This window comes from Vanellus vanellus (genome assembly GCF_965231255.1).
Source record: "Vanellus vanellus genome assembly, chromosome: 28".
Taxonomy (NCBI): Eukaryota; Metazoa; Chordata; class Aves; order Charadriiformes; family Charadriidae; genus Vanellus; species Vanellus vanellus.
The window spans coordinates 2,537,415-2,606,018 of record NC_138933.1 but is presented as its reverse complement, the minus strand read 5'-3'; the positions used below and the strand labels follow the sequence as shown (position 1 = coordinate 2,606,018).

The 68,604-nt window shown below is 52.8% G+C and overlaps 3 protein-coding genes across 7 annotated transcripts in view; all 3 read left to right on the top strand.

Moving 5' to 3' along the window:
* Positions 1-9,587: 9,587 nt before the first annotated feature.
* R3HDM2 (R3H domain containing 2) lies at positions 9,588-48,699 on the top strand. Its single transcript, XM_082496389.1, has 24 exons — positions 9,588-9,938; positions 22,365-22,563; positions 23,540-23,581; positions 25,277-25,363; positions 26,915-27,041; positions 28,162-28,240; positions 29,016-29,075; positions 29,759-29,899; positions 30,366-30,474; positions 31,659-31,754; positions 33,277-33,308; positions 35,872-36,104; positions 38,546-38,763; positions 40,898-40,987; positions 41,628-41,870; positions 42,490-42,616; positions 43,032-43,267; positions 43,854-44,008; positions 44,330-44,430; positions 45,185-45,354; positions 45,539-45,683; positions 45,771-45,871; positions 46,355-46,439; positions 48,086-48,699. The coding sequence occupies exons 2-24, from the start codon at positions 22,396-22,398 to the stop codon at positions 48,424-48,426; spliced, it is 3,186 nt and encodes a 1,061-aa protein (XP_082352515.1). The 5' UTR covers positions 9,588-9,938; positions 22,365-22,395; the 3' UTR covers positions 48,427-48,699.
* A 1,163-nt stretch (positions 48,700-49,862) lies between these two features.
* Positions 49,863-54,893, top strand: STAC3 (SH3 and cysteine rich domain 3). 4 transcript variants are annotated; one of them, XM_082496457.1, is made up of 12 exons: positions 49,863-50,021; positions 50,798-50,864; positions 51,263-51,524; positions 51,678-51,775; positions 52,025-52,094; positions 52,178-52,272; positions 52,405-52,471; positions 52,766-52,815; positions 52,961-53,064; positions 53,604-53,655; positions 53,882-54,019; positions 54,277-54,893. In XM_082496457.1, exons 2-12 carry the CDS (start codon positions 50,799-50,801, stop codon positions 54,373-54,375), a joined length of 1,101 nt encoding a protein of 366 aa, XP_082352583.1. In that variant the 5' UTR covers positions 49,863-50,021; position 50,798; the 3' UTR covers positions 54,376-54,893. The 4 variants fall into 4 exon arrangements, with proteins under 4 accessions (XP_082352583.1, XP_082352584.1, XP_082352585.1 ...); XM_082496458.1 differs by having other exon boundaries at positions 51,266-51,524; positions 54,277-54,890; XM_082496459.1 differs by lacking the exon at positions 49,863-50,021 and having other exon boundaries at positions 50,816-50,844; positions 51,266-51,524; positions 54,277-54,873.
* A 12,754-nt stretch (positions 54,894-67,647) lies between these two features.
* Positions 67,648-68,604, top strand: part of NDUFA4L2 (NDUFA4 mitochondrial complex associated like 2) — a 6,464-nt gene continuing 5,507 nt past the window's right edge. For both annotated transcript variants that reach the window (XR_014270109.1, XM_082496374.1), the window contains exon 1: positions 67,648-67,736. Coding sequence is in view for 1 of the 2 variants with exons in the window: in XM_082496374.1 (XP_082352500.1) it covers positions 67,680-67,736 (57 nt within the window). In the remaining variant the exon portion in view is untranslated. The remainder of the gene's footprint in view (positions 67,737-68,604) is intronic.

Genomic DNA, 68,604 nt, shown 5'->3' with positions numbered 1-68,604 from the left:
TTGGTCCAACCTCGAAACTGCTTTCTCTCTTTAAGATTCCAGTGGCCCAAAAGCAGGGGGGCTGCCCTTCCCGGTGTCTCCTCCAGATCAGTTTCAGACCAAGGCTGGGACTGTGATTGTTTGGCTTCCTTTAAAGAGGGACATGAGGTGTACAGAAGCAGTCTGCTGGGTCGCAGTGGCTGGATGTACCTGAAACCCTCTGTGGTGAGTGCATTTCAGACGTGGTCCCGCCAGCACACAGCTCCTCCGGACTGCGAAAGTGATACTAGCACAACTCTCAACTTTTACACACGTGGTGTATCTGTGGGATTTGAGCAGCCTGAGCAGTGTGACTTTGCTGCGCTGGTACAGTGAAAGCAATTCTGCCCTCTTGCCTGATGCTGTGTTTGCATTGGTACAAATGTGCTTTGTCTGATCCAGCTGCTGCTTATGGGAACAAGCTACTTGGGTAAGGAAACCGCTGGCCTGTACCTGACTCTATGCTGCGGGTTGTACCAACATGAAAAATCAACTCTTCAGTGATCAGCAGAACTGGTGAGCCTGGCGTCTTCATTATCAATATCTTGTGGATGGATTCTGTGCTCAGGATCGATCTCAGGATTCTGTCTTGCCACTAGTGGGAGCATTAATAGGTTCTCTTTTATCTGGTCACTTATAAGGCTTTAAGGCTTTTTTTGAGGTTTTAACTTCTGTCGGAGTACCCTCACAGTGGCTGCTGCTGCTGTGTTGAAATGTTAGTTGGGCAAGTAAGAGATGCACGCAAATTAGGTCAGCACAATTGTATATGCCTTGATTATATTGTTATTTTATTTTATCATCATCACCCACCCCCAACCCCCCGAAAGTATCCCGATAACAGCATGTCCCTAGCTGATCGAGTCAGCCTTGGCTAAGGAGCCTTCAATACAGGCATAGCGTGTGCCTGGAGTTAAAAGCTTGCCAGAACTGAAATCTATAGCACTGTCATGCCCTCTGCCTCCATAAGCCACAGTCTGTTTCTTAAGCTTATTCTCTATGATAATTTTAGGTTTGTATCCGGTGGACTACTAAAATGCAGAGTGATTTTGGAGAAGCAGCATCTTTGTAACAACTTGTTCAGGAATAGTGTGGTTGGTTATTGCAGAGAGAAACCCTTGAGCAATATTGTTGTCTAAAATTAACCCAGGAAAACTCTGCATGGGGGGTGCAGGAGGGGGGGTGGGAGAAATTCTGAGGCTATTGGGAGATTTATTTTTTTTTTGTAACTGCAATTCTGATAATGTGTATAAAATCACTACGTCCCAAGACAGTGGTTTGACTACTTCTATTACATCTTCCTTTAGTGCTGTACAGTAATATTACATGCTTTCCAGAAATAGCAACCGATTGTAAGACGGTATCACTGACTCTGTGGATAACTCACGGCCATGCAGTGCCAGGCGTGCGACTTCTCTTTACTTGACAGTGTCTGGTAACAAGCTGACACCAGCCAGTGTGTGACCCCTGCCTGTAGAGCATGTAAATAGGACTGGGAAAGCATCAACTTTGAGGCAAGGCAGGGAAAATCCTAAAATTAGACCTAATGTGGCAGTTGTGGGTTTGCTTTGTAAATGCTGGTGTGTGTTCTGCAGTGACACTGGCTCCTCCCGGCTCCTGCAGCTGCAGAAAGCAGGAGGCTCTGCAGGGTGCCCGGTGCTCATTCCTCCTCTTGGCTCCCTCGGGAGCCTCCTTCCCAGAGAAGCTGGTCGGTTGAAGCATGGGCTTTTCAGCTATAGCACAAGTTTGTGTTTCTTTTTCCTCTCATTTTAAAGCCTCTTTTCAGCATCTTCTGAACAGCAGTTCACATTTCAGGTTGAATGTGATCATGTAAAACTACATCAGTACTCGATAAGGTAACAGGACCACATGAAAATGCAGGAAGGCAACATACTCTGTTTTAGGCAAGATTTCCATTAAAATTGCCCTTCAGAGAAGCAGATGGATGTTGCCTTGCAGTGCTCCAGTGATTAAGATGGAGTAACACAGTTTTGTTCACCTTTGCTCAAATTTAGGGCAAAATACATTTTGGGAGATCTTTGCTGAAACCAAAGTAGCCACTTGTTTATGAGTACCTCTTCAGGTTCTGTACAAGCAGGTACCAGATCTGTCTGTTGAACTTCCAGTGGCCTTTTACTTTCTTTTTTTTTTTTTTTATTCCCTCCCTTCTTCAATAATTTTTTTTATATTGGGGGGGGAAACCCAAAGTATTTATGGAAAGCTGCTTCTGTGTACAGATTTATGAGGTTTTGAATTAACTGTACATGATAGTATTTTATTTTTCCTTATAAAAAATTTACTCTCTATTTTCTTATTAGTGGCAGTCTCCTGCCTTGCAACTACTGGGGGAATTGGAATCATTCTTCACGAGGATGCAGGGAGAGATTGGTGTCGTTCTGGTGTTATTTTTTGAAACTGCGAGGAGGGAAAAAAGCAGCCATCTGTTAAAGTATTTTCACAGGTTCTGCAAAACCTGGAAAGACCATCTTTTTCTTTAGAGCAGCCCAATGGCAAACTGAGATAAAGGGGCTGTATTTGTGACTGAAGCTGCTTCATTATTAATACTAAATGTGAAATGTGTTGGGCTCTGCAGCTGAAAGGAGAAATTCTTGGGTCTGATAATGACCTTTCTAACCTTACTTACATCACTTCTGCTGCATCCTAATTCCCACCAGGAAAATACAGGTGACAGCTATATTGCAGACTTGTTCAGACAATTGAATGTTTTAGGTTTGCACAAAGTTTGTTGTCATTGTATTTTTTTTTTTAACATGCAGTTATTAATGCAGGAAGGGCAATGGAATCCAGAGGGAAGGATTTTCTGAGCTGTTTGTGTTTGTTGCCTAACAGGGTGGTGATGGTGTTGCTTGTACAGTGTATTTATATATTTTTGTGTGTTACATATATTTTGTTGGATATAGATGTTGGGACAGTTGGCCAGCAACCAATGTTACAAATGATAAGTGGAAGTGTCTGAATTTATGGCAGGTGGATTTGAAGAGAACAGCTGAATAGAGAAAAAGGCTTGAACTTTTCCATCAGAAACAGTCGGCACTCGTTTCACCTTCACCCCCCCAATAGAAAAGAGGTTGTACCAAATAAGTTCTCAAAGCTCAGCCTCCATTATCTGAGCTTTTTGTGTGCTCTCCGCCTGAGCGGGCCACACAGGTAATGGACTGTACCTGACCCTGGGCACCAGGCGGCGGGTGCCCATCCTGCTGCAGAGTCACTGCTGCACGCGCAGGGAGGGTGGGCAGGTACACGCTCGCTGGACATACTCCCACCCACGTACCTCCTGCAAGCTCTTCAGCGTGGAAGCTGTTTCTATTTTTTGGGGTGTATGCCTTGCTGTTGCCATGTTCATAATAATAATTCTTTTGGATTCCCAATTTAAAGGGTAAGCAAATAAACATCTGCCAGGATCAATATGTCGAGCCAGGTTGCTGCAGCACCCTCGAGCTGCCCGGTTTGACACATATGCTTTAGTTCATGCCACCTCTCTGCTTTTCTCTCTTCCCCATTCCTCTGGCATCAGTGCGTGTTCTATTTTTAAACCGTGCTGTGCTCTGTATTGCGGCATTTCTCTTCCTGAATTATTTATCAGTGTTTGGAGCTGAATGGAGTGTGCTACGTTTTTTCCACTGCTCATTATTGCCCACGTGTCTGTCTTGAGCCATTGACAGATTTGGTTCATGTCAAATCATGCTAGCCTCGGCTTGCAGAGGGGCTGGAGGGGATGGTGGGGCTTGGTCGCAGCCTGTGCCAGTGCAGGATCATTCAGATCTGTGTGTATTTAATACTCTCATTGCTGGGGCAGACAGAGAGCAGATGGTTGCCATGATAACACATCCTCAGCTGAGCCAGATTTGAATGGAACGTCCCTTTTTAAAAAAGAAAATAATATTTTATTTTTTTTTTACTGCCTGGAACCTGGCTTCAGCCTAGGAAGAATACACCACCATGCACGTGTGTGTGCATGCACCTGCAGAGGAGAAGACAGCGTCAGAGGCTGTGGGCATGGCTGAGGTTGACTCGAAGCTCCTTGGTGGGGGGTGTGATTAATTTTTACTGAGTAGAAAATGATAATTTCTTTTAAATTTTAAACCCTTCTCTGTTCCTTCCTGCCATGTCCAGTGCATGCACCCTCACCCATCAGAGATGGCAGGACAGCCTTTAAAAGGAGTGGGTGGGTGAAACATTTCGTCTCTGAAGGGTTTTTCCTGCTACTCACTAAACTTAATTTGCCCCTTCCCCACTCTTCCTTGAGTGTCTCTCAGCATTTATAATTTATCCTGCTACCCCTTTCTCCCCCCCCAGCCGCCTTCTGGCTCTGCTATATTCTTTTGCCTTTGTTTGTTTTGTCCCTCTGAGCTGATGGGTTTAGCTACTCTGCATCCCTGCTGCTGCTGCGCTTCCTTCATAATGGAGTGGAGAGACTGCTGTCCTCTCAGTCACACGGGGCAAGGGACAGGTCTGGCTGGAGGAAGGAGCTGCCCCATGGCTTTCCCGCTAAGGGAGGGTGCAGGGAGAGCAGAGGCACAGCTCCGCCTGCCTCCCCTCGCAGAGTCAGTCCAGAAATGTCTGCGACTAGAAAATTCACTCGGTACTGTGTTGAGCTCCCACACTGGGGACGTCTTGCTGGCGTGGAGCTAATGTGCACTTTTCTGCGTGCTGACTCATTAGTGACATGAGGTTTACTGTGCCTTTACGTCCTTGGCATAAAGTGGGGGGAGGACTGAAGAGGGTAGAATTTAGAGGGCGAGGTGGTGCCAGTAATAGTTGAGCGAGGGACTGGGCAGTGTGTGTTTTTTAAATGCCAAAGTGCAGTAGATGCAGCTTGCTGTGAGCACTATGGCTTTGAGCAGCCGACCGGTGTGATGTTCTGCAGTGCGCTGTGAAAATGCAACTGTGATTACTGCTAAGCTAAATGCTTTAGTCTAATGAAACCCAAATCTAGGGCAGTGTGCTCTTTTTCTGCTAGGCTTCGAAGTGAAGTACTAATTCTGCCTTACAATCTAATTTCTGAATTCTTCTCTCTTAGGCCAAGTAAGCTTCTTCAAGGGTTCTTGTATCATTTCTCATAGCTTCAGGAGCCCCACTCCACCCCTGTCCTCACATTGGTTTTAGGTCCTGGGTGTGTAAAGAGTAGCAGGTGCCTTTACTTTGTGTGTGTTCATGCAGCAGTTGGAGTGACACTGATTCCCAGGAGCAGGGTGAGCTGAGGACGGGACGGGTCAGAGCTTGACTCTTGGATCTTGCTTCTTTGGGCATAAGACACATTTGTCTCTTTTCTGGTAGTAGAAGCAATTTAGACAGAGTTCTTGATGGCCCGGGTTTCTCTGTCCTCTCTAGAATGCCATCTTCCTCATGACTTACTGACTTGTGACTTTTGAGAGTGGAGTCTGCACTATGCGGGTACTTTTTTTTTTTTTTGTTTCCCCTTCAATCTACACCTTGTTCTTTTATTGTGACCTCTTCTGAGGAGACCTTGGTCCTGATAAGTAAAGCATGCTCGTTGTAGGACTTAAGTGGAGAGGTGTTTCAGGTGGTCATAGTCTCAATGAGCAATCCTGGCTGTTCTCCCTCTCTTCCATTTGTGTGCCCCATGGAAAAGGATGAGTAAGACGAGAACATCCTTTCTTCAGTGCCAGCTGTGGGGCTTCTGCTGGTCTCCTTCTTTCAGCTTTTCCATGGGTGCCTGCTCTGGTTCTGGATGTTCATGGAGCTGTTTTCGTGGCACATGTTAGAGAAGGTAGCTCCCACCAGGAATATGCTGTAGTTCTCATCCTTCCCACTTTGTGACTCCAAACACAAAGAAGTCTTTCTGCTGCGTACACACTCTTGCAAAACAAAACAAGCCTGTGGCCTGGAGGACTTATGAAAGATCTTTGGCTTGCCATGTGTGGTGGTTATTATAGGGTCCGCCTAGAAGTGTTCCTTGACCCAGCTGATCCCTTAGCTCAGATGCCTGGCATAACCTAGCAGCACCCTGCAGTTGAGTCACATTAGGCAGCCGGCTCTCCAAATCTCTCCTACAGTCTGCATGCTCATGAAGTCCTTGGAAGTGTACGGTGTCTGGAGAGTGTGTTTCTACCTATGCACTTTAATAATTAATGATAGCTTGTAGCCTGCTGCTGGATGCAATGAGCAAGGTCAGTTCCAACCCAAAGAACAGTCCGTGATAGTTCTCCAACTGCTTGGGGATTGCTTTCTCTCCCTTGTCCCCATGGTGCTGTGGTGGCTGAGGCTGGCAGAAGTGAGCACTGGTGTTTGACATGCCTGCAACGAGGAGTCTGTCCCGGGCTTTTTTGTGTGGGTTTTTCCCCTTTTCTAATGGGAGAGTGAGTTTTCTGCTCTGGGTGGGTAAATGAATACATTTAAGTCCATTGGTGATGCTCTTCTCCCTTTCCAGCTGCTGTAGGTGTCTGGTGCAGGCTGCCTGGTACACGTGTATCACATGGGGGAGCCCTGTCCTGGGCTGATGGTGGGGGTTTGCACCAGTGCCATCCCACCAGTTTGGTGCACAAGTCTTCGACTATTTTCCCCTTGTGGTGGGGTTATGTCCACTACCTAATTGACATGTCTTCTCTCAACAGAAGCTGGGCTGGACAAATTAGAGCCTAGGTTCATTTGATATACGTCTCTGCCAGGGAGGGAGGGAACGTGTCTTGTTGCTTTTTTTCTTTCTTTGTTCTGTGGTATTACCGTGTTAAGCACAGGCAGCTTCCCTGCAAGCTGGGAGCACAGACAATACCTAGAGCTGCTGCATCTTTTCTGTGCCCCGCTTTCACTGACCTAGTTCCATCGTGTGCATGCATGCACACACATGCACATGCGATACCTAAGCAAATGGCTCTCAGGTGTGAAAGGCAGAAGCCCTCTCTGCAGGGCTTTGTCCAGGCTGCTGGTGGGGCTGGCTCACTCTTCCTTCTCTTACTCCTCTTCCTCCTCCTCCCACCCAGGATTTACTGTCTCCCCATCTAAGGGGAAAGATGCAACTTAGGAAATCCTCTCACATACATGCGCTTTGTGAAGATGGAATGTTGCCGACTCATCGTGATAATGGGCAGTCTTTTTTGAAAGAGCTGGACATGCCCACAGGAGGCTGCATCTGTGCTGTCTAGGGCAGGTGTCCTAGGGCTGGAGGGCTTTCTCTTTCAGAAATCTGTCCTTGCTGAGACATCGGCCTGGCATCTAAGTGCTAGAATCATAGAATCACAGAATTAGCGAGGTTGGAAGGGACCTTCAAGATCATCAAGTCCAACCATTAACCTACCCTGATAAAAACACCACCACTTCTAAACCATGTCCCTAAGCACCTCATCTACCTTTTTCTTAAACACCTCCAGGGATGGTGAATCCACCACCTCTCTGGGCAGCCTATTCCAATGTTTAATAACCCTTTCAGTGAAAAAGAGATCAGGTTTGCAGGCTCAGGTTATGGAGCTTCTTTTCTTTCTGCTTTAATGTCAATGTTAAGAACTGACAGTGGGGTTTCAACAGAAGCTGATTGTATGTTCTTGTTTGCTTAACATGCTCTGCCGACTGGGCTTCTTTGAAAACAGGATGACTCGGTAGAAGGGGAGAACAGCATTGAAAGTTCCCTCCTTTTGTAGTACTAAACTTGCCACTGCAGGGCTCTGGAGTGTCAGCAACTGTCCTTAATGATCCTGAGTCATAGAATGGTTTAGGTTGGAAGGCACCTTAAAGATCATCAGGTTGCAACCCCCCTGCCATGGGCAGGTGGGCAGGGACACCTTCCACTAGACAAAGTTGCTCAAAGCCCTGTCTAACCTGACCTTGAACACCTCCAGTGATAGGGCAGCCGCAGCTTCTCTGGGCAATTTGTTTCAGTGTCTCACCACCCTCATAGTGAAAAATTTTTTTTCCTAATATCTATTCTAAATATCCCCTCTTCCAGTTGGAAGCCATTACCCCTCATCCTATCACTACATGCCCTTGTAAAAAGTCCCTTTCCAGCCTTCTTGTAGGCACCTTTCAGATACTGGAAAGCTGCTATAAGGTCTCTCCAGAGTCTTCTCTTCTCCAGGCTGAACAACCCCAACTCTCTCAGCCTGTCTTCATAGGAGAGGTGCTCCAGCCCTCTGCGTATCTTTGTGGCCCTCCTCTGGACCCACAGTTGACCTGATGCAGATCACAGATGCTCCTTAGCAAAATAAAGCTGTTAGTTTCACTAGGTTTCATGGAGATTTTAAGGCTCTGTCTATGTGGAGCAAAGATCCTGGGCAAGACGTTGCTGGAGCACTGCTCCTGGACCTGAACTCCCCTGTCTCTTTCTGTTGCTTCTTCATTTGCAAAGTAGCTGCTAGAGCTTCTTCAGGGCTCACAACTCCAGGTTTGAAACTCTAGGGTCCTGCCTGGGTGCTAGGTGAGAGGGAATAAACAAACCCAAAATAGACGAGTTAAAAAGGGGGTAAAACCCTGATGCTGAGTTGTTAACCTCATCTCTGTCTGAATCTTGCAGCTTTTCTGGGTTCAGCAGCCACAGGGAGTCACTCTGAGCATGTGCTTTCTGCCAGGGGACACCAATGTCCAGATTGACTTCCCACTGAGCAATCCATGGAGCTCTTGCAGATGCAGTCGCTTGCTACCTCTCGGGGCTCACGGTGCAGCAGACTGAGAAGCTCTCATAGCAGAGCCCACGAGCTCAGCTGAAGGCCCTCATCCTACGAGCTTGCACTGCTCGGACAGCGGTGACTGTTTCTCAAAGAGCTTGGGAGATCATTGTTCCATTTCCTTGGACAGGCACCTTCATTTTAAAAGTTCTTTGCAGTTCTTTGCAGAATTGGGAGGAAAGAATTTGAAGTGGCCAGAAATGGGAGGCATAAAAGGAACTTGAATCCTTTGAATCTGTCTTTCTTGCACCTTTTGATGGTGAAATCTTATATAACATCCACGAAGCCTTTGTATTCAGCCAATGTGGGAGTCAATTAATTGTGGCCTTCCACTTGAAAACACTGGTATAGCACTGCAAGTAACTTTTGTCTTACTACCCCCTGTCTGTCTCTATCTTGCCCCTCTGTCATTCCTTTCTCTCTGGTTCTCTAGCCATGGGACCCCCTCTTCAAACACCAACACTGCTGTGGGCCGAAGCAAGGAGCAGTTTACTGCAGCCAGGATCACAGCAGCTTCAGCAGGAAGAGGAGGACAGCTAGCCAGGAGCATCCACCTTCTTTCTGCATGGGCACGGCAGGCTTGATTCAGAAAGCTTTGAAGCAGGTTAAGACAGAAGCTCATGCATAAATTTAAACTTAAGTCCTTTGCAGAGCAGGGCTGCTTTACAAACTTGAACCTCAGTTTGTCACGGAGCTGAAATATATCAGGTTTCTGTTGTCTGTCTCCTTGCTATTTAAAAGCTTTATTGGACTGTTTCTTTGGCTGTAGCAGAGGATCATTCAGAAGAAACTGCATTAACAGCAAAAGTGGTAAAGGCAAGTCCTGAAGAGGCTTTACCAGCACAGCACTATGCTATTTGCAATGGATGCTGTTAGTTAAGGCCGTGTATCATAACCTTTTTGCAACTGTCTCACTTCAGCCTCTCCATCTCTGCAAGCCCAAGGCTGATCTTGCCTTCTCATCTTCATCTTCTTTCTCTTCAAAGCTTTTGGCTTTAGACAGCTACCCTGTGAGCCCTGCTGCCCCTTGCGCTGCTGCCAGCTCCAGCACTGCCAGAGCTCAGCTGTAGCAAGGAGCCTCCTCGAGACCAGCTGCTGAGTGAGCTGAGCCTGTTTGAAGTGGCCCCGCAAGAGTGCACTCTCTTCAGCTCTGGCTGCACCTCACCTGGGCTGAGCTCCTGCCCAGCAGGAACCGGTGGCGCAGAAGAACGATGCCTACCTGCCGTTGACCAGTGTTTTGTAATTGGAAGATCTCCGTAATCCAACAAGAAGCAACTTCTGAGCCTGGTGAGGGACAGAGTGTGCTTGTGTGACCCATCGCAGAGTCTGCCTGTGCACGACTGCTCAGCAAGGCTGCCTTGTGCACTTGGGAGTAAGCTTTAGTATATGGAGAAGAGACTCAACTGCAGCCTGTGTGCCTGTACAGTTGCTAGGTCTGGGATGGAAACCCCCTTTCTGGGGGAAATTTAAGCAAGCAAGTGGTTTAAAACCTCTCTAGGGCCATTTGCATTTCTTGTTTCCTGTCTGTCAGATTTAATCACTAATAAGTGAGCAAGAAAAAAAAAAAAAAATTGAAATGAACCCATTAACAAACCCGTGGAAACATGATGGCAACGATGATAGGAGTGAAGAAAGGCTGCCTAAAACCTACCTTGTCACACGTAGGGCATTCTGCAAAGTGTAGTCCGTATGTTTGAATTCTTCTGGAATGTGATGATGTTTACTGTGATATCTCTTCTTTGCTCCTGCGCTTAAATTTGTGTTGCTTCAGTGCCGGGCAGGGGAAGGATGCTGTGTCTTTAAAGCCTTCTCAGGGCTCTTGCGGAGGCAGTTCCATTGAAGTATTTGAATGAGAGCAGGAGGGGGGTGTGCATGTGGCTATTGGCAGAGCTCTCTGACATCCCTCTGAACAGCTGGGCTCTGCTTTGCTTCAGAGCTGCTTGTCAGAGCAATTAGCTTGCTGTAGCAGCAGCAAAGATAGCTAGCGTTTTATTCGGGGTTGAGAGCTGGCGGGGGCTTCTAAGAAGCAATATTATCTTGGCAAAATTCCTCTTGAACTGGTTGTGGCAATGAAGTCTCTGCTGAAATTGGGAAACAGATGACCTGCTGAGAGTGCAAAACCACCACGGTGAGTTTATTTTTAGAATAAGTCTTCAATTATTTGGGGCTTGAGAAAGATTGAGCAGAGATGTTTCTTTTCCTCTGCCTATACCCTCACCATGCAAAATACAGTGTAGGTATAAATGCAAGCGAGTGTTTCAGGGATGGGGGCCTGACATCATTCATCTCTGGTAAGTAAGTGACAGGATTTCTGCTGCTCGATGGGGTTAATTTAAAATGGTACTGTACTAAAATGAATATGTAGCTCTGTGATCCCATCTAAGACTTGAGAGTGTGAGATTAGCTTTCTCCTTCCTCTTTTTGTGATGCTGGGGATGCACCTACAGGAGACAGGGGAATCCCCGATAAGCATACTGTACTCTTCCATGTCATTAAGGAGTTCCCTCTGACAGTCTCATGGGTTCTTCTCATGTCTTAGCTTGGTGTTTATGCAGCTTGCTCTTGGGTAGTTTCTGTTTATTTTGCAAAGACAAAATACTCCCTACTCTTCTGCCAGATTATACTATAAAGGATTTACTTGATTGAAGCTGGTTAGTTGATGAGAAATGTTGACTAGTTAATTGACTGTGTGCCATATGACATTTTCAGGTTAGCTTATACAGTTTGGTGTTCTGTAGGACTATATTTGTGTTCACATATATATTAACCCCATTTTTAAATTATTTTAAACCTGTCACTGGATTGGGTTTGCTTTTAGTGGAATCAGGAGTTTGGATTGCCTTTACCTCCTTCTCACACATGTTCATCTTGCCTAAAAAACAAGATATTGGAAATAATCCTCCCTTCATTTGAGATTTGGTGCTAGGAGCTGTTTTTTGGGGGCTTGAGGTATTAGCCAGTTACTGTACTGCAGGATCTTCATTCAGGTGCATTTGACCTATTTCATTTCCCTTTGTTGTCTTTAAAATGCTTATTTAAACTGGAGGCATCACCTGTGGCTTGAGGATCTGCAAAGAGCAGCAAGAGCTGCTGCAATGAATGGTGAGCGCTTCAGCAGGTGAAGGCTGAGTTCATCTTGCTTAAGGCTGTGGGAAAGTGGGAAGGGGAATACCTTTTCCACTCCTCAGACTTCCCCTTCACTATCAAGTCCAACTTTTGCAGCTGGCAGCCAAAAGTTGAAGTTGATTTTTTTTTTTTTTTTTTCTTTTAATCATCACTCCCTCCTTTGTTCAATGATCAAATCAGTTTCTGGATCCCACCTGGAAAACAACCATGGTGTCTTGTACGTGCTGTGTACTCCTTGACTACTTGGTGTGTTAGGGGGATCAGCATCCCCTGCCAGCACAGTGAGAAACAGGAGCATCAGCCTTGAAAACAGAAAGGGAGATATAGATAACAGCCCTGCTTTTTGGCTTCCTCCCAAGGAGGAGCTGGAATGCTTTGGATCTGATTAGTAAAGTTTGAGGATCTGCTTTGCCAGTGCAGGTCAGCTCAGGAATGGTGAGCTGGGCTGGGAATCCCTGGCGCTCTCGGCCAGATTTGTAATATTTGTACTTATGCTGCTGACTGGCGCAGGCATGGCACAAGAGAAGTGTGCCAGCAAGAGGATAAGAGCTATTTCTCATGTCATGCGTTTTTCCTGAGCCTGGTTGCCACCTCCATATCTGCAGGTGTCTCATACCTGATGTGGTATTTCATTATGGATGGGTTCAGGTAGAAGGGATTCTGCTTGGGGTTCTCTGAAAGAATTAGGACATGCATCAGTGGGAACTGTGTCAGGGTTTTCCTCTGAGCCATGGAAGGGTTAACAGAAGTTCCTATTCAATGCTGTCCTATTGCATCTTGACACTGTAGAAAGTAGGTGGATAATTCCTTGCTAGCTTTTCAGGAAACCCCTGTGGTGGACAGCCCTCAATAATTGTTGCTGGGAAACTGCTTTGACGTCACCGGAGCAGTTCCCTGGTCTTCAGATGAATACAGGAATAGCTCATGATGGGGAAGGGAAAACGGGTGAGAAATGGAAAAGGGAACTCTCTGACGGGGAGATTCTCAGATTTATCTTTTCTTTCTCCCACCCTTCTGCCTAGGGACCCTCAGAGAAACCGTCCACAAAAATTTACAAGCAGTGTGTTTGGACTGAACGTAAGCCCTTCCTTCTCAAGAACTGCTTAAATTGATGGCTTCTGTGATCCTTTCACTGTTTAACTATTCACTGGTTTGTTGTCGTTTTTTTTTTCTCCCCCAGATTTTGTAAACAAAGGGTGAAAGGGTTCTCCCTTGGCTTCACTGTACCTCCCAAAATAAAAGGAAAAGAGAACAGTGTCACTGTTTGGGTTTTTTTTGTTTGTTTGTTTTTAACATCAGACACATAATATCCCCCTAAGCTAACAGAGGGGAGAGCAGAAGGACCGAAGATGGCTGCCATTGCTGTGAACTTCAGTCTAAGAGACCTTTTAAACAAACTCCTGTGGTGTTTGTGCAGTAGGTTCCTTTCTCCTGGTGTTGTCCTGTCTGTCCAACCTGTCAGCTTCTGGGAGGTATGTGGAGCTGTGGGCATCTAATGACTGTAGCAGGAATTCTCTGCGTCTCCTTTTCCAAAATAGGTGTAAGCACAGTTTGCCCATCCAGTTCAAAGTGCCTAAGAGGTTTCTGTACTCCGAAGTTCTGTAGAGCAGTGAGGGATGTCCTGGGTTGCTGATGGAGCCTGTTGTTTCCAGCTCGGGCACTAGAGGGCTTGAAACGCCAGTGAAAGGTCTTGCGAAGAGCTGGTGTGAAGGTGCCTCAATGGTGAGAGGGACGAGGCACCACTGTCGATGTTAAGCAGGCACTGCAAACACAACTCCATTCTGTTTTCCTTGTCAGGTCACTTGAATGTAAAAGCTATTCCAGTGCACCTGCCGTAACGGTCAATAAAGGATGTATTATTTTAAACTAATTTCTAACAATTTGTCGTGGTTGCTCACTTGCATCTTCATGTGATACCTCCTTCCACACACCATTTTCTCCTCTCAATGCATATAAAAAGGAAACATGCATCAAAAATCGAGCAGTAAGCCTAGTTGAGGTGGGGAGGATGCTTTCAGTGGGATCTGGGGATCTTTACAGCCTCTGGCTTTGGTGCTGGACTGAATGGTCTTGCTCAGGGGATCTCCAGCATGCCTGAATCCTATGATTGTCTTCTTTCTGTGTTGCCAACTTTTCACAGCAGAAATGAGGTGGGAGCTCTGATCTTTTATATCATATAGGCTGCTTTGGGAGTAAAAAGAAAGGACCTGAATATGCAGGCAGTCAAGCTGGATTCTCTGAATGCATCGTTCAACTCCTGCATTGAAGTTTCCCATCAGGCATATTGGACCCAGTCAGTAGTTTTCATGTATAGGGGAAAAAAACCCAACACACTCTTCCTCTGTTTATTCTATTTTCCTTTGGAGCAGTGGACATTGCTGCTTTTGTATTCCTGGCAAATAAACAGAATCTGTGTTACTTCTTGACATGTCATTTCCCCCCTCTGTGTTGCTTCATGTGGCAAGGATGTTTCCAAGCATTATACCTGGAGGCGGCAGGACATGCTGGATATCCTGGGGTACCCTCTTAACTGTAGTAGGGAATCCTTCCTTGGTGTGATACTTTTTCCCATTCTGAAGGATCAGGGCTCTGTTCTGAATGGAAGTTATCTCCTTTGCTACTGAAATTCAGCCACCTCTGACATGAAAGCTAGCAATTTAATTTGCACAAAAAAAAACCCAGTGTGGCCTTTGGGGCAAGAAGCAAAGACCTGTCTTGAATGGGAACATCTGGAATCTGGAGGGGGAAGGAAATAATTGTTCTGCTTTGAATTTTTCTATCCTGAGACAAGTGCAAAGGGTTCTACCATAAGCTTTTCCTTCCACAAAAAGCTGGATCTCAGTGCAACAAATGCCAGATTAAAAACTGCTGAATCCCCTGCAGAGTGCGTGGAGGCATTGGGTAGGTGGCTGGACACATTCATGTTTCAGACGTGGTTCAACAGCATCTTCTGTTTCCTGCCCTCGCAGGGAAGAACGAACACCTCTTCCACTCTTAAAAGGACTTCTGCCTCCTGTGTGCTGCCCAGGGTACTGCTTTGCTTACCTTACAGGATCTGATGAAGTTTCTGTCTTAGGCCCAGATGTGTTCATGTTGATGGTGAAATGAAAAGCAACCGTGGATTGAGTTGAAGCGGCGCTTTCCTGGTTGTTTGGTGCAAAGGAACTCGTGGTGGAACCCTTCTCCTGCCTGGAGCTTGTCTGTGTGTGGCAGGCAATTACCTCTGCTGTGTGCTGCCTTCACAACAGCTGCTCTGCCTCGTGTGTTTTCATTTAAGTTACGCTTTTTGTTTTATCTTCTGCTGAAATACTCATTATCAGTGAAAACTACTCCATTGTGTCTAGGCAAGATGTGTTGTCTTAACAGCAGCTCTCAGACTGCAGTAATGTAGATATTTACCCACCCCCAGGGTGATGTGGTCCCAGATGCTTTGGCGAGGGAGGCCCTGCTGCATTCCTACTCCTTCCATGCCTGCCTCAGGACTGTGGTCCTGCCTGTTATTTTGGTGAATTAAGATTCACAAAGGTGAGGGAGGTGAACCTGCCCTGAGGAGGTGGCAGTCTGCATGGGAGAATGCTGTATGAGTCTTCAGCATTGACGGTGCAGCCTGTGGCGGTGCTGGGAAGGCTGTGGTATGATAGTGTGTGTCTTGCCTGCTGCCTTCCAACAGGCCAGCCTTGGCTGGGACAGCAGTGTTCTGGATAGAAACCCTGAATTGCACCCAGGTGGAAATGGCAGGCTCTTAAAAAGTTTGGCTTTTTGAAGCCCACGGGCGAAGCATGCAGTATCTTTTTCTCTCTTTCTTTGGATGCCAATGTGCTTTTGTTGTCCTGGCACATTTGATGCCCGTGTGTCACATGAAGATGATTTTGGCAGTCCTGACACCAGTTGTGTCACCCTCTTGGAGTACAGTAATAGCAAGATGAGACCTATCCTGATTTTAGTGCTTGCATTGATTGAGGGAGGTAGCAAAATAACTGATCCCCCCACTCCAAAAGTGTCTTGGGTTTGAGATGTTCTACATAATGAAATCCATGCGTGTACCACATTAACAGAACTACTGCCATGATGGTAATTCAGATGCTTCCCATGACACACCTACTGGCTGTTGTGCAATTTAACAGGGCTGACTGCACCTGTACTAGCAAACAGCCTTTCTAAAGGTGTTTTAAATGAAGGAGAGCTCTAGGATTACGTATCTTCTCCAGGCTTCAATTCTGACACTCAGCCAGAGATGCAGAGGCAAACCATGGCCACTGCAGCTGGTGCAGACACTGGCCTCTTGCTAGGAGTTACGGTCAGTGGAACGAGCCGGTCGCCCCTGAGCTCAAGGCCCTCAAAACCAAGTGGGCAGTGGCTCTGCTGAGGTGCAGAGATGGGTTCCTCTGGAGGATTCTCCCATAGGAGCTCTGCCTTACAGCACAAGTGTTATGTGAACAGCCAGGAGGGCCATGAGCACCTTAAGCTGCTGCAGCCGTTTGCTCAGCAAATGTGAAGTAAAGCTTGATATGGGGTCTTTCCTCAGCTGTAGAAGAAGGCAATTTAACTGGTGTTGTCTTAGCCTCCTTGGAATTATTTGGGAGGGGCCTGTTGGAGACATCCTGATATTCTGCAGAATTAGCTTAGAGGGCTTTGTGTCTCACCTGCATTTCCTGTCTCCTTGTTCATATAAGGTTATTTCCCCCCTTTCCACCTGAAGTCAAACCCTTCCATCTGAATCATAATTTTACCTCTTTGATGTAATGTGGGGGTGGAGATTAGGATTTAAAGCAATGACTAAGCACTGGGAGCCCATGCACTGTGCAAATACATCTGGCCTCCTGTTTTGTTTTGGTTGTTTGCTACGTTTTGTAGGAACTGTATGGTAGTGAGAAAATAAACCCCTCTCTTCAACTGATAATGAAAATTAAAAAAAAAGCAATGGAGAGAATTTGGGAGAGGTGGCTTCACTGGCTGAGACAGTTGCAGCTTATGAGTGTTCATGAGTAAGGTTTCAGGGCTTTCTCACCGAACCAGGTGCTCGTACCTCTGACAGGGAGCTGTTTTCTCCAACAGGAGGGAAGGGGAGTGTGCTTGAAAGGCTCTTTACATGTCTGTTTTCAAGCTGAGGCCACAGACTTTTCATGGGATGCTTGGGATGCCCCAGTCAGCAGCACTGGTGCAGGCAGCTTATATTTTGCAGAGCAGACACTGGGACCCCAAATGGAACCTGGGAGGGAGGTATTTCAGGAGCTGTGTGGCCTTTGTTGGTCCTACTAGCAAAGCCCTTCATTACAACCTCTTATTGCATCTGGTAGGTGTACTTTAATACAGTAAAAATTTCACCAGCTGCTGTGCCCTGGCAGAAAAGGAGAAGACAAAAGCCTTTCTGAAGACCCTCAGTGCAGAGGGAGCACTGCGCTGCTGTAGTCAGGAGAACTGAGGAGGCTGTGACGCCTCAAATTTGCAGCACCCTCTGCACCTCGCCGCCTCCACTTTTTCCTGTGAAAACCTTTTTCTACAGCAGACCTTGTGCTGGGGAAGGGGAGCGAGGAGGGGGAATCTGAATCACCCCCCAAACTTGTCTAGTTGCTCCTAGTGATAGAGCCTGTTGCCATGGAGCTGCGCTTCCCATTGGTTGACCTGGAAGCCAATAAGCAGATTGTTCGTGAGAGCATCATCGTCATTTAACCTTGCGGGAGGTACTTACTCCGTGGTATATGATGCTAATGCTGAGGCCTTCCACAGAGGGGTGAAGTGAAACACTCGGGTGCTGGAGAAAAGCCACTGCTTTCCCCCTTCCGTCTCACAGGCTAATTTGTTGGTTTTAATTACCAGTTGCACCAGCAAACCTCCCTTGGGGTGGATGAGCTCTTCCTGCCCACTTCTCCTCCCAGTGCTCAGAATTGACTTTGATTTGTCCGTCGGAGCAACTTGGTGGGGACTATCCTGCCCACTGGTGAATCACCAGCCTCGGGAAGTTTATTTCTGAGCCCTCAGAGCACTTTAACTCTGCTTCACGTATGATTGGATGTGTTTTGTTTCGAAGTATGCTTACTTTATATTTTATGACCAGCCCAAGGATGGAGAAAGCCGTGGTTGTTATGGCTATGTCAGGGTTTCTTCTTGGCAGCGAGGCACTGCAGCCTTCTCTGTAGTGAAAACTCTGTTCCATTAACGTTGATGGCCTGGGCTGAGTCTGATAAGATTTTTACTCTGCTCTGTTGAATGCCTTTTGGAGTGAGTCTCAGAAAGCCAAAAAAAAGAACTGGTTAATAAGCAAGGGAGGAGGTGGAGGGAAAGTGAGTCAAGTCTTTGAAACAAATTGTGATGTCTAGTCAAGAAGGCTGCAATCATGAAAACTTGCTCCTGTGGGCATGCACTCACACTTATTTCTTTTCCTTCCTGAAAACTGAGAGGTAGCTTAACTCTCTTGCGTGGTGGGACGAGCTACCGTGGATACCTCTATCCTATCGCAGCACAGGAGTGTGCATGTAGGCAGCTACAGCCACCCAGCTATATGTCTCATTTGCACCCTCATTTAGCTCACAGGAGTGTCTGTAACCTGAGAAACAAGGCGAGGAAGAGAGTGTATTTAGCAGTAGGCTTCTTGCCTTTCCCAGATTTGCTGCTGGATTCATCCTAACTGTAAATGCAGAAGTTTCTTGCTTTTTTCCCCTGCCTAACCAGAACCAGCTGCTGCCTGCACTGGCATGGCTTGGCAGCTGCAAATTGCATGTAGCAGGAAGGCAGCAGAAGGGGAATTCAAGTGTTTCCCTTTGGGGTGAAGAGGAGGATGTAAATCTGTCCTGGCTATCCCTTCACCTGGCCCTTGGCTGCCATGCACAGTGTTCACGCTGTCAGTGCCTTGACCGGCCCGTTTACTTTGCCAGCCACCAGACCCAAACCAAAACCCAGTGACAGCTTACCCACCTTCTGTTGCTTTGTTGTTCTCTTTTTCTGACACAGATTTTTGTGGCTTCCCTACTGTTGCATCTCCATAATCTTTTCATCTCCCTGGCGAGGCACAGCTCGGTCCCACCCACCCCACCAAGTCCGCTGAACTTCCACTTTCTCTGCAAGCTGCTGTCTGTCACAGCAGATCATGTCTGCCACCCCCTCACTGCATCCTATGTCTGTCCTGGGGGAGCAGGGCTGATTCATTCATACAGGGAGGAAACCTCCTCTTGAAAGCATCGCTTTTGAAAAGTACTAGCAGTGCACATATCTTCTTTGAATTTTATGTCCAGGAAAATGTCCTGGAGGACTGCTGTCAGGGACAGAAGCTTTGTCAGGATGGGGCAGGCCACAAATGTCACTTCAGTGGCTCTGAGTTGTCTTTTCTGGAAGAGGAGAGGGAAAACTGATGATATTCCCCTTGTTGCGATGCCGAAGTTGCATTGCAGTATGATGAGAAAAAATCGCGTTACCCTTCTCAAATTTGACTGAGGTGCTTGGCTTGGGGGTAAAAACTTGTTATAGGGTGGCTGTTGCAAAGAGAATGAGCTGTACAAAACCTGTTTCTTTGTTTTAGTGCAGAAATTCCCCTTTTAGATAAGTGTTGTGTGTGCAGTTCAGGTGCCTCCTTCTGCCTCCCTTCCCCAAATCTGCTACAGACCCTTCTGGCTCATTTACAAGCCAGGCCCCCAGCCAGGACATGAGGCTGGAGCAGTTTCCTACAGCGTGGAACATTTTGGGGAGGGGGAAGGCAGAGTTTACCAGCTTCACTCCCTGCATAATCCAGACTCCCAGGGAGGAAGGAGGCTGGTGTGCATCCCTTTCCCTTTTCTGACCTAGTTCCTGACGGAGGCATCGCGGCAGAGCACGACTCCCTCATATGGGGGCTCGCCACCCCATGCAGCGCACTTGCTATAAACCCGGGAGCTCGACTGCAGTTCCTCTTGGCGCAGGCTGGATGCCCAGCCTGCTGGGATGAAGAACAGACCCTTGCAGCTGGAGGATGGATGCCTCGGTGATGCCCAAGGGAAGCTGCTTTCCTGCAGGGGTGCTCCAGGAGACGCCAGCCAATGGGATCGTCTGTGGTGCTGCGTGCCGTCCTGTGGAACTGTGCCAGGAAGGGGTTGGGAGCAGCAAACGATCCATGCAGTGCAAGAATCTGAATGCTGATTAGCATTCAGAATAGCAGATTGAGGTGCTCTCACCCTCTCCTCCACCTGGCATTTGAGGCTACATACAGACTTGGAAATCATTAGCAGCCGGAAGGGAGAGGTGTTAGAACTGTCTTGCAAAGCTAATGTCGACAACAGACTGCTCTCTGGTTACTTTTCTGTAACGAGCTATCACTGGAAGCTGTTTTCTGCCAGGAGCCACCAGTTTGGTTGTGGGACAGCCTGCTTCGTACAGTGTGATAGTGCTGGGCTGAAGGAGCCTGGCTCAAGACTGCAGTGGGCACGGGGATCTTGCCTAGATGTTTGTTCAGTATTGCCCCTCAGGTGAGAAGAGAGCCTTCTGCCCCCTTGTGACCTCCCCCTAACACTTTCAGGTGTGCTGTGTAAGAAGTCACGTATGGAATTAACAGTGGGGTTCTTATAACTTTCCTGCTCCAGAACAACTGCACGTGAACGGTGGGTGGGATCTTCCAGCAGTTCTCTCCAGTGAGAAATGCCCTGTTTTCATACAGTGCTGGGATGTGTCTGCTTGTCTGTATCAACCCATAGCATCCACAGTCGCTCTCCTATGGATACATGCCCCTGCCTTGAAATGTATTGGTTCCTGTGCATAAACTGGACAGAGCACCTCTGTCAGCTTCATCCACGCCAGATTTTTTTGCTTTCCCTGCACCCTTTTTCCCCGAATTTTCTAGAGTCAATGGGGATATTTCCCACACAACATCAAGGTGCCACTTACTCATCAAGATCTGGGCCTCTTTCTTTTCCTGATTCTCCCATCTGTGACTCTGAACCGACAGCAGCGAGTCTTGTTGCTGGGGGAAAGCTCATCATAAGTCTAGAACCGGCGATGATAAGTGTGAAGGAAAGCTAAGGTGACTGTAGCATCCTCCTTGCGTCAGTAAGTGTCCTGTCCCATCTGCTCCCTTCGATCCCGTGCAGTGCTGGTGTCTCCCAGGCATCCTGGCTGCACGGTACTCTGCTTTCTCTCTGCAGCACTGCCACGGGGGTTTGCCTGTAGCACACAGTGTTTTCCATTCACGACAGAGTTATCTGCCCTGAATGACTTCACCCATTTGTTACAAATCCTTGTAAGGTTCCATTCTCTTGCTTTCTGTATCTGGAACTGGAACTGATTCTAGTAGCTGCAGTAAGAATCAAATACATGTTTTATGTTCAGCAGCCCCACAAATTAAGGGGGAATGAGGTTGAACTAGTTAATGAATATTAGCAGTTCCCATGCAGAGCCAAGAGTTTATAAATCTCTGAGAGATTTGACTCTTTTTCAGCCATGTTCTGCCAAAGTAATTAATAAACCAAGTTGTTAAATATCAGCTGTGTTTGGTAGTGCCCAGGCCTTTAGTTTGAGTCTCTCTCAAATTTAGGCTTCCCCTTTTCTTTTTGGAAACTTGTCTCAATGGGTCTGCCTTTTGTCCTGCTTTTATACATCTTCCTCACCTGTCACCTGGACAGACATCGGGTTCTGCACAGGCAGTGTCTCTACAAAGGTGTTTCTCAGTACCAGAGTCCCTCTGCAGTCCTACATAAGCTGATTTAACCCTCACTCAAGCTCACAGAGGCCTGCTTTGAGTTATCTGAGAGGGCTGACGTTTTCAATTCTAGACAATCAGTTTGGAATTAACACTTAATTTGATGAATGGATATGTGACATGTTCATTGCTCCTGTTTAAGGCTGTCGGCAGGGTAAGGCACATGTTGCTGCCTCGTCTAGATTCTGCTCTAATTCGGAGATGGTTTCAGGGGCTCTGTGGGCTGCCTGTGTTCTTGCTAATCAAAAGGAAGCAATTGTCAGGAAACATTATTTTTTCATCTTAATCTGTAATTTGACTGTTATTGTTTGACTCCCACTTTTCCTGATGTATCTAACCATAGGCAGCTAGAGAGAAGATATCAGGGATTACTTTATTTCATAGGAAGAACCAGAGTGATGTCTTGGGTACGTGGCTGTTTTCTCACTGAAGACTTGACTAATTGCAGGAAGGACTGTGCTGGGATTTGGGGAAAAAATGCAGAGTTTTTTTGTTGTTGTTTGTCCTGGGGCAGAGCACACCTCCTCTGGTTGCTTGAGGTTATTTCACCTACCGAATTCCCCTCCTCTGGATGTTTGCTAGCGTTAGGACTACCCTCAGTCTCTCCCTCGCATCAAGTTAGAGGGCAGAGTGTCTGCACTGGGGACCTCTGTGTATCTCAGAGGCTTTGTTCATCCCCGCTAGTGTCTCCAGAGTCCTGGTGAGAATCATGGAGCTCCTGTAAAGTCCCCTCCGGCCTGGTGCTGCAATGGGCTGCATCCAAGGGGACGAGTGGGTGGGCTGTCATTGGAGTGCTTGGTTTGGGGTCTTTGTACACAAGATGAGTTACAAGGAAGTTACAACCTATATGTGCAAGAGTTTGTGTTCCAGACAGAAACTCTCTCCACCCCCTGACTCCCTTCTACCCATTCTGTCACCTCTTCTGGCAGGTGCCCATTGCTACGTTGTAGGGCTCTGAAGATGTCCAACAGCAACGTAACACAGGAGTCTCTGGAAATAATGAAGGAGTCTGAAAAAAAGGTGGTTGAGGAATCTGTGAACAAAACCAAATACGTATCCAGGTCACCAAGCAAGGAGGAGGTGGAGAAGGACAGGGGGGAGGAGGTCAGCGTGCGCCAGGAATCTCAGGTAAGTGTGCAGACGAGTGGGTAGTCCCTTCCGCCAGCTTGCAGAGCTGGGCCCTCTCCATCTACTTGGCAAACACAAACTGGTTGCTGTCCCTTCTGAAAGGGGCTGAAGCCTGTGCCACCACCTCCCAAGGGGTTTCCATGCGGTACAGACTGTTGTTCACAGGCTGCTCTCTTTCTCTTTAGCTGAATCTGTTCTGCTCAGAGTGGAATAATTTAAATATTTTTTGAGCCTGGGAGAAAATGAGACTGGTGCGCTCCTGGGGACACTTGTGCTCAGTCCCCACATTCTAGTCCCATGGCTGTTAGTTACCTCCCTCTTGTTCCTTTCTTTGACCTAAGGATCAGTTAATGACTTAATGTGAAGTGAAAGCATCCCAGAGAGAGCCTGGTTTCAGGAATGGTGCTTGGCCATTGTTTAGCTGCTGTTAAAAATGCATTCATTTCAGCAAGGAAAAAAAAATTGTGCAAGCATCATTTGGAGGGTGCTGGGACTCTGCTGCTGCTCTGCTCTCCTTTTAAATGTGCTTTTGGCTTAGTGTTGAGCTTGAAGAAATGCTCACCCTCAACAACCTTCTGAATGCTTCTGCATTTAAAACTGGCGGCTGGAGCCAGATTTGTTCAACCACTGCCTGTGCAGACACCAGTGTTCCTAGTTTTCCCACTTAGAAGTGTGTCACGCACCTCCACCTGTATGCCCTGAGATCCTACAGTTGTGCTGGTTCTGTCAGAAGCAGAGGAACTGGGTGTAGTCTACGTGAAGTTTCTTAAGCTCTTAAGCAGCTTTTGCCCACCTGGGGCCTGGCAGGACAGTTTTTCAGGTCTGCCTATTTGCACATGCTTCCATTGCTGTTAGGTAGAGATTTTCTCCAGAATCATTTTACATGCTCAGTGTTGTGCTGCCTCACACAGTGAATGCCATTTACGGTGTACACATTCAGATTAAGCTTCTTGCCGTCTCCTTCCTTCCTCCACAGAGGCGAAGTTCAAGTCATGGACATGCCAGAAAAAGAGCCAAGGTATGACCTCTTCTGATGTCCCGTTCTTCTTTTGGCCATTCTGAGCTGAGTCATGGTCCTAGCCTTAGGATGGTACTCTCATCTTCCCTTCCCAGAAGCAACACACAGCACATGATGGTTCAGGACAGTAATTTTCTGTGCACTGGAGCATGAGTGCTCCTTTTTAATACACACTTAGCCATGAAGGAACTGTTTGCTGCTATTAATTGCCACACCTGTCCCCTGCCCAGAGACCAAAACACCAGAAATTAAATTCAGAGATGTCACTGGAGGGACAGGGCAGTGCACTGGTCTGTTAAACTCTCCAGTTACAAAACAGTTAAGTATAACTGACTGGTTTCACATAAGGTCCCTTTTCTTCAGGGAAGAGTATTTGCTGCCATAACGATGGCACATGCATGTTAGTGAATCTAAAACTTTTGCTACTAGTAAGCACTAGGACACCAGTGTTCTACAATGTTGTTTGTAGGCAAAATCTCAGGGTGAAAATGCAACCAGTGTGTGATATTTTTGTTTTGATTTTTTTTTAACCTTTCTTAGCCCTAACCGTGTTTTTTCTTTGCAAAATTTGATAATAACTACTGAAGCAGCTTATCAAAAGTGGCCATGAATTTTCCAGGCTAGGCAGTTATGGAAACATAGTATAATTCAGGAGTCCATCTAGGATTCATTTAGTCCAGCCTCCTACTCAAAACAGGGTCAGCTATGACATCTGAGTAGGTTGCTCAGGGATTGATTTTAAAACTTTAATAGGAGGGCGAAGGTCTCTTCCCCCCCCCCCTTTTTTTTAATCTTTCACAAAAGTTCAAACCCAAATGAAGACAGGTTCTGCCCCGAGGCATGGGAGAGAGGGGAGACCAGTTAAACTTGTAACAGGAGTTCTACCCAGGTATTTTTTGTGATGAAAGTAATGTATGAAAGAGATGTGCTGCTTACGACCTACAGAGCGTACAGAAAAAGTATTCTAATGGTTCTGTTTGGTCTTAAAAGGCAGGACTCTGTGCAGTACCCAAACAGACTGTGATTCCAGTTCCTGCCCTGTCCATACCTATGGCAGAATGTGTCTGTGCACCTCAGGCATTTCTCCAAATTGTTGATCCTGCCTGGAATCTCATGTCACTGGGTGATATATTTTTTCCTGTCACCCAAGTGAGTCGACTTACCAAGAGTCCTGAAAGTGCAGGTTTTATTTGAAGCTTTTTCTCTAAGCACTACTACATTACCCAAAATAGCCAAAGTCGTCAGGTCAGAAAGGCAAGGTGTAAATGGGATGACAGCCTTTTAATTAAGAACAGTAACAGTCTTCATGTCTTAAAAACAATAAAATAGTTGGTTTCAGCTATATCCTTTGTTAATGGTTTTAATTCTTGCCAGGTGAGTAGGGGAGAGGCTGGGATTGCTCTGGCTGAAGAGATCAAGGAATGCATGAATTAAGGCAGTGAACTTTCTCTCCTAAAATCTGGTTGGTTCAAATCCTAATCAAAGACTGAAGGAAGAAAATAACGGATTTGATATAGGACTCCAAGCCTTTGCACGTTCCTGTTTGCTTCAAGAAGCTGGTTTGGTAGTCCTCCTTTTTAGCAGTTTAATTAACAGTGACTGCAGGAGTGGCTTGGTAACGCAGCAGGATGAACTTATATGTGTGTGTGTTTTGGCTGACGTGTCTTAACTATAGTCTTTCTTCTCCTCCTCCAGTCTAATTCAAAGCTTAAACTGGTCAGGAGTTTGGCTGTATGTGAAGAATCGTCCAGTCCCTTTGTAGATGGGCTGCTGGAGTCCCAGGTATGCCTACAATGAGATAAGCCGTGGAGTGTAGAAGCCCAGAAAATCCACGTCTTGCTAGAAGTGATGTCCTGTCCTGGTCTTGTGCCTCCGAGGGCCAGGAATTTCTCACAAGAGGCTGCTCTTGAAGGAACCGGTCATGCCTGTGCGCACTGCTTGTATGCATACAGTTACAACCCTTCTGTTACAAAGAATTGTCTGCATCTGCTCCCGGGGCACCTACAGCTACTCAAGTTGTGCAGGCTTATGCCCCCAGACATGGAATGGCACTTTACCTTTACAAAGCCCCTGGGGTTTTGGCTGTGGGAAGAACGTTTTTGTGCAAGCCCTCTCCTCGCAACTCAGGCTGCAGTGACTGAAAGCAGCCAGCTCATAGAGAAGTGATATGCAGTGCTCTGCAGAAATGATCCCCGTCTGTGGTCACTGTGGGCAGTGACAGAGAAGCTGAAGCTTGAAGGTGGGGAGTCAGGGCAGTGCTGAGAACCTGTCTGCCCCGAGAAGAGCACGTGGGTTGAGCTTTCTCTGCCCTTGTGAGCTTTAGAAGCACAGGAGGGTGCAGTACGCAGAGATCTCAGCTGGCTTACTGTAGATCAGGTTGTGGCTAGCTACAGCCCTTTGTTGAGCTGACATAGTACCCCACTGTGCAGAGTCACCAGCTTAGGTCTGTGATGCTAGTTCAGAGACCTCTACTCTCCACTGACAAGGACAAACCTGGTGTGTGTCGGGGCTGAGTGCTGCCCAGACCACCTCACCCTTGTGGTGAATGGGGCACTTGGCCTCTAAGCCTTCCTTGTGTTGAGGCTCCTGGCTCCAGAGGCTGCTCTCCTGTCTTTTCTTTGGGTTTCACTTAGAACCACACTAGTGTAAAGGCAAAAGGATGGGGAAAGGTCAGCTGACACAAAGGGTGGTGGTTTTACAGTCAGTTTTGACTTGAATTTGAGCAGCGAATCATCTGACATTGCCTTTGACAATCCTACTGGTGTTTAACATTTCCCATGGAGCAGAGTGAATCCTCAGGCCATGCTGGGCAGTTGTAACTCAAGAGAAGAGGTGAAAAGAAACAGCAGAAAGCCCCATGTGGCACAGGGACCACTTATCACACCGCATACATAGCTATTTGCTGTGTATTCGGTTTTCTCCTCATGCCCTTTCTCTTTCCAGGTTAGATGGTGTAGTCTTACTGAAATGGTGCAGGACCTACCTCACCTTAGGCACTTCTGAGGCCAAAATGTCACAGCATTTTATCAGCTTTGAACAGGGAAGCATGTGACTTAGATTCTGAGGTGATCCAGGCAAGGCAGGTTTTCAACAGTGACGAATGCTGTTGAATCCTCTCAGAGCCTGCCAAAGGCTTCTCGTTGGGAGGCAGGTGGGGAGAGAGACTGCTTTTGTCTGCTCTCAGAACGGAGGCTCTCATAAAATGTCTCAGATCTGCTACCTGAATCCCCTGCCTTTCTGTGATGCTTTTCTCAGCTGCTGGCATCTCCAGCATGGCAGTGATAACCGGGAGTGTCCAAGTGACTCAGACCAGCCTGCTTTGTTTTGTTTCAGGACATCATTCAGTTGCATGTTAGCTGTCCCTCTGACAAGGAAGAGGAAAAGTCCACAAAAGATGGGGCTGAGAAAGAAGAAAAAGACAAGAATAAAGAAAAGGCACCAAGGAAAATGCTGTCTCGAGGTCAGGTGCTCGTTTGAACAGGTCCTGTCATACCTGCTTTGAGGATTCTGCTGGCCAATGATACAGTTGTTGGAAGTGGGGTGGTTATCCCTGCTGGTGTCTGTAGGGGAATGTGACATTTTTATAGCATCCTTTCTGGAGCAAAGCATGGGGAAGGAGAGGGGGGAGTTCTCTAGATTGGCTTGTGCCCCAACAGACTTGCAGGCTTCCTGTGTAGTTTATAGTGACCTGGTGGCTTTTTAAACGTGCAGATGCAAATCCGAGAAGGCCCACTGCATAGACTCTTGCTTTCAGTTTAGATTTGATTTTATAAAACCTGCCACAGGTGGCATGGTCTGAGGTTGCGAGGAGGCGAGCTAAGTTTCTGCTGTATGATCCTGCATGTATGATTTTGGGGCACAGAAAAGGCTAAAAGATACACATTTAATCCAGTGAGTAAATTGTACCTGAAATCCATGTACAGACAGCAGCTCTGCACTGGTGCAGATTCAGTTTCACTTAATGTTTTTTCTGCAATTATTTTTAAATTAAAAAGGCTGTGGGGAGAGGGGAAGAACAGGGACAGCGGGGCTTTCCAGTTAAATAGCTTGCGGGATCAAAGGTGCAGAAGTTGCTTGAACAAAAGTATGGTGTACTACACTTGCAGGGACATCCTGCATGGAATATCCTGAGTGTGCTCTGAGTGGTTGGTTTTAGGGGCAAAGATCCTTCCGTGAACTGATCCGATCTCCCTCTTTCTGGTGTCCTTCTAATAGGGCCTTGTGCTCATTAGTGCCTCGTGTGCAGTGTATGATCCTCTGCTGCCCACAGGGGAAAGGGTATACAGTCTCTATTTTACAGATTGAGAGACTTGACCTAGAGGTTGCGTTCAGAGCTTGTGCTAGAAACTGGAATTGAACCCAAGTGATGCAGGTCTCAACCTGTCCATTTCTGTAATGAGGTGGGGTTTTCTTCCTCTCTTCCTGTCGTGAATAGTCGGTGCTGAGGATGAAACTGAATTTCCTCCAGCAGCAATGTGGGGACATCATCCTTATGCATGTAGTGAGACACACACCTCTTCCCTTCAGTCTGTTCTGTTGCAGTGTTTTGTTAATTTGTTTTGCTGCTGTTGTTGTTTCAGATTCCAGCCAGGAATATACAGACTCCACTGGAATAGATTTGCATGAATTTTTAGTAAATACACTGAAAAAAAACCCACGGTAGGTCCCTAGTCAGTAAAACAACTTGCTGATGGAGTGAAGGGAGGGAGTACCTGGTGACCCATGCTTCTTTGATTGACTCTTAAACCCATGGTGTTTGTGTGCATGTGTGTGTACGTATGTATGTATTCACGTATCTTGGGAGGAGTGGGGGGGACTACAGCAACTACAGAAAGTACCTGAAAGTGTGTTTTTACTTTTTGGAATTCAGAGCACGTTACTAGAACTGGGGAAGTGTAGAAACAAAAAGCACAACTGTAATTTTGTATACAGCGGTCAATCAAAACATGTAATTGTGTATTATGGAGAGAGAGAAAGAGGAAAAATAATTTGTTTGAATGCAAGCAGGAAGGAATCTTGATTGCTTTAAAACCCATTCTATGAATGATTGTCAAATACCAACCTCTAAAGGAAATGCTGCTGTGTCAGTAATAAATGTAATCAAGCCGAATGCTGGCATAGGAATAGCAAAGCTGGAGTTTCTACCAGTGAAGCTTCCAGCAGAGCAGAGATTCAGTATTACCAAAAGCCAAGCACTGTTAGCAAAACAACTACTTTAAACTGAAAAAAAAAATCTGGCAATTATTTTGCTATATGTGAAAAAATGTGGAGTTCTTTAGTTCATACCTGTGGAGGATGTGTGAAGCCTTGTTAATAGTGTTGCTTGCTCCAGTATTTGTGACTTTTCTCTGTTGCAGGGAGGGGGATACCAAGCCAAGAAAGCAGTGTTTCGCTGTCTCTAAAGGTGGCCTTTTCCTTTTTCTTTTCTTGACAGGGATAGAATGATGCTACTAAAGTTAGAACAGGAGATTCTGGAATTTATTAGTGATAACAAGTAAGTGATCATCAAGTTTGTGTCAAGCAAAGGAGATTTGTAACTTACAGTTTAGCATCTTGGGCACCCGGGTAGAAGGGAAGTGTCTTTTGGACACACTGGTTAGGAGGCCCATTCTCTTGTACGTCCTCCACCTCCTTTTGTCCATATACAAAGCTTCTGAGTGTCATATTGATTGGGTATCAATTGCTTTAACACCATGTCCACTGTGAAGGAGATTAGTGCCATTGTGCTTCTCTTCCTAGCATACATTGTGGGTGGAGAAACCAGGGGCAGGATTCACATCCCAGAACGTGAGATAGAACAGGTGTCTGCAGCAGAGCTTGAAAACTTCTTTATCTAATAGGATCAGAGAAGTCACAGTATAAGTACTAATTCTGGCTCCTGTTCCTGCTTAGAAACAAATGTGCATTTCTGCACAAGCTGGTCTTGTTTCAGGAAAGGCCTATTCAACTCGAGCCCTTGAATCAGTCCAACTCCGTCTGGCAAAGCAGTGTAAGGCCATGCTCACACTCAGTGTAAGAAACAGCACTTGAGTCATGACTAACTGCTTGGAATACGTGGCATGGTCTGATCTGTGATCTGCATAAGGCATGTCTGGCCTTGATCTCTCTTTTGGTGTCAGATTATCACTGTCTGTTTCAAGGCCTTCTAAATTCTAATGCTTTCTCCTCTCTTCTCAGCAATCAATTTAAGAAGTTCCCTCAGATGACCTCATACCATAGGATGCTGTTGCACCGGGTAGCTGCATACTTTGGCATGGACCATAACGTTGACCAAACTGGAAAGGCGGTCATTATCAACAAGACCAGTAACACACGAATGTAAGCGGGGGGAGAACAACTGGGCTGGCATCCCCTTCCCTTCCCTTCCCTTCCCTTCCCTTCCCTTCCCTTCCCTTCCCTTCCCTTCCCTTCCCTTCCCTTCCCTTCCCTTCCCTTCCCTTCCCTTCCCGGTGCTACATGACCCCCAGACACGGAGCCCTGGCATGGTCCAGAGCAGGATGGATTCCACACCACATTTTTTTGCCTCTCTAAGAAAGGCAGATCCCTTCTCTGAAGAGGAGAATCCTTCACTTCCAGTCCTATGTTTATGCATTTCACAAGCCCTTTGTAGTTCTCTTTAATTGTCAGAGAAGGGACAGGAGCACTTGTTGCCATCAGACAGAGGAGGGATTTAACACAACAAACAGCTTTGCACAACCTCTCACTCCCTGCAAAAGCAGTGGTTTTATGCAGACGGTTCTATGGCCGGTTTTGCCCTTCTAACAAGGGCTGGTTCTTCCTGCAGCCCTGAGCAGAGGTTCTCTGAGCACATCAAAGATGAGAAGAATGCAGAGTTCCCGCAGAGGTTTATCCTAAAACGAGATGATACCAGCATGGACCGAGATGATAATCAGGTAAAGGGTGGCAATGGGGTATCTGCATACTTTGTGAAAGTCAAATGAGACTTTTCTAAGATGAGAACAACTCTAAATTTCTCTCGGGTTTCCTGCAGTAACTTTCTTTAGTAGAAGCTTCCACCCCACACAAGGAGCAGCATATAGATATATCATGAAAACTTTACAAAATACTGTGGAATGCATGAAGAATTTGTGTGGGTTCTATAGGGGGTACTTTTCTGTACCTTGAATATCGATTGGTGGCTTGGCCAGGCTTTAAGGTGAAGCCTTTTGCTAAGGTTTCCTTGGAAATGCCCCAGAGCTTAATGTTGCAGAGCATCTCTCCCACCCCTCCCCAAGGCTTACAGCGTGTCAAGCTGTGAAGTCGTCAGGACCTCGCAGTGCTGCTGAAAGGAAACCATCGGCAAAATGGAACACTTTGAGCTCAGCAGCGTTGCCAGTTGTTGGAGCTAAAAACCCTCCTGAATCTCTGGCTGCCTTCGGGCTGTCACAGGTGGCACCACACCTGTAACGCAGACCTAGCTCGTTCATCTGTGGCTGTTTTCCCAGCCTGTGTCAGACAGAATCTTGAACATCAAAAATGGGGCAAGAGACAGGGGACCTCTTCACCAGGGATCTTGTGCTCTTTGCTCTTGTAGCTTCCATCTTTACTTCGCCCCAGCATACCACTGTCCCTTGCTTTGTTTCCAAACTTAAGTCGTCAGGGTGGGGAGCTGGTCACTGTAATCAGTATCAGCTTCTGCTTTCCCCATGGTGACGCTCTGCAGGTGTCACCTGTCTACCCATGAAGCGCAGAATCTATGACTGAGCAGGAGTTTGCTCTGTTGGCATATGCTCCAAAGAGTGGCCTTTAGCTTTTGACCTCTGGGAACAGACTGTCTTTCAGAAGCACATGGTGGTACTCCTGATCTGTCCTTTCCGAATCAGGCAGAGTTCAGGCAGAGTGGTTGTGCTTGATCCAGGAGGTGGAGTGCACTAAGACCTCCAGGATGTTCATCCCTAGACATAGGTGTCGAAAAGGTAGATTCGAAGGCAGAGGCTGTGTCATTGCATCTAGGCATCACGCACATACTCCCTAATCCACATCCCCTTACACTGCTAAGTAAAAAGAGCAGCAGCTGACTGCGCCCCCTGCTCCCGTTGGCAACTGCTGACCCGCTGAGATGTGTTTGTCCCTTCAGATCAGACTCCCCTTGCAGGATGGGAGAAGGAGCAAATCTATAGAAGAGCGAGAGGAAGAGTATCAGCGAGTCAGGGAGCGGATATTTGCACGAGAGGTAAGCTTGGATGACTCACTTGCCAGGTACCCTCCTGGAACTTTGTGGCAGAAGGTGTCCTTGAGTATACTAAGAGGTCAGATCTCGTCATTGCCTTTTCTACACATTTCCCAGTGTTCTTGGTATCTACCATTGAATTCCACCTCCTAACAAAGATGTCTAAGACATAGAGATAGAGGAGACAGACCTCCGCTCCCCAGTCTGCTCCTTCCCTAAATTGCCTGTTTCAAGGGGAAGTAGACATGTGGGGACTGACAGAGGAGGCAGTTTGCTCCTTGCTGCCCAGCAAGACTGTAAGCTTATGCAGTGGTGTTTCTGGGGTGACTAGCAAATCAATTGATGAACCTGAAAGGAACAGCAGCTCCCCCTCCCCCCAGCTTCTCTCCAGTGCTGCAGCTTCAACCTCCTGCCCGAGCAGTGCTGGCCTTGAAGTATCGGGCAGGGCTCTGTGCCTTTGCATGATGAATCTCAGCAGTATGTTTATTGTCTTTCTTATGAAGTGTCCAGCTTGGTTATTGCTTCCTTGAGATCTCTGCTCCCTACATGGAACTCCTCTAAGCCGGAGCTGTGTTCCTTGCTCACGTCTGGCTCAGAGAGGCTGCTGTGCTCTGCTGTGTTGAGTACTGTCTGCCAGCTGGAGGGAGCTCTCCATGCTGTGCCAAGTGGCAAATGGTGGAATCAGGGATGATTCCAAGTGCCCATCTGCCGTGGATCATGTTCAAAGTCCAGCTCCTTGTCTGCTGCTTTTGAGCATCTTAGGGATGACACCTTTCATTTGTCCTAATGGGAATGGCCATGTGCCTACCTGAGGAGGATGTCAAGGCAGCCACTGTCCCTAGTCAAGTCACCGGGCTTCAGCTGATGACTGTCCAGCCAGTTGTGATCATGGAATTGTCTTACATGCACAGGCCCAAAGCTCTCCAGACATGTTAGTAGGCAGCTCTGCCTATAGTCCTGGACTGGAGCAGATGCTGTCCTGTGTTAGCACAACACTGGGTGGGCATGTACTTACTTTTGCTCCGTGTTCATGTGCTGAGCCAGTGCTTTGTACCTGACTTCCAGAGGCAGGGGTGACTGTCACAGGGTGGGCTGGACTGGCTTTGAGCCTTCTGCCTTTTTTTCATGACTCTGGTAATTGTGCCCACATTTAGCAAATAAGGACACTTGTATGTCTGGCCTTGATTGTTCCATTGACAGAGCTACTGTCAAAGCTGCCTTAGAGCAAAGGAGTAGGGAGTTGAGGACTCAGATTTGCAAACTCTTGAGAGATCTCAGGGTCACAGGTATCAGGAAAGGTTCCTAATGGGCCTGGATGGAGACGCAAATGGGACTGGTGTGCAGAAGGCTCAGCAAGACTCCTGAAGTCACCATGTAGCTGGGACACAAACAAACTGTGTCCGAGTCCCATACTGTTAGTGCTTTGCTCCTTTTTGCTTTGAAATTGACTGGGTTTGTTGCTTTCGAAGTTACTAAGTCTCCCTTTTCTTTCCTTCCCATCTCCATGTCTTTTCTGTGCTTCCAGACTGGCCAGAATGGATATCTCACTGACAGCAGGTTAGTACTGTTAGCAGAAACCATTTATATCTCTGGATTTCTCTTTGGAGGACTGCATGACTCTATAATGATGCTTTTTTCTGATGTTAACCGACAGAATCTCCAAAGAAGGCTTTTCTTCTAGTTCTCACAAACGGAGGCAAATTTTTAGGTATCTCTGTGTGACTTATTTTGTACATTGTCCTGCTGAGTAAGTTTGCCCCATGCATGGCTGCTTGTGAAGTTATTGAAGTTGTATTTTTTGCAACATCAATTTCTGAGTCCTTTTTTGCTGATTCATCAATTAAAAGGGAGGGGTGGAAGGTGGGAATGGCAGGGAGGAAAGGGGAAGCCAGAGGATTCCAGCAGTTTTCAAACCATTCTGCCTCTTGTTTCCCAAAAGTATAGGAAAGCCCCTGCCCTTACAGTGACAGGATCAGCATCCAGATAAGGTGGGGTTGGCCCTAATCCCTAATTGTGAAGGCTGGATTACTTAATGGTGGCAATGAAGTGTCTCGGGCTTTCATTTCAGCCAGAGTATGCTGCAGAGGGCACTGGGAACACGTTTGAGCAGCATTTTCTTATTAAGTAGTTTTCCTGTGGGTAGAAGGGCTGGAAGGATGGAGTTAGCTTGATGAGTCACCTTGCACAGACCCCTGCTGCAAGGGGCTGCTGAAGGCATGAGAGTAAAGAACAGGATGAAAATGGAGAGACCCTCATGCCTGCTGTCCTCTCATTTAATAGCCAGAGCTCTAGAGATGAAGTGTCTCTGTGTATGAACAGGACAGGAGGATCTAAGCAAGTGTAGGAACAGCTTTGTCCCTCTCCTCACCCCGTTGCGTGGCTCAGGCAGTCCTTGGAGGGTCACTGTCGTGGAAAGATATCCTTAGCACAGTTACAGGGACTGTGTCCTGGAGTTTGTGTGTGGCAGTGGTGTTCAAGGCAAGGGCTATAGTTTCCAGATCAGCCATGGGGCTGTAGTAAAACTCACCCAGCAAGTGGCAAAAAAAAATGTTGCTGATGTGGTTGCAGCTTTAGGAGCTGAGCTGCAGCCAGGGCTGTGCTAGGAGCTTTTCTGACTGTTGTGCCCAGTCCCTAAAGAGGGACTGCTGTCTTTGTTTTGTGATTCCCATAGGAGAGGTAGGATATGTGGGCCTCAGGACCATTCTAAGCTCTGGACAGAGATAGACAGGCTCTTGAGGAGATTAGGGTTCCTTCAGCAGTGGTGCTGGAGATGATGTCTGTGTGAGCTCCGCAGACTTACCGCCCTCAAAGCCTAGCATTCAGAGCAGTACAGCTGTCTGCTTCACTTGCTTGGAAGTCCTGTATTAATGCTGCTGAAGCACCGATGTGATTGCAGAGAGCTCTCTGCTGGTGGACACACTTGGAAACAGGCTGTACTAAGGCTAATGGAGAGAAAGGCACGGCTTAAGCTGCTAGGGCAGTGCTGTCAGAGAGCAAAGGTGTGGGAGTGTGCCTGGAGTGTGGAGAGCATTTGTAGAAAAGGCAGAAGCATTATACTCCTTCGTTAGCAGTAATAGGCTTGAGACGGGTCTGGGTTCTCAGGGAATCAGAGTTTGCAGCTGAGTCAGAACAGAGGCCGTGACGTACCCCTTCCCTGCACACACAAACACTGCCCCCACCTCTGATCGTCCCCAGGAGCAGCCTTCTGAGTTTAGGTTGGAAAGAGCCCAAGAGCTTGACAGTGATGCTTGTTAGGCCAACTGTCATTGTTTGAGGCTGCATAGTCCAATTCCTTCACCTCTTTAAGGATATAACCATTGTACTGGTTTTCCAAGAGATGTATTTTCTTTGACTCTCACATGCTCCCAGCAGCACAGGACATCACCTCAGAAGTTCCTTCCAAGCCTATCTTTTTACCTCCATGACTGCGTGGAGCTGCTGCGAGGCTCGGGATGAGCGTTTCTTCCAGCGTTGCCTTCCTCACTGTTCCTCCCCAGTGGAGGCCTAGGAACCCACTGCTGTGCTTATAGCCCTTAGCTGGGCTGATAAACCGGGCTCACTGCTCGGAATGTTTTGCTGATACTCTGTAAAGTCCTGCTGTGGCCATACCTGGCCTGAGGCTAAGGAAGGGTGATCAGTGGGAGCACATGTCTGAGTGTAGCACTAGCCCAGGACGTAGCTGTTCCAGCTGGGCAGAAAGCCCCACCAAGGCTGGTGTGGAGAGTGGTCTCGCAAGATCTCGATCAGCCTCGTCTCAAGGCCTCTGTTAAAAGCTCCCTGTTCTGAGACAAGGAGGGCTTTAGCAAGGGATCATGCCCTGACCCCATGGCCTCTCTTCCAGGCTGGGATCTGGCTAGGGAGAAGGGCCATGAGCCAGGTCTTGGCACAGTCCAAGGAAGATCAGCAGTGTCTGGGTCTTCACAGTGCATGCCCAAAAAGCTGTGACCCAGGGTGTTTGTTTGCTGTCAGATCCCTATGCAAAGTGCTCACGCGCTGTCTCATAGAGCCAGCTGTCAACCGGGCTCACCAACCCGGTGTGGCAGTACTGATGCAGCACCTGCAGGTCCTGCTGCTGCCCCTTTCCACTGGAGGTGCGGTCTAACTCCTCCGGTCTCTGCAGGGGCAACCGGGACAGTTTGAACCGGGCCTCAGGCAGCCGCCAGAGCAGCACAGAGAGTGAGATAAAGTCGCTGGAGCCTCGGCCGTGGAGCAGCACAGACTCAGACGGCTCCATCCGCAACCTGCGACCACCCGTTACCAAAGCCAGCAGCTTCAGTGGCATCTCCATCCTGACACGGGGGGACAGCATTGGGAGTAGCAAAGGCAACGCTGCCAGCAGAACATCCCGGGCAGGTACTGTACTGTTTTCTCTGCACACCTGCCAAAGGACACCTCTCAGACGTAGTCTTTGGGCTGGGGGACTGGGGATCATGATGCTCTGGTCAGTGACTGGTTAAAATGGGACATGGTTGGCATCACCTGAATGTGTTCAGTACCTGGGCAGGGATGTGTCAGTTGGTTCATCATCTGCTTTTTCGATACTTGCCATCAGATCTTCCTTCCCTTTAGTGGAGTTACCTAAGACAAAGGACATTGTTTAGTCCCATACCCTGGAACTCAAGCTGCCAATTTTCTGTTGTTTTCTGTCCCCTGCTGTGCTGCAGGTTATGTTGCCATTCCTTTCTGCTCCTCAGAACCCCTCACAGCCCTAAGGAGACTTAGTCAGGGGGAACTATCTGGCACTTTTCCTTGGTTTTCAGTAAAGGACATCCAGGAAAGGGTGTCACCAATTAGTCTGTCTCATCAGACACGCAGTCTATGTCATCGGATGAAGACTGTGTTAGTTGGTATCTGCCTACAATGTTCTCTCAAAATGATACGCTCTACTCCTGAGAGCGAATGTGACAGCAGGGAGCTAGGCCTGCAGCTCTTCAAGAGCTGTTGAATACAGCTCAAGGTTTCAGGAGCACCAAAGGGAATTAGGATCACAAGTCTCTTTGCCTGCTTCAGATCAGTTCTTCCTTTTCCATCCAAGTAACACAAGGGCTAGCCCATGCACGAGAGCATTGTGGGGCATCGCTGGTAATCCGTTACTGACAACAGCGTCTTGAGAGGATGTGTGCTGCGCTTGGCAGGGCACCAGCCCTTCTATCGGGGGGAGCAGAGCCCTTTATTTTCAACTGGCTGCTTGTGAAAGGCATTTGTGGAAGAGGCAGCAGAGGTCTTTGCTCTCATTTTAATGGTGTGGTGATAATGGAGGAGCCATATGGCAGCTGCTTACAATTGCCATGCAGTATCGATGAGCAAAATCCAGTGTTGTCTCACTGTCTAGCTTCCTCCGTTCTCACTGGTAGGCAGCAGGTCCCCAAATGCTTGAGAGCTGTCGTTTTACTGGGGAGGGGAGGCAGGTTGGTGCTTATGGGTGATTAGACTGCTCCGCAAGAATCCTTTCAAGTAAAAGGGATGGATCTAAAAGGCAGCCAGGCTGCTGTTCTAGCACCCGGGCTGGCTTTGAAAACCACACCTTCATCTTGCAGTTTGAAGGTGCCTGCATCATCTCTTGGGACCCTGTTTTCATTGTGCTCAGGGCTGCACTTATTCTGATTATTGCAGTAACCTCCAGGACTGATTCATCAACTGATGGGAGCAGTTATTTGAAGATCTGTCCCAGCTGTGTGCAAAGCAGAGCAGGAAAAGATCTGCTTTTTTGCTCTTTCTCTATTTTTCCTCCAGGTCTCCCCTGGGAACAGAAACCAGTTGCTCTCCAGGCTTTATATAATGGCAAGTGATTAGAAACATCAGGGTGGGGGGAGGAAAAAAAAAGCAAAGGTATTTTCACTTGGGAAAACACCGCCTTCCATGTCCTCATATTTATTCTAGGGAGGAGGAAGTGCTTAGGACTCTGGGTCTGGGGCTTTTTTCCCATCTCAGCATTCAGCCCCTGAGCAACTGTCAGCAAAATATTTCCTTCTTTGCACCATGTGGCTGATGATCCAGACCTCCTTAGCAGAATACCTGAATGTTAGCTGTTGAAATGCAGTAGATCAGAAACAGAATTAGTTAAGTAGCAGCTACTGGGCATCAAGCAATAGTTTCATAGCCCTTTTATTTCTGGAAGTAAGACTGAAATATTGAGGAGAGCTCTTCCCAGCTGGGTGCCCTGCAGCATGGGTCGTACTCATTCTTAGCAATTTTTCATGCCATGGGAAGGAACTGCTTTCAGCCTGCCACCCCCTAGCATTTTACTCAAAAGATGTGCTCGTCCTGGGTCTATGTGGCCATAAAATAGGATTCTGTTGGTGTTGAAACAGTAGTGTTGAAAGTTTACACAAACAGCAACTACCTGAGAGCTGTGCTGAGGACCACCATGTCGGCTGTCCACTTGGAGTGAGGGTGCTAGGCTGGAGTCAGGGAAGAGAGCACCCTCTTGGCAATAATAACAGCTGTACAACTCATGGCCATAGCCTGGGACAAGAATTGCATCATGGTCTTCCCTGTGTGGAGTAGGGCATGGCACGGGTTAGGGGGAGAAGATGCTGTGACCAGCTGTGGAGGGTCAGTATGTGTGCATGGACGTGGAGAGGAGAGAGGTACAATCACTTGGAGTCCTGAGGGTGTTCACACCTTGGTTGGCTGTGAAGTAGAGGCAAACTAGTGACTTAGCCTGCTCACCCCATCCCCCATGGGAGCTCCCACGTGGACAGCAGAGAATGCGATCTGGCTGCAGTGCAGGAGGTAGTGACAGGATCTACCCCCCACCCTCCCCATCAGTGAATCGAAGTTTTCTCTCCCAGGTACCAACCCTGCCATGCCTTTCTCTGTTCAAGGTTTGGTACTAAGTGCCCCTGAAGCATGCAGCCAATCCCCTTCTTCACAGCCCAGCCGTGGCCTCCTATCCTGCACAGCCCAGCAGCCTCAACCACAGCAATCCCAACAGCCACCACTGCAGCCCCAAGGACTTCCACCTGCAGCCCAGCAGCAGCCAGCCATGAGTAACCACATGATATCCCAGGTGAGTTGCGGCACAACACCCAGAGCTCAGTATGCTCCTTGGGCACACAGGCGGGAGGCAGAAGCAGAGCCAGAGTACACCCAGGGTGCTCTGGACTCACACTTGCCCGGTGCATTTTGAGTGTCCTCACACTTGCTGCCTGTTAGGGAGTAAGAGTCCCTCTGCTATTAGCAGAGAGCAGGAGAAGGTTGGGGACCTTGCTGTGCCTGAATATGATGCTGTGTGACATCTCAACTTGCTGGCCTCTTCTGTACCTGGTCAGGCCAGCAGCCCTCCTGGCAAGGGCTCTGTGGCCCTTTGCTGAGTGGCAGGGTCATGTTCTGCAAACAGTTGCCCTCCTGGTGAGGGACTGTCACAAACGGCAGTTGGGTCAGAGCTCCCCAGTGCTGAAATCCTGTGACTGGTCACCTGGTGTCCTGGGGAGAAGCAGACCTGGAACTGCCTGGGTGTATTCTCCAGACCGTCCCTGAGTTAAACCCAAGTGATGTTCCACAACCTGCAGGGCTATTTCTGAAGATGGAGCCCTCTGGAAAGCACTCGTGGCTGTCATTCCTACATACTTTGTTCTGCTCCTGAGGCTGTAAAAAAACACAGCTCAAGAGCTTCCCCTGTGTCACCGTAGAACTGGGGAAGGGGTGGGAGCCAGCCCTGGTGGGCACATTGGAGAGTAAAGCTGTCTCGTGTTCGGGGGGGTGCAGAGCTGGGGGAGTGTGTGGAGGAATTGTCCTCAGTACTGTTCCATCGTGCCCTATTCAGAGCAGCGTGTCAGTGCTGGACCTCAGCCTGCCTGTGCGTTTCATAGGAATCCTTTCAGCTGCATCATCTCATACTTACGATGTCTCCTACAGCAAAGAATGGCAAGTTACACTGCAGTTACACTGGATGTTTGCAAGATATGACTGTACAGGGAGGGTGCTAGATAATATTATCTAGGCTCCCTTTGCCATGAAAGGTTGGACCAGATGATCTTCCAAGGTCCTATCCAACCTGGGCTGTTCTACAATTCTAAGAGTTTACAGTGGGCTGGGATGGGAGGAGGAAACGAGCCTCCTCAAACAGCTTTTACTGCGGATAACATGAACAGCTCTTTGCCGTCAGTTGCCGTCTCTATGAGGCTGGAGGGAAGCTTGTGGTTCTTGGGCCCTGGACTGGCTCCAGGGTTGTGGATGTTTGCAGAGGATACTGAGACTCAAGGGAAACATCTTAGTTCTACAGATGAGGTGTCTCCCAGAGCTCGCCACAGTCCAGCGCTAAGGTTGGCAGGAGTGTCTGTCTGGAGCTGTGGCATGGCGTGGGACAAAGCACAGTGCCCTGAGTGGGAGGTTTGAACGCACAGCAGGCTGCTGGAGGTTGTGCAGGATCACTGTTTCTTGCTGGGGTTTTATTTTGTATCTTCTACTATTTGGCTGTTCTAGTGGTTTAGGTCCTGGAAAAACTTTTTTCATGTGTTTGACTGTTGGTGAAAGGTCTGAAAATGCACTGTCCCCCATGTGCGTGCACCTTCTGTTTCACTAGAGGTCAAATCAAATGATCAAAAAAACAATCCACTGCTGACCATTACAGGTTCGGTGCCCAAAGCACAGTATGTGGTGCTTGAATTAGGTGTTGTCATAAACAGGCATCAGCAGGTCCTCCCAGTGACAAAGCGAGAGGGACCCCTACAGAAAGCAAGAGTGAAGAAGAGACATTACCAGCAGGAAAGGCCAAGAAGCACTGCAGAGAGAGCTGGGAGTCAGTGCCACACACAAGTGGGCGGTGGAGTGGGACAGACACAGAGGTTGTGCTGGGGGGAAGCGGCTCTCCTGCTGCCGCTGGCCATAGCTGGCCTTTGTGAACTTGTGTCACTGTTCATGCTGGGCAAGAGCTGCTTTGTGGACATGGTCAGCCTTCACAGCTTCCACAAAGCAACTGGCCGGGCTGTATGTCTTCACAGAGATGAATGCTCGCCCATTCTGGTCTCCATGCTTTCCAACCCTCTGCAATGCCCCCCTCTGTGTGTTTGCAATTGACTCACTTGACTAACCTTGTTGTTCCTTCTTTCTCTCCTTCCTCCTGTCCTTCCTTCCCCACCCCCTCCTCCACCCTTTTCCTACCCAAACCTCTCTCCTCCCACCCCCTTCTCTGCTGGTCTTAGCCGGTCCCAGCGCTGCAGCCTGTTCAGTATTCTCCAAGCTCCTGCCCCCAAGTCCTCTTGCCAGTGTCTCCACCCCAGCAGTACAACTTGGTATAAATCCCATTTCCTCTTCTGCACTGTCTCTGTTTTACTCATGTGCTGTGTTTGTGTTGTATGAGCTTTTGCTAATGAGGTATGTCGCGGACACTGCACCCAGTGGGTTTGGGGTTCATGGAGGCTCTGCGCTGCAGTGGGGTCAAAGCAGTGGGATGCCCGAGACTGTGGGACCCATCAGGGCCTGGCACTGCTGAAGTGGCTGATCTTGGAAAGAGCCTGGGGAAGAGCAAGTGCCAAGCCCAGAGCTCCTCCAGGAAGCGACACTTGTGCCTAGCACTGGGGTCCAAGGGGGCATGGCTTCCCTGGGATCTCAGTCAGCCCCTGTGTTGTCTCCGCTGGGTCTTTCGGGAATGGCATGCCCCACGGGACATGGCCTCTGGGCTGGGGCCACCCCTGCCTGTGTGGTGCCCCGCATGTTACCAGTGTCCACTGAGCATTCGGGCCACCCTGGCAGCTCGCATGCCTCTCGCCTCTGTCCTGCAGAGTGCACTTGGTCTGTGGCTCATTTCTGGGGACGTTTCTTGGGCAAGCTCCTCCTCCACACAGAGTAGGGAGAAGGGGTCTGCAATCTACTCAGCAGAACTGTGTCCTACATGCTGTCCTCCTCCATCCTCCCCACTTATCCCCAATGCAGGCCGACGAACTCAGCAACCCCTTTGGGCAGATCAGCCTCAGCCGACAGGGCTCTGCAGAAGCACCAGATCCTTCCTCAGCTATGTTCCAGTCATCCCTCGTCTCCCAGCACCCTCAGCAAACAGGATTCATCATGGCAACCCCTGGGCAGCCCATTCCCACCTCCAACTACTCCGCCTCAGGGCACACGGCCCCCACACAGCAGGTGCTGCAGCCCCAGGGCTACATTCAGCCTCCCCAGCAAGTAAGGACATGCGCAAGACGGGAGGGCACATGCGCCTCAGCCCAAAGCCGTCTGTCAGGCAAGGGGCTGCTGGGGAGCAGTCCAGAGAACAGCTCCTTGAGAGTGGGTCCCCTCTTTTTCTGCTGCTCGTTTGTGGTGGATCAATACACAGGGGTCCAAGCTCCGGGCTGGCACACACCCTTGCTAGGCACCGCATAATCTCTGCCCCCTTACCCCTCTTAACTCACAGGCCACTTATCTTGGGACCCCGCTGGCCATTCCTGGCTTATAGGGTTGGGGGAGGGACAGTGACCAGATTCAGGGCTGACACCTCTAAGTTCTCTTTGGGGTCCCACAGGGCATTATGACCACTAGGATTGTTCCCTGTGCTGTGATGAGAATTGTGCCTACTGTGCTCTTGCACTACTGTGCTGGGAAATGCTTGGATGTGGAGGCTGGGAGGAGCGGGAAGGGGCTGCGGTTCCCTGAGGAGCTATCATCTGGCCAGAGCCAAAGCCCTGGTTGGTTTCCTTCGGCAGAAGCCAGGCCAGGTGAGAGAGAAAACTGGTCCTGGGGGACCAGCTTTCTTGGTCCCACTCCCTCTTGTGTTCTCATCACCATGTTTTCTTGATTCTGATAGATTCAGGTTTCTTACTACCCTCCCGGGCAGTACCCGAACTCCAGCCAGCAATACCGATCTCTCAGTCACCCAGTGGCCTACAGCTCCCAGCGCACTCAGCAGCTCCCCCAGCAGTCCCAGCAGCCTGGTAAGGGGGCGTAGAAGGGGGGAGGGGGCATGTTTCCATTTCCTGCCACTCTTGATGGCTCCTAAGGATCACCCATGCACTGTCTGGGGCCAGGCTGCACTTCCCTGCCTCCCACTCTTTGCTGGACGTGCTGACTATAGAGTGTCTCTTGATTGCGCAGAGAGAAGTTGCAATGTGGCCTGGCTCCAAAGGCTGTTTTATGTTTTAGTCTTTTCCCTCTCTCTCAGCATGCAGCACTGAGGTGCTGCAAGGTTGATTTAAAGCCAGGAGCTTCCTTCGGGTCTTTTTACATCTGCCATAAGGGAAGCCCTTTTCCTACTCTTTAGCAAGAGGATTTGGGCCCTCGTATGCCAAGTGTCAGACTGTCTGCTGTGGCCAGCTGGGAAGCCGCTCCTTTTAAACCCTGTCCTGACAGGTTTACAGCCAATGATGTCCAACCAGCAGCAAACATACCAAGGTGTAATGGGAGTGCAGCAAGCACAGCCTCCCGGACTCCTCAACAGCCAGAGGAACAGCATGGGGGGCCAGATGCAGAGTATGATGGGAGTGCAGCAGGCGCAGCCCCCTGGCCTTCTCAGCAGCCAGAGGAGCGGCATAGGGAGCCAGATGCAAGGCCTGATGGTCCAGTACAGCCCACTGCCTTCATACCAGGTATGCATCAGTTGATCTCTGATGAGGGGCTGCTGGGGAGGGGGCCTCAGCTGTGCAGGCCATGAAGAAGTGCTCTTTTTGTGCCAGAGCGATGGAGCCAAAGGTGGAGGCTTACCTTGAGAAGACAGTGCATGCTTGCCAGCTTGGGGAGGGCATGTCTGCGTTTGACTCTGTGTAGGACACGTCTTGAGAAGGACTGAGGGCAGCTGGTCCCTTCGCTGTTGTGTTTGCAGAAGAACTGGGAGGGGCTGCCCTTGCCTGGGCAAGATTGCTCTGGGCTGCAGTAGACAACCATCTGGCATCTGGAACAGGTTGCCCAGAGAAGTTGTTGAGGCCCCATCCCTGGGGGTGTTCAAGGCCAGGCTGGATGGGGCTTTGAACAACCTTGTCTAGTGAGAGGTGTCCCTGCCTATGGCAGGGGGGTGGAACTCGATGATCTTCAAGGTCCCTTCCAACCTAAACCATTCTATGATCCTGTAATCTACCTTGCATGGACCTTGCTGGTGTCTCTTTGAGGCCAGTTCTCCCTGCTCCTGCTCTGTGTTACCTGTCATTCCATAGGGCTGCTTCTTTCCTCCCTGCACAGGTTCCTGTGGCCAATGAGTCCCAGAGTGTAGTCCAGCAGCCCTTCCAGCAGCCGGTGCTTGTATCAGCCAGCCAGTCTGTTCAGGGCGGGCTTCAGGCTGGAGGGGTACCCATCTACTACAGCGTCATCCCAACTGCCCAGCAGAATGGCACCAGGTAAAGCTTCTGTATCTGGGCTGCCTTGGGGAGAAAGGGTCCTGCTGCCCTACTGAAGGGGCATAGCAGCCTACTCCTGCAGCTGGAAGAGGAGGCGAGGCACCGTAGATGTTGTTCATCTCTTAAGCTTGCCCAGTCCTAGCTCGCATTGTCAGTGCTTCCTGGGCACAGCTGTCCTGCAGCATGCGGTGCCTTCCTGTGCTCCTCCAGAGGCAGTTGTGTTTCCAGCTGTCCCAAGTATTGGGGGAGCTGGAGGTTGCCTGCATAGAGGGAGAGGCTGTTTCTCCCCATCCCCTCACCAGAGCCCTCTCTGCTTCACAGCCCTTCGGTGGGGTTCCTTCAGCCACCTGGCTCTGAACAGTATCAGATGCCACAGTCCCCATCACCCTGCAGCCCGCCACAGATGCAGCAGCAGTATTCAGGTAAGAGGGGCCACCGGTCAGGGTTGGCACTGATTCTGCACAGCTTGGATCGGGTTTTGTTGGGGCTGTAGAGCTGCCAATTCACAGCCAAGTCCGGCAACTTATGTGCAGTGGGTTTCCGTAGTCTTACCCATCCCATGGCCCACTGGGAATTATCAGGACGTGGCACAGTGACTTTACTCCAGGCTGACGCTGGCCTGTGCCTGGTGTTATCTTCCGTGGTGGGCAGGCAGGGTAGGAGCAGGCAGAGGGAGCTGCCGTGGGCTGTGGACTCCCTCTGCTGGAAACATGGCTTAGTGTCACCAGGGCAGCTCGTGGGACCAGGGAGCACTGTGGATGAGGAGCATCAGGATTCCTGCATCCTGCCCCAGCTGCAGGGAAGTGATCTGGGGCCCGGTGAATTGGTGCGAGAGCTGGAACCAGAATACTTGAGCTCTGCCCCCAGCTCTGTGATGAGATCCTTTGCCAGAAGTTTCACTGTTATGCCCACAGAGGTCACCCGAGTTGCCTTCAACTTGTCCCCTCTGCTTGCATTTCTCCTATATTAGAAGTCATCAGGCTGATGTAAGCTGTAATATCAGAGAGGGATCCCCACCAGGTCTTGGTGGACCTTTTTTCAGCCCACCTGGGCAAGCAGAAGCGGCAGAGGAGAGAGTACGGTGTTGTAGGGAGGAGTGAAAAGGTGCACAGAGAGGCAGGCTGCCTCTTGTCCCCACAGAGCCTGGGCAATACTGCTGGTACTGTCTCTCCCCAGGGGTGTCTCCGTCAGGTCCAGGCGTGGTTGTGATGCAGCTGAATGTACCCAATGGCTCCCAGACCCCACAGAATCCCCCTGTGGTGCAGTGGAGCCACTGTAAGTACTACAGCCTGGACCAGCGGGGGCAGAAGCCAGGAGACCTGTACAACCCAGACACCAATGCTCAGGTATTGAGAGGACTGGGAAGAAGGCAGCTCATCTTTTGGGAGCAGCCTGGCGGGAGAGAGAGGACCCCAGTGTCCGTACTGTCTGGATGGGCTGGGAGATTGGGGTGGGCTCATCTCATGGTGGTGAGATGGGTGTGGGACTGGTCACAAGCGCTGGGGCTGTCTGACGCTCTCCCTTCCCCAGGCCAGCACCCAGCTGAACAGCCCCATCACGTCCCCCACCCAATCCCCGACGCCGTCTCCTGTCACCAACCTCAACAGTGTCTGCACGGGGCTAAGCCCCCTCCCTGTCCTCACGCAGTTCCCCCGGCCCATGAGCGCAGCACAAGGTAAGGGGAAGGAGTGGGGACAGCACAGGGCTGGGTCTTTCCTGGGATTTTTTCAGACCCATGCAAGCATTTGCTTCCTTTTTGCAGGTGACGGGCGCTACTCTTTGCTGGGCCAGCCACTGCAGTATAATCTGTCTATCTGTCCCCCACCGCTGCTCCACAACCAGCCCAACTACAGTGCACACCAGGTAAAATTGGGCCAAACCCTCACCCACCTACCTTTTCTCTCTCTTGGGACCAAAGGGAGACTGCCCCTCTCCCTCCGGACAGCCTCTCTCTGGGCAGGGCCCAGGAGAAGTTGAGAAGTGAGTCTCACACCTTGCCCTGTGCTGGGACACCCCACGCTCTTGCCTTTGTAAATGGCTTTCCTTTGAGCCTGGCACTGGGCTAAAATTCCATCCTGCTGCCAACTTTGCCCAGAAGCGGTGTCAGCCCCAAGTCCTTTGAGTGTCCTGGAACCATGGCTGTGCCTTGATCTCATCCGACTTACCCAAGTGCAGTGTCACCTTCAAGGTGCCAGGGTGTGCAAGGCTCATCCAAGTGTCTTCGTTCTCCCTCACAGACATGGCCTAGTCACATTCGGTCTTCTCCCCCACTCCCAGGATGCTCCATGGGCACTGTGAGGCCACAGTATCTCCTCAAGTAACACGCTACTGTTTTTATTCCTTAAGGGGCAGACTGGAATGAAACATGGAAACCGGAGCAAGAGACAGACCCTCAAGTCAGCATCCACTGACCTCGGGACAAGTGATGTAGGTAAGTGACCCTTCCTCAAGCAGTTCCCCCTTTGCACTCTGACAAGTCCCCACTGCAGGGGCATAGCTGGCATTGGCAGAGACTCCAGACGCTCTCCGCTCACACCAGCATCCCACAGAACCCATCGCTGGGGTGGTTGTGGAGAGCAGTTCATGTCTGCCACTGCCTCCCCCAGGCAGACAAACGTCCCCCAGCCCGCATTAGGACTGGCCGGGGGGGTGCAGCACGGCCGGTCCCCGTCAGCTGTGCCCGTCGGGAGGTGGGAGGACAGGAGTTGCTCAGGAACCTAGTAAACAGTGCCTGCACTGAGCAAAACTGTTGAGGAAGAGTGGGGAGAAATTGTTGGAGAGTCAGTGATGAGCACCAGGGCACCTGGGCACTATTCCTGCCTCTGTGGGGGTTGTGGGTTCCTGCCGTCTGATGGGACAGGTGGAGCTGGCGGAACTCCTGGGACTTTATTCCTCTCTGTCAGCAGAAAGTGAGTGTCCAGACCCCTGAGATCTTTTTCCCACCATTGCCTTCCCAGGTGACTACTCCCTCTCATTCTTCCATTTCCCAGTGGGGCCAGGAGCTGCAGAGCCCTCATCTGTGTAAAGGGCTTTGGGGTCTTTCAGGGGTGGCTGCGAGAAATCCTCAGTGGATCATTTCTCTCAAAAGGGGAAGGGACTCCCTGTTCCTCACCCCGGGGGGGCTCCAGCTTGGTCATCAGGGAGGGAAGGAGAGGCACATGTTTGGGTTCTGTGCAGCGATACAAGACTCGCTTGTTGGGTGTGAGCCAGACAGCCTGGAAGGGAGGCAGTCTTCACTGCCTCTCTGGAGGCTTCAGACTTGTCCCCCATGTCACCATCAACAGCAGCAGCTGGTTGCAGGGGGCCCTTTAAGAGCTGCTTGCTGGAGAACTGCCCCCCTCCCTGCGGCTGGCATGTTCATTACATGCTGCGTTAATATTAGCAAAGAATCCATTCAGCCAGTCCTTGCTAAGTCCAAAAGCCAGGGCTGGAGCCAGGAGGCAGCAGAAGTGTTTGGGTACTGCAGAGCAGAGGCAAAAAGGTTGGCATGACACTGGCCTGGGCACACAAGGGGATCCTCCATATGGGTAAAGCACACAGGGCAGCATCACATTCGTGATCTGCACATGTCAACATCCTCCGTGGGTGCAGCTTGTCTTTCTGCCTTCCAGGGACAGAGAGCAGGAGAGTTGGGTTAGCTCCCAGTCCTGGTGCCCAAGGATCAGGGTAGGAAGACGGGGCAGAGCACCTGGGAAAGCCCTAACTGGAAAGCCAAGCCCAGCCAAGAGAAGCAAGGAGGACTTGGTGTTGCTGCAGCCCTGGGCAAGTCGGAAATACCAGTCTCCTCTTGAAGCAGACCATGTGGGGACCAGGATGGGGGCATCAGAAAGGATCAGGATGGGGCACTGTAGGGAGCAGAATGGTGGGGGCAGTGTTGAGGGGGAAGAAGTGACTGGCTTAGAAAAATACATTCCTAACGTGGGGGCAGCATAGCAAAGCGCTGCTTTCATGGGCGAAGTAGAGGTGACTTCTCCAAGCCCAGAGGCTGGCTGGTGAGGAGCCCATGTATCAGCTCTTGCTGTGCTATTGCCACCCAAGAATGTGTTGCTGCTGACACATGCTGTCTTTCCACTGCAGTGCTGGGCCGAGTGCTGGAGGTGACAGACCTGCCCGAGGGCATCACGCGGACAGAGGCTGACAAGCTCTTCACCCAGCTTGCCATGGCTGGTGCCAAAATCCAGTGGCTCAAAGAGACTCAGGGGCGCCGTGGAGATGGGGGCGGCGGGGACAACGGGACTCCAGAGAACGGCAGGCACAGTGACCTTGCTGCCTTATACACCATCGTGGCCGTGTTCCCCAGCCCTCTGGCTGCCCAGAATGCCTCCCTACGCCTCAACAACTCCCTCAGCCGCTTCAAGCTGCGTGTGGCCAAAAAGAACTATGACTTGCGGGTGCTGGAGCGTGCCAGCTCACAGTAGGGCTCCCACGTGGGCACAGAGCACACTGGACTGCGGGCACTTCCCTCTGCCTTCTCTTCCTTTCTGCCCTCCTTTCCTCTCACCCTCCTTCCTGGATATATTTATATGGACATAATTAAGAGACAAGAAATTGATTTTTTTTTATTATTATTATTATTATTATTATTATTTTTGGAGTGATGCCCATGCCCGCCCACCTTACCCTGTGTATATTGTTTTGTTAAGCACTGTGTTGAACCGCACATACAGGTGTTGATTGGTATGTTCACTGCACATTTTATTTAATCTGATTATTATTTGGGGGGGGGGGGTGTATTTTTGGTTTTGTTTTATTTGGGGGGGGTTGTTTTTAAATATAAAAAGAAAACTTGTCCATCACTTTAACGCTGCTTTCCCATTCTCTGCCAGTACCAGTGCTAGGGGCTTTCTGTGCTGCCTCTTCAGGGTGAGATGACAACCAGGGAGCCAAAGGGGCACTCATGGGATGGTGTGTTCCTGCCTGGGTCCTGCCCCAGTGCTTGGCGTGTACAAAGGCTCATGGCTTGCCCAGGCTAGGCGCTGAGACTGGGAGAGGAGCGCTGAGCACTTTGACCTGGGGCTGGTCCTACCCGTCAGAAATTGGTAGCCTCTTTTCCCAGCTGCTGGCCCCATTGCAGCTGTGCCAGTGGCAAGAATGGTGGCATGGGGTGTCCCCAGCTGTGTCCCCTACCAGGAAGCAACGTACTCCTCCTGCCCACAGGGGAGCAGCCCTTGAGCTGATCAGTGTGGGTGTCACTGTGTCCTCCTGCTCTGTGGGTACAGGAGTTGTGCTAGCACCACCCTCACCATGGCATCGCGTACAGCAGCTGGAGTCTCTCGCAGCATCTGCCTTCAAGAGCAGATGCAAGTGGAGAGGTGAGAGCTGCCTGGAAGGGGTGGGCTCTGACCCCGGCCTTGGTGCAAACTCCTGCTCCACTGCCACCCACAGCCTGGCAGGGACATAGGTCCAGGGACTCTGGCACTGGGGTGCCTGTCCAGCTGTGGGGACCCGGCACCTGCCACAGGACAGCATGACAGCAGCGGGGTCCTCAGTTCTCTCCTCCATGGCAAGTCTCTGTCTCGGTGGAGAGCAGACTGGCAGGGTTTGCTGCCAGAGGGTAATGGGGCAGCCATGAGAGTTGCCCCATGAGAGACCACGCTGCTCCCACTCTTTCCTTCTGCCCTCCCAGTTGCTGCGGCCTCAAAGGGGAGAGCAAACAAGACATCAAGGCTAGCACGCTCGGTGTGCCCCGGCTCTGCTGCAGCCTCATGCCAGGGGGTGGGTGGGTCCCTGTGACGCCCAGCAACCCACTAACGCAAATAGCCAGTGGCTCCTCTCCATCCCGCTCCCCTTCTGGCTTATGTATGGGCTCCAATTTCTCGGTGTCAGCCTCCGCCAGCGCTCAGCTGTCGGTTCCCCTCTGGCCTGTCACTCCTGCTCTCCACGGCACCGGGGCAGCTGCCCCCCTCCCTGCGCACCCAGCACGGAGGGCCAGGGGCTCTGCAGCCAACAGGGCCCCAACATCGGCCACCCTTTGTGGGGTTTTTCATCGCAGGACAAGAGCTCCAAACACAGCGTAAGTGTGTCTCCGTGCGCGGCTCCCCCTCATCGTGGCCACTGACCCCCCGTGGGCCCCTGCTACACCCACATCGCTGCAAGACCCCCGGGCTCTTTGCTTCTGCAGCACCACCTGCCCCAGGACCCCCCCAGCCCCCATCTCTTTTTCTCTGATGGTTGTCCTGGTTGGTTTCCATGGGAGCATGGGGAGGCCTTGTGTTAGTTATCACCAAAAATAGTGTTCTAGGTAGAAGGACTGTGGGGTGGTTAACAGTCAAGGGAGGAATCAGGCATGTCTTGGAGGATGCAGGAGCAGATCCTGCCCTCATGGTTGCCTGCGGTTTCTATGCAGAAGAAAGCAGGACTGTGCGGCGACGCCAGAAGCGTCATAGGCATGCTTGTCCTAGGAGGCCAAGGGCAGCACCATTTGCAGTTTAATTGCGAGATGGAGATGTCTGGAGAGAGCTGGATACGTGCAGGTAGCCCAGGGTCTGGCTCGCAGCATTCGGCACCACCTCCACCAAGCAAGCAGCAGTGCAGTGCACGCTGGGCTGGGAGCCTGCGCAGCAGTGCCGAGCGGGTGCCCTGGAGCCCCAGGACTCACCCGCAGCAGAACTGGCCCGTGCTGAGGCAAGAGCTGCAGGCAGCGCAGCAGGAGGTGGTGATGCTCTAGGGCAGAGGGAGGCACCGGCCCAGGAGATGCTTCCCATACAAGGTCTGTCTGTTTGGCCCCCACCGGGCACCTGCAGTGGGAACAGCCCCAGCCAATGTCATGTCTCTCTTTTCCTCTCATAGCATGACAGAGAAGGAAGTGCCAGAGCCACCAGCTTCACCTGCTTCAGGTGGGAAACCCAAGAGCCGGGTAAGTGGGTGCCCATGGAGCAGCTTGGGGGGGGGGGGAGCCATCTTTCTAGCATCGTCTTGGCCTCAGCCCCAGGAGTCTTTGTGGGACCAGGGACGCCTGGTGGCATCCAGCAGGGCACTGGGTGGCCATTTCCCAGCTTGGATTTTCCCCAGGGTGCCCACATCCACATGGCACTCAGGAGCCACAGTTTCTCCTTTTGTGGGGACCTCAAGGGGCCGGGAGAAGGGTCCTTGTCCTCACAGCATTTCTGCCCCAGGATGTGTGGGGTCTCCTCCCACTTGGGTAAGGAGGAGTCTCTAGGTCAGAGCAAAGGGGTAGGGAGCCAGGCACCAGCTTCTCTGCCTGCCTGCTCTGCCACACGTCTGCTGCGTGCAATGCATCCTCTCCTGCCCCAGCAGCTGCAGAAGCTGAAGCAACTTTTCCAGTGGAAACCCAAGGAGGAGATGGCACCAGAGCCACAGCCCAATGGGGAGCTGGTCAGTCCCTCAGGGGGACCCATCTACTACATCTATGAGGAGGAGGAAGAGGAGGAAGAGGAGGAGGAGCCTGAGCCCCCTCCCGAGCCTGAGAAACTTGTTAATGACAAACCCCACAAGTTCAAAGATCATTACTTCAAAAAGCCCAAGTTCTGTGATGTTTGTGCCCGCATGATTGTCCGTGAGTGCTGAGGGGACTGGGGCTGGGGCTGGGGGCCATGGCCAGGGTGAGGGCTGGGGGCCAAGGCTGGCGAGGGCTCCAGCCCAGCTGTCCCCACAGCTGCAGTGTCACATTGCCTCTCCTTTTCACCCCTCTGCCCCCCCCCACCCCCAGTCAACAACAAATTTGGCCTGAGGTGCAAGAACTGCAAAACCAACATCCACCACCACTGCCAGTCCTACGTGGAGATGCAGCGCTGCTTCGGCAAAATTGTGAGTGTTCCCACCAGCCATGGGTGTGGGGCATGTCCTTGCAGGGAAGACCAAAGCACCGTGGCAGGGAGCGGCCAGCTTGGTCCCTGTGGGCATGACTCGGGCGCCGTGATCCCCCCTGGCTCTGAGGGGGGAACCCAGGCATCCTGGTGGTCGCCCTCAGGATCCACAGCATCCACCTGCTCTCCCATCAGCTCTCAAAGGAGGTCTGGGTGGTGGTCGATGCTCTGATGTCCTCTTTCCTTCCAGCCCCCAGGGTTTCGCCGGGCATACAGCTCACCCCTCTACAGTGACCAACAATGTGTCAAGGATCTGCTCTGTAAGTGCTATCCCCACACCAGGGTGCCCTATCTTTTCATGCCCTGTACCCAAGCCTCTCTCACCATCCCTCCACCCCCGCAGCAGCCAACAGGAGTGACCCCGTGTTCGAGACCCTGCGGACAGGTGTCATTATGGCGAACAAGGAACGCAAGAAAGGGCAGGATGACAAGAAAAATGTGAGTGCAGGGTTGGCCTGTCGCCCCAAATGGCCAAGGGTGGTCCTGGCACCGCAGCCTGCGCCTCATTGCCGCACCCACACCCCCCACATCCCCCCCCCCCGCACCCCCTGACAGCTCTCTGCTTTGCAGCCTTTGGCCGCCATGATGGATGAGGAGCCAGAGGCCACAAAGCCACAAGGGGGCAAAGCGGAGGGCGGTGAGTGCTGTGCGTGGCAGGGCCAGCTGCAGGCAAGGGCTACGGGGGTGGGGGGTGGGTTGAGCTCCAGCCACAAGCATGGGGCAGAGAGGGAGTGTGATGGGGAGACTACACTTGGGGGTGCCCACCGGGGTGGGTTTTGCACTCCGAAAAGGGTGTCTTGAGTTCAGGTCTCCACCCTGGGGTGCTCTCCGCTTCCCCTCATTGCGACCTGCACACAGGAGAGCCTTGGAAGGCTCCTGGGGTGGGGCAGCAGCACCGGGGGAGATGTGACCTCCCTCCTCCCATTTCCAGGCACCTCTGAAGGGGACAAGAAGACTGAGAAGAGCCTGACGGATGACAAGGTAGCCGTCATCCTCCCCCTATGCCCAGAAGGCCCCCGGCCTTGGAGCAGTGCTGGCAGAGGCCGCAGGGATCTCCCTGCTGGGCGGCCCTGGGGCTGTCCTCATCCTCTCTGAGATTCCAAACCCCTCTTTCCTCCTCGCCCAGAGCAAGAAGCCACAGCCAGGGATTCGTAGCGGCTACCCGCAGTCTCACTATTTTGTGGCACTTTATCGCTTCAAAGCCCTGGAGAAAGATGACCTTGATTTCCCGTAAGTCTCCAGCTGTGTTGCGGGCAGAGGGGTGATGAAGGGAAGGATGTGGGGTGCCCAATGGGGAGGGGCAGAAATCTTCACCTCAATGATGAGGCTCTCACGGCCAGGAGAGGTCTGTGAATGAATGACTGAGGGCAGAAATTGGAGCTATGCTGGCTGCGGTTTGGGTTTTGTGCCTTTTTTGGCTTTCCTGCCTGCCCCAATGGGCTACATACCGAGTGGGGCTGTGGTTCTCACTGCGCCAGCTCTCCTAGCTCCCAGGCTCTGGGCACAAACCTCCCATTCAGGGCTGATGCTTTTTGTCTTGACGTGGTTCCACTGACTCCTTGCACCCCAGACTTGAGGCTGAACTGCTCATGAACAGGACCTGTCTGTCCCTGAGCCCGCAGGCTGCATGCGTTCCTCAACCTCCCCCAATGCAGGGCTCTGGGAGCTGGTGCTGTGGGAAGGGCAATTTTCCTCACCAAGCGCAGGGTCTCCCATGGCGGGGTGTCCCTGCCCCCCACCTCACACTGAGTGCTTCCTTCCCTTTGCAGGCCAGGGGAGAAGATCACGGTGGTCGATGACTCCAATGAGGAGTGGTGGCGGGTAAGGCTGGTGTCCTACAAGCACAGAGGGGAGAGATGCAGAGCTTAAAGCAGAGGGAGAGGTCAGCTGGGACCACAAATCGCAGTCTAAGGGGGATGTAGCCCCCTAAATCTGCTGCGTCCTCATGCCAACCCACAACCTGCAGGCTGTTTGTCACGGGGGAATCTGGAGGTCATCCAGATGGGCTCCAGCCCCCACCTCGCACCCATCCACTAACTTCTTTCAGGGGAAGATCGGTGAAAAAATTGGCTATTTCCCTCCAAACTTCATCATCCGGGTGCGGGCAGGCGAGCGGGTGCACAAGGTGACACGATCCTTTGTGGGCAACAGGGAGATTGGACAGATCACGCTCAAGAAGGATCAGGTGAGACAGGACCACACAGTCATGGCCTGTGGTCCTCCGGCCCCCACCTGCACCTCTGCCCCAGCCTCCCTCCAGGCCTCCACCCCCACAGCCGCCCCGTGGCACCCCACAGCCCTGCTCAGCCCCAACCTGCCTCAGCATCCCCCACTGCCTGCCCCACAGCTCCCCTGGACAAGGCCCCCTTTGCCTGGGGTTTGCCTCCTCCCCTCTGCTCTGTGGGGCACCGGCAGTCTCACTGGCGCCCCTTTCGCCCCCAGATCGTGGTGCAGAAGGGTGAGGAGGTGAACGGTTACGTGAAAGTCTACACCGGCCGCAAAGTGGGGCTCTTCCCTGTGGACTTCCTGCAGGAGATCTGAGCGGGGCAGCATCCTGGGGTCCTCCCTGCTGGGGGGATGGATGGACTCTGGCTGTAGGGACCTGCCCGAGCTGGGTGGGGATGGGGACAGGGACAGCAGGCACCCTTGTCCCCGATGCCCGCAGCAATGGGGGTCTCCAGTGGGGACTGACTCCACCAGGCACGGTACAGGCTTGGGGTGCGGGAAGTGCCTCTCGGGCTGTGTCCCCCGTGGGGGTTTTGTTGCCTTCAGAGACACTGGGTGCAAGGAGGGGGCACCCCCAGACTCCTTTTGGAGGCCACTCAAACCCCTTGCCCGAGGCGGTGGGTGCCTTGGGGGGAGTCGACACAGTCCTGTCCTGCTGCTCTGGGCTGTGCAATGCCCCGTTTTGGCAATACACGCCTGTTTTGGCAATAGATGTCTGCTTTGGCAATACATGTCTGCCCCCCACCCCCCCACCCACCTGAGCACGCTCTGCTTTGGCTTTCCTGGGGGTGTCACCGTGGGGCCACCGGTGGTCCCAGCTGCTGTGAATTGGACCGGGCCGGGGGTCTGCACTGGCGCTTTCCAACACCCTGTGCAGCACCCACCGGTGCTTGTACGCTCCCCACCACCACCCCAACATGGCACCCCGCATGGGGCCCCCACAGCCGAAGGCTGCTCCGAGCAGCCGCACAGCCCGGGGACAAGCGCCGTCAAGGGAGGGGAACACGACACCCCCACCCCACCGTTCCCCCGTTCCGCATCCCCGGGGGGGGGGGGGGGGCTGCGTCCTCCCCTCTCTCTGCGCTGGCCGCCCGGCAGGGCCGAGCGCTGGCGCGGGGCCCGGCGGGGCCCGAATAGGGGCCGCGGGCGACAGGTGACGGGGCGCGGGGACAGGGCGAGCCCTTGGAACGCGGGGTCGAGCGCCCGGCCGCGAACAGGTGCCCGGGCGGGCGGCGCGGCGGGGGCTCGGGCCGGGGCGGGGGGGGGGGGGAACACGGCCCGGCGGAGGCGGCTGCGCGGGTCGGCCGTGACGTCCTGGAACCGTGACGCCGGCGGTAACCACGGAGACGGGCCGGAAGCGGGGCCGCGGGGGCTGGCAAGGCGGTAACCACGGCGACGGGGTCCGGTGCGGCGCGCCGCCTGTCGCCTTGGCGACGGGTAGCCGCGGGACGGCCCGGCCCGGCCCGGCCCGGTAACGGCGGCCCCCGCAGCGAGGCCGCCATCGTCGCGGAACCCCCCGGAACGGGCCGGGCGGGGCTCGCTACGCTCGGGTGGCGGCGGCCGCCGGGGGAGGGGGGGCGCTGTTGACGCGCCTTGCGGCGCCGTCGTATGCAAAGATAGGCAAATGAGCCGCGGAGGGGAGCCGCGGCGCCCCCTGGCGGACGCCTCGCAGAGCAGCCCCCACTCCATGCGGGGGGGCACCCCCCACCTACCCTCTCCCGCCACCCCCGGTGCGAGGACCCCCGCGCGGCCGGGAGTCGCCGCCTGTCCCCCACTGCCACCCGGGGGCGGCTGCTGGCCCTGCAGGCAGGGCCGCCCGTGGGGGGAGACCCGTCTGTGTCACCCGCCGCCACCGCCCGCGCTGGGGGGGGGGGGGGGGGGGGGGGGGGGCAGGTACGAGGGCGTTCCGGGGCAAAGCAGCTCCCCGAGCCCACCCCCCCGGGAGGGTGTCGTGGTGCTGCCGGTCCCATAGCCCCGCCCCGGGGAGGCAACCGGCAGGGGCCTGGGGAGGGGTCCCCGCTTCTCCCGCCAGCCTCCACTTACCCCGCGGCTGGCCGCCTGCCGCCCGGGGAGTTCGTGGCCACTGGCCAGTCCCGGGCCGCTCGGCCCACGTTAACCTCTGGGGCGCCGCGCGGGCCCGAGGCGTGCGGGGGGTCCCGGCCCCGGAGATGTCCCAGGGGTGCTGCTGGAGAGGGGCACGGCGGCAGCTGCCTCGTCCCCGCGTGGGAGGTCCTCCCCCGGTGCCCGCATGTCACGGACCAGCTGGGAGATTCGCTGCTCCAGGGAACGGGAGGATAATGGAAATTGGGGGTGTGAGGGTCCTTGAGGGGGGAGGGGGCAACACACGACTCCCAGGACTGTTTCCTCCCTGCTCACTCATGTCCTTACCTCCTGTCAGACAGCTTTTAAATGCGAACCATTAAAATTTTCCACCTCATTTGCAGCTCCTCATATGGTTAATTTTACTGGGACTGTCTATTTATTTACTTGCAAAGCCCTGCGGGGGGGCTGGAAGCTGATTTGCTGCATCTGAGAAGCAGGGAGGGGAAGGGGGGAACCACCCAGGGAAGGGGGGAGGGCTCCAGCTAATTTAACAGTTGAAGAGAGCAACTTAATTAGCGTCATCTGGAAAATTGGGTAAAACCCCTTTTATCAGCCTCCCCATCCCCGGACCCCTTCCCTGCCAGCACGCACAGACTGCACAGGATAGCACATGCTTTGGGGGGGGGGGGGGGGCACTGCTGGGGCCCAGCCCTACCAAGCAGATGGCCATCATTACATGCAGGATCTAATTGGATTGATCAGCAGTTAATAGGAAATTAAGAGGTGAATCCCTTCCCTCCTCCCAGCTCCACCGTGCGCGTCCTGCGTGCCCCTCACCGCCTCTCCGGTGGACTGCAGCCTACACCCCCGCTGCCCTCCTCCTTCCCCGGGGAAGGCAGCTGTGGGGGGGAAGCAGAGGTGGGGAGAGTCATATGCACCTGATGGGCAATGGACTGAGAGTGCCACAGCCTTCCTGTGACCGTACAGCCACGGGGGACACATGCTGCACATCACCCAGGGGCACCATGATGTGCACCCACCTGGTGTACGGCTGCTCAGCAGAAGTTTGCGGTTTGGTCTTGCTCGTGTTTTTCCTGTCCCTGGTTCCCACAGCCTGTTTGTGCCCCAGCTGTGTACAGAGAGGGGCTGTGACTCTGCTGGTGTGGGGACGCTCAGCATCTCACTGCTAAATCCTCTGCAACTGGTTTATGCGAGGGGTCTGCCACCCACCCCATGTAACACATAGTGTCAGGGTAGAGGAGCCACCCTGACCTGCCAGATTAATCGTCTCAATTTCTCTGTGAAAGGTCAGGAGTCTTTGCGAGGCCCAAAAATTAATTGAAATACCACTGATCTTGTGCCGGATCCATACATCATCCCAGGAGAGTAGCACTGGCATGGAGGGGATGGGGGCACCTACGTCCTGCGCAGCCCTTCTGGGGACAGTGAGCCCCAGGGAGTGCAGTGGGAGGTGGAGGTGTTGTGGTGCTGCACCCCATGGCCTGTCCACCCCGTGTCCCCACAGGGGGGTCCCTCACATCCAGCCTGGCCCTGGGGTGTGCCTGTCTGCATGGCTCTGCCTGAATCATCTCCTCTGGCTTGGCAGATGCAGCGCTCAGAGACTGTTCTCCATCTCGAGGCAGGGAAATAAATGCATTAAGCTAAACTAAACCACCTCCCCCCACCACCTGCCCCCCCCAGCCATAAATCAGCATAAATGCAATTTACATATTCATGGTATTTATCCAATAACTGTCCTGTCCCAGATTAAACGTGCCCTGGGGATCACCAGGGCTCCTTATCTGTGCCAGGGTGCTCCCAGGAAGGAGCAGCTCTGCTCGGGGATGCGAGCGGGGAGTGGGGTGGGTTGTGCTCATCATCCTTCTCCATCTCTCCTGCTCCCGGCAGGTCCTGGGAGAGGAGGTTCGAGGGGGGAATCCGGGGCTGGGCAGCAGTCCTGTCCCACAGCCCTGCCCTCCCATCCGGAGCAGCCTTGCACCCTGCATCAGCGCCCCACTGTCGTTGTCCCCCCCGGCCCACTCTGCTCAGGTCTGCCTCTGCTCTCTCCTTGCGTGCCTTTCCTCCTTCCCCACTCTGCCTTTGGCCCCAGCGGTGCCACTGGAGGAGCCCCAGGGACCCCACACAGCTCCCTGCATCCTGAGTCTCAGCCCATCCCCAAGCAGCTGTGTGGGCAATGAGAGGGGGGCACCAGAGGGGGGGCACACTTATCTTCCCGCTTGGCTCAGAGGGAAGGGCCCAAGGGGAACTGGAAAGGTCTGGGGGCGGGTGTCCCCAGCTCCGTCCTGCCCCCCACCAGTGTGGCCCCATTGGCTGTGCTGTGTATTTGCAGGGGGGGGTCACACACACATCTCCCACTTTGACAGATCCTTGACAGCAGTAATGACCAGCTCCAGGTCCAGCTGGGCCCCAGGGCTCAGTGCTGAGCTCGTTAGGGGGGATTTAATGAGGGCAAGAGGCAGGCACTGCCTCTGGCTGTTTGTCACGCTGCCTCTGGCCTCACAGCCCGCACAGACCCCTGCGTGGTCCCCCATGGCATAGCATAGTGTGGTGCCCTCCAGAGCCCCCAGCTCAGCCCGACTCCCCTCTGCCCCTAGGTGCAGCGGGGGGGCGGTCCAGCTCTGGCACCTCTGCCCGCTGGGCAAGAGCCAATGGGACCAGCGTCCGGCTGTGGGAGCTGCCCCCACATCCAGGTTGCACCCGGTGGAGATGGGGAACCGCACTGGGGCCGTTCGCGTTGTCTTCCCCCACTCAGGGATGGGCACAGGGGCTCCTGGCCCTCCAGTGATGTGAATGCCCCACTCAGGGAGTAAAGAGGGGGCTGTGGGGTGCAGCTGAGCAATGCTCCCCCCCCGCCCTTGCTCTGGGCTGCCCCAGCCTCCAGCACTACAGGGGAGGGATAGCGTTGCTCAGGGATGCTTGGGGGTGCAGAGGAGTTTGGGGGCCGTGGGCTGTGGGGTGGGAGCGAGAGGCACCAGGAAAGGCAGATTTCAGGGGCAGCAGAGCGAGGGCAAAGGGGGCTGCAGCCAGGGTGTGGGTGCATGGCACAGGGGGAGGATGATGGTGGCTGTCCCACCCGCAGAGGATGGAGTGGGGGGGGTTCTCCCAGGGGGAAGGCACTGGCTATGCAGTGTGCCCATGTCCTGGGTGCTGGGGGTGGCACGGCGCTCGGTGGGACGGGGCTGGGCTCAGCTGTGGGCTGTGCAGTGCTGGCCATGGGGGGGGGTGCACAGGGTGCCAGTGCCATGGAGGGGCTCAGCCACGTGCTACAGGCAGCAGTGGGGACAGCCCAGGTGCCCCAGCCCTGCTGGGGGGGGGCGCTGAGCTTTGTGCCTGGGGGTCCCGTTTGCAGTTTGCACCGTCTCTGCTCTGAGGCAGCCGCGAGTCTTTCTCGGCTCAACAACAAACTGCGTAAACAGGAGCCTGCGGGCAGCGTTAATTAGTTAAATATTTGGCAAGGCAGGAGGCACAGGCAGAATCTGAAAGAGCGGGGGGGGGGAGGGTTAGCTGTGCTGTCACCTGCCCCACTGAGAGCAGGGCAGACCCCCAGGTGTCTGGGGGCGGTCGCATCCTGCTGGGTGCTGCTGGTCTGTCCTAGCCGGGCCAGTGCAGGGACATCACCCGATCCCCAGCACAAGGCAGCTCTGGCTCTACGCCAGACCTCCATCTGCATTTAAAAGGCTGCTGGTGAAGTGGGGACCCCAAGGATCCCCTGTCACCGCCTGTCACTGTTGCGCTTGGAGCCATGCAAAGCGTCCTCGCTCCAGCTCTGGCCCCTGATGAGCCCGAGTCCCTGAGTGGCGAGGTCCCCTCCCTCTGCCTGGCACCCGTGTTTGCCCCATCAGCTTTGCTCAGTACCTCTGTGCTCCAGTAATATCCCACACGGGCATTAATCAGGGGCAGCAATAAGCTCCTGGGGGGGGGGAGCTGGTGAGAGGCAGATTTGGCTCCGGGGGGGGTGGTGGGGGAGGGATGCTGGCCCGCACAGGGATCCTGTGCAGGGGCTGAGCATGGTCAGAGGGACCGGGCGTTTTGGAGCAATCCCTGCTCTACCTGCTGCCCCCACTCTGGCTCCTGACCTCCAGACTGTGGGGTCCACCCTCCCAAATCATTAACCGAGGATGAAACACCCCAAAGCCTGGCTGGGGAGTGACGGCCGTGTGCAGCGTCTGTCCCCACAGCCCCTGTGATGTGAACTAAATCCATCCTAATTAGCACTGATTTGCATGGGGAAATGAAAATTAATCTAGCCTGGGTTTACTGGAATTAGTGATTCTAGTTGGGCACATCAGCAAGTGGCAGACATGCAGGCGGGAAGGACTTGGTGTGGCAGAGAGCTGTCTGCCTCCCTCCCAAGCCCTACTGTGGATCCCCCTTGCTCAGCACCGCCATACAACCGCAGGGCTGCCGACGAGCATCCACCAGGACTGGGCTTGGATGCCTGGGCTCTGCCCAACCACCCTTCCTGGGTTGCAGGGGGACATTGGTGCCCCCCACTCGCCCCACCCCATCTCCCAGCTGCCCCTAGTTGCAGGGTACAGAAAACAGCACTTTTCTGACCCAGTTGCCCCATCCCAGCACATACTGTGGTGCCAGTGTTCCCACACACGTCTCTGTGTGCGTCCCTGCAACCCTCTCCTGTGCGTCCTCCCATGCATGTTGACATGTGTGTGCCCACCTCATGCGTGCCATGCAGGAGTACATTCTCGTTCTGGCAGTGGGGGGCCACCAGGGAGTGGGCGCAGCGGGGAGAGCCCTGACTGTGCCCCCTTTGGAGACCTCTGGCCCCGGCTGTCTCCCGACGCTGGTGCTGCCTGGCCCAGGGGTACCACTGTGGCTCATTGTTATGGCGTCCGTGGCAACGCGGTGAGCAGAATTATCATCACGCTCATGAAAAATTAACAAGAAGAAAACAGCTGGGCAGGAGCTTTGTCTGCCAGGGCACAGTGTGGGTGGCACAGTGTGGGCAGGTTGGTGTTGGCCACAGGATGGGGTCTGGTGCCCATCATGTCTTCAGAGGTTGCCCCTCCTTGGTGTGACCCTTCCAGCCCCAAAACCCCAGACCTTGTGCAGGTGTGTCCCCATGTCCTATCACTGCCTCTGGGGTGCGTCTGGACAGGGTGACCCACCCAGCAGGCCTTGGGGATTTCAGCCTGGCTGACAGGAGCAAGACCTCCAGCTCCTGCGGCTGCATTTGCAAGTCAACCACGAGCCCAAGGGCTGCTGGTGGTGGCAGTGGCAGTGGCGGGGGCTACCTGTCCTGTCTACCTGGGGACAGGGACGGGGACGCCCCAGGGAGGGGTGAGAGGACAGAGCAAACGCTGCTGCAAAGGGATGTGGCTGCACTCTCTCCCTTCCCTCCGTGTCTCCTCTGGCTGCCCGGGGGGGGGGCGGGTTGCTTTTCTATGGCGCTGTTATTGCCCCCCCACCCCTCACTGGGCTGTAAACACTCAATTAAGCACGAACGCCTGGTCCTGCCTTCCCTGTCGCTGCTGGTAATTATGTAGGTTTTTCGGTGTCAGGCACCGCGGGGAAGCGCGATTACAGCTAATTGGAGCGGCTCTCCCCAGCCCAGGCCCTTCTGCAGCTGCTGGAGCTGCCGCGTGACAGCAGCTCCGTGCCCCCCCCAAATCTGTGCCCACAGGATGCAGAGGTCCTTCCCACCCCCACCCCCCTGCCCCATCCTTTTGGTGCTGCAGGTGTAGGCAAAGAACCTGCAGATGCCTTCCTGATGCGCTCTGCTCACTGATGGGTTTGTCCCCCCCTGCCGACATTGTGGGGACCTGTTTGGGCTCCCCGGACCCCACAGGGGCCTCAGAGGTGGACGGGGACACCCAGGACAGGGTGGACCTGCCAGTTGCGCTGGTGGGGGCACTCAGGGCTCTGGGCCATGGGTGGGAATCGGTACAGCTCCGTGTGACGCTGTGGGGCTGAGCATACCCACAGTGTGGGGTGCATGAAGTGGGGGGTATTTGGGGAGTGGCAGGGTCTGCAGGTGAGCGGGGGGCTGCCCTGCACTGTGGGCCCTGGCAGAGCTGGGCCTAGCGAGGGGGACCCGAGAGTTGGGGGCGGTGTGGGGTGGCAGGAGAACCTGCCACCGCCTGTCCCAGGGGAGATGCATCAGGAGTGCAGCATCTGCCATTGATTTCTTATTATAGAGTTCAGCAAGAAAAATGAGGCGCTGGGGCTGCGGAGCAGCAGCCGTGATTTGTCGCCTTCTCGCCGTGTCCTGGCGGGGATGGGAATTGATTTTGGAGTCTCTGGCATCAGTCAGCAGGTCTGGGGGTGGGAGGTGGGGAGGTGGAGAGGGGATGGCTGCCGGGACACAGGAGACGAGGCATGGACCTGCTTGTGGTGCAGCCCAGAAACCCCCCACTCCGTGTCAGGAACCACAGGGCGCCTGGGCCCTCGAGTGCCCCCCTGGCGGGTCGGGGTCCGTTTGGGGCTGGGGTCCTCGGCCCTGCTCTGGGCTGTGTCCCCGGAGTGGGACCACAGCGGCTCTGCGGGCGGTCCTACGGGGGCTGTCTCTGCAGGAGGGTCCGCGTTCCCCGCTGTCCCCCCGTCCGCGTCCCGTGGGCTCTTCGGCGGCACACGGCGGCTGCCGGGACAGGCCCGAGCAGCGGGGACAGCCCGATCCCGGTCCCGGTCCCCGCCGGCCCGACTCTCGCCGCGGCCACGCGAGGGCGCCGCAGGACTCCCGAGGGCGCGGGGCGGCCCCACGCGGGACAGCGTGCGCGCGCACACGTGTGCCTGGTGTGTGTGTGGGGGGGGGTGTGCCGGTCCACGGGCACGCGCCTTCGCACGCGCGGGGACGGAACGAGTCTGTGGGTGGCGGTGGGCGCAGCGTGTCCCCCACAGGGACGCGTCCTGCTGTCCCCGTGTGTGCCTCTGCCATGTGCATGCATGTCTCAGGCGCATGTGTGTCAGACATGCTTGCATGTCTCAGACTTCTGCACGCATGTTTCAGACGTGTGTGTCAGACGTGTGCTTGCATGTCTCAGCTGTGTGCACGTGTTTCTCAGCTGTGCGTGTCTCAGACCTGCACACATCTCAGATGTGTGTGCATCATCTCAGCTGTGTGCACACATCTCAGCCATGTGCTTTGCATGTTTCAGACGTGTGTGCGTCTCAGCTGTGTGCGTCAGCCGTGTGTGTGCATGTCTCAGCCTGTACACGTGTGTACCACGCGCAAGCTTGCACGTCTCAGCCACGTGCATGCGTGTCTGAGCCGTGTGTGTGCATGTCTCGGCCATGTGTGCGTCTCAGCCATGTGCGCCCGTGTCTCAGCCGTGTGTTCCTCAGCTCGGTGCGGCTCCGTCCTCACCAGTGTCTTTGTCACAATGAAGGAAGAGGCTATTATGTTTATTAAATTGTATCAAGGCAGCATTACAGCAATTGGCAGCTGGTGACCCCGGTTATTTATAAAACCGGCTTTGGAAATCACAGCTCTGGGCTTGGGCTTTTCTTCAGAGAATTATGGAAAAAAAAAAAAAATCAATATTGCAGGATGGGGCCAAGTCGGTAGTTAATTGCGGGGTCAGTTCCAGGAAATGCCTCCTGGTGTGACACAGCCATGGAGGAGCTGACGCCCCCACCCCCTGACCCTTGACCCCCAAAGGGCTCCTGTCCCACGGCCACTGTCCTCTGCAGTCGTGGGACTGTGGTGGGGGTCATCCCCCCCTTCTTGCTCCCTGGGCTGTTGGCTCTGGGACCAGGAGAGGCCACCGGAGTGCAGGTCCTTCCCTGCTCTGGGGTGCTGTCTCCCTGAGCTGGCAGGGGACAACGAAGGGCATCAGCTCATCCACCTTTTGCAGCATTAGTCAGGGGTGTCACAGTCTCGGGGTATGAGGCTGGTGCTGTCCCCCATCCTACAGCAGTTGTGGGTCACAGGCAGGCTCTCCTGGTGCTCATCACACAGCACCCCGTGATTAATGGGGGGAATTAGGATGATAATAGGCCTTTAAATGAAGGTGCCAGTTACAAATGATGTGTGCCCGTGCTGCATGATGGATGGTGCCAGCGCCAGCCCCTCCCTGGGTGCTGGTAGGCAGATGGCTCAGAGGCACGTTATGGCCAGGGCAGGAGCAAGGAGGGCATTGTGATGTCATAGAGTTCAGTGATGTAATAGGCTAGGCATGACCTCACACGCAAGCTCAAAGTGAGGGGATGTGGGACAATCCCAGTGCTGTGCGCACATGGCACTCTGGCAGGCAGGAACGGCTGTGGTTGCTGCACCGTTATCTGGCTGTGCAAGTCATCACGACATGTCGTGGTAGTGCTGGCGTGTGATGGCCTTCACGGAGCTGTAGTGCTGCCCAGCCTCACCGGCCACTGCAGGGCCACTTGTGCCCCCTGGTGTGGCTGTGCTGGGGCCTGGGCAAGGGGTCCCGGGCGAGGGGTCCATCCAGCAGAGCCAGGAACGCCGTTCTGTCCCCGGGAGGGGCTGCTTCCCCCCAGGATCCATCCCCTTCTCCCTGTGCTGGGGCTCGTCCCGCAGCGTGGCTCTGTGGGGCTATGAAATATATCCCGTTAATTCACCATTTAATTATTGGCTGTTTGTTTACTGTTTGTTTGCTTTAGTTGGTATGAATTTTTTATGATGGTTTCCATTGCGCCCCGCCAAAAGCCAGTGAGATTTACAGTTCCGGCATGAGCAGAGCCTTAACGAGGGAAAGGTCCCCCTTAGCAGCGAGGGATGACTCTGTGTCACCATCAAGGGAGGGTTTGGGGTGGCTCCTCCCAGGGCTGGGGGGTGCAAGCAGTGGGTGCCAGCTGTGGGGCCAGGGGGGCTGTGGGGAAGCTGTGAGCTGTGGGGCAGTGGCCTGTGGGGCTGGGGGGAGGTGTGGGGACAGGGGGGCTGAGCGCCAAGATGGGGAGCCAGAGGAAGCGGCATGCTCAGGTGCAGGCACGTTCAGCCCCAAGCTGCAGCATCTCCCATTAATGAAGCACTTCATCACCACGGCATTGCGGGGGGGGGCACCCAATTCGGAATGATAAATTCCCCGCGACGGCCCTGCGCTTGCTCGCAGCAGCCGTGATTCTCCTTCATCTTGAATAATATTTTTGGAGTGGTTGTAAAATAACCCGCCACAGCAGCTGCGAGCGGAGACACCGGGGCCCAGTGGCTCTCTCTAGCCCACCCCACCCCCCCCAATTTGTCTTTTCAGCTCCCCACCCTGCGGGAGCAGTGCCCCATAACCCTTGTATGGGGCCAGGGATGGCACCAGCAGATGTGTGAGTGTGCACCTAGCCATGCATGTTTGCATGTACGCACGTGTGCAAGCATATGTCTGCATGTAAAGGTGTGTATGTGCCCATGCACATCTGTTGGGGAGGGTGTGCATGTGTGTGCAGGTGTCCATGCATGTGTGTGTGTGTGAGCGCAGAGCTGCCGAGATGTACGCGTACGTGTTGTGCTGCATTTGCAGGTGTGTGCCCATGCACGTGAACCCTTCCTGTGGTCAGCTGCTGAGGTCCCGAGGAGTTATTTGTGGGCTGTGGTGTTCTTCCCCAAAAGCGCTGGCCCATCAGCTCCACATGGTGCCAGGCAGGGGCAGCCATGAAAGAGAAGAAGCTCCAGCCGTGTCTATTTGCTGGCGTTTATCGCGTGTCCCGTGGGGGCCAGGGAGGGGTGAGCACTCAGGAGCCCTCCCCAGCACTCTGCGGGGCTGAGACCCTCAACGCCCGCTCCCGCAGGGCTGCGGGCCACCAACCCAAGAGCAGCAAGGCACGCGCAGTAATCACTGCGGGAGAGGGAAGCACGGCACAGAATTAAACTGTCTCTTAATTACAATCATTAATGAGCGTGGAGGCAGCTGGGCTTTGTGGGCAGGGAATCCCGCTGCGTCTCCAGGAGAAGCCCTGGGCTTGTTCGCAGGGAGCTGAGGCTGCACTGGGCAGGGTGGGGAGATGCTGGGTGCCCCAAAGCAGACCCGACTGTGATGGGACCGGGATCCCCCAGATGTCTTGGGCTCCTCATGCTGTTGGACACCCTCTTAGGATCCCTGCTCAGCACTTCGGTGCTGTGCTCTGAAGGGGATATGGTGCTGCACATGAGTCCCACCACTTACACCATGTGCACGTGCTCCATGGACCCCTCTCACACACCGCTGCTGTGACCTGATTGCACACACCCTCTCCCCATACGCTGCACTACTGTCCCTGTGCTGCAGCAGCCGTTGGCAGAGGAAGGCAGCGAAGGACATGCGCGTGCCTGTGCTGAGGGCAGGATGCACTCTGTCTTGGGGAGTGGCACTTAATCAATCCCATTTCAAAACTCTAATTATATCAACAAAAGCCTCAACATGGCACTGCTGGCTGCAATTCAGGTCTTGTTTCCACACTCTCCAGAGAAGTTTCTCCCCTTTGTCCTTTTATACTTTGCTGAAAGAAATGAGGTTTGGACGGAGCGACACCGACAGGGCTGCGCTGTGCGGAGGGTGCTGAGATGGGGGGGAGCCCAGACTGGTGTGGACTGTTGGGCTGGGGGCGGAGGAGGGGCAGCAGTGGGGCTGTGGGCACGTGTGGGAGAGGGGAGAATCGCCGGGGTGCTCCAAGCCAAAGCTTCAAAGTGGGGGGTTTACAAATCAGCAGTGAAAAGAATTGCCCGAGCTCCTGTATGCGTGCAGATATGTGTAGGAGTGTTCACGTGCGCGTGCCTGCTGCTGTGTCAGCGTGTATGTTGTCTACCTGCACACACGTGAGCAAAGACTGGTCTACTGGGGGGCACTGGCTTCTGGCTGGGAGCCCTCAGCGGAAGGGGCACAAGACAGGGACTTGCCTGTGCCTGTCAAGTGTGTGACACTGCCACCATCATGTGCCACCTCGCCATGCTCTGTCCCCCAGACACAGTTTCTTACCACTGCTAGAGCATGACCAGCCCATCCCCAGCTAAGGGTCAGGGGGCCCAGTCCTTGCCAGTTCCAGCCTGCTGCTTTTGGCTGCCCGCTCTGTCCATCTCCCCAGTCCTTTGTTAAAAGCCAGTGGATACAAATAGCTGGTTTCCATATGCACAGCAGCATCTGTTACTGCCAGGGAGATTTGCATTGCTAAATGTAAATTGGTTGTTATGTCATTTATCATAAAGGGGGGGGGGGATGCTGAGGGGAGGCAGCAAACATCGGCGAAGTTGTCATAACAAATCGCACGACTCATCATTCACCCTGGCAGGAAGGTGCGGAGCTACCCAGGAAGGGTTTGCACATGGAGGGAAGGGGCTGTCCCCTTGTACAGAGAGGGAAACTGAGGCACAAATGCAGTCTGAAGTGCAGCAGCACGCAGGAACCTCTGACCCCAAAGTTTGTGGTTAACCCAGTCACCAGGCTCACTATGGGAGAGGCTGGAAGGGGCAGAGCACTACCAGGGCTCAGGACCTGATCCTCAGCCTCACTTGCCCCTTCCAGCAGTGTCCCTGGGCTGGGATCCCTGTCCCATCTCGACCCGCCCCGTCCCTCCCAGCCCTGCTGCAGACGCCTCCCTCGAGTCTCCTGCCCACCCTCCGGCCTCCGACAGCACTCGGGAACCTGCCATCGCAGCCGGATCTTCCCCACACCCTCGCCATGAAGGGCCCCCTCCTCGGAAGCATGTTCTGCCGGCATGTCAAGCGGCACCCCGGAGTGAGTCACCCCACACCCTCTCCCTCCACGGACGTCCCCCATCCCCCCATCCCTCTGCATCCCTCTGCCCCCCTCCTCCTCCCAGGGACCCCCCTCACACCCCCCATCCCTCCAGGCTCATCCTTGCCCTTCTCTTGCCTTGTGCCTCAGGGACCCTGCGCTTCCCCACACCCTTCTCCCTCCTTCCGGCTCCCCGTTCCTCCTGCCCTTTGCACCCTTTGCCAACCCCCTCTTCCTCCCACTCCCCAAACCCCTTCTCAGCACCCCAGTGCAGCTCCTCTGCCCTCCCTGTGCCTTCCCAGGCTGTCCCCTGCCAGCATCCCCTTCACGCTGTCCTCCTGGCTCTCAGAGCATCCTCCAGGGAAGCCGGGTGGTTCCAGTGGTCCCCAGTCTGCCTCTACTGAGGAGAGGTGGGACCACCCTGCGCTGCCTGTCCCGTGCTGTCACGGAGCTGGGCTTCAGACACGTCGACTCGTGCCCATGCTCACTGGCCCTGGCAGGCGTGCAATGCTGGCAGCTCCCCGGGTGAACGGTGCTGCTCCATGTCCTCCCCTTGGCTACACTCTGCTCCAGGGGCATCTTTGGGGGGAGTGGGAATGGAAAGAAAGCCCCCTCCCCACTCGCCCTAGCAGCCCTAGGTTGGAAGCGCCCGTTCCTGTCCCTTCAGCTCAGATCGTTCCTCTGCCGTCAAAATTTCAAGCTGAGGGGTTTGTGTACGGAGATGTCTGAATCCTCATAACCCACGGACCTTCCAAGATGGCAGCAGCCGGGCGAGCATCCCCACTCTGCCAGGACATGCATCTCCTGCTGTGGGGCTGGATCCCCTCCCGCAGCAGGGAGCTGGACCCCAGAGGGTCAGAGGGCCCCC

Bases quoted from the DNA above. Each gene is read 5' to 3' on its own strand.
- R3HDM2 (XM_082496389.1), top strand. From the start codon at position 22,396: ATGTCCAACAGCAACGTAACACAGGAGTCTCTGGAAATAATGAAGGAG. The intron at 44,009-44,329 runs GTAAAGCTTCTG...TCTGCTTCACAG, and splicing joins GCCCAGCAGAATGGCACCAG to CCCTTCGGTGGGGTTCCTTC. The intron at 45,684-45,770 runs GTAAGGGGAAGG...TCCTTTTTGCAG, and splicing joins GCCCATGAGCGCAGCACAAG to GTGACGGGCGCTACTCTTTG.
- STAC3 (XM_082496456.1), top strand. From the start codon at position 51,035: ATGGCACTCAGGAGCCACAGTTTCTCCTTTTGTGGGGACCTCAAGGGG. The intron at 52,273-52,404 runs GTGAGTGCAGGG...TCTGCTTTGCAG, and splicing joins GGCAGGATGACAAGAAAAAT to CCTTTGGCCGCCATGATGGA. The intron at 52,816-52,960 runs GTAGCCGTCATC...CTCCTCGCCCAG, and splicing joins AGAGCCTGACGGATGACAAG to AGCAAGAAGCCACAGCCAGG.